The 72,089-nt window shown below is 31.5% G+C and overlaps 2 protein-coding genes across 5 annotated transcripts; both read left to right on the top strand.

The window, feature by feature from the left end:
* The first annotated feature begins 17,383 nt into the window (after nucleotides 1-17,383).
* On the top strand, nucleotides 17,384-29,913 carry LOC112274313 (protein PIR). 4 transcript variants are annotated; one of them, XM_090245624.1, is made up of 32 exons: nucleotides 17,384-17,476; nucleotides 17,774-17,938; nucleotides 19,675-19,747; nucleotides 19,981-20,045; nucleotides 20,182-20,259; nucleotides 20,436-20,555; nucleotides 20,752-20,822; nucleotides 21,522-21,614; nucleotides 21,869-21,938; nucleotides 22,109-22,173; nucleotides 22,339-22,534; nucleotides 22,737-22,887; nucleotides 23,166-23,260; nucleotides 23,385-23,597; nucleotides 23,710-23,921; nucleotides 24,073-24,217; nucleotides 24,456-24,624; nucleotides 24,732-24,808; nucleotides 25,099-25,269; nucleotides 25,491-25,567; nucleotides 25,896-25,998; nucleotides 26,187-26,306; nucleotides 26,431-26,574; nucleotides 26,774-26,923; nucleotides 27,035-27,178; nucleotides 27,527-27,614; nucleotides 27,838-27,965; nucleotides 28,116-28,326; nucleotides 28,471-28,643; nucleotides 28,920-28,964; nucleotides 29,102-29,329; nucleotides 29,527-29,913. In XM_090245624.1, exons 2-32 carry the CDS (start codon nucleotides 17,885-17,887, stop codon nucleotides 29,713-29,715), a joined length of 3,918 nt encoding a protein of 1,305 aa, XP_090101750.1. In that variant the 5' UTR covers nucleotides 17,384-17,476; nucleotides 17,774-17,884; the 3' UTR covers nucleotides 29,716-29,913. The 4 variants fall into 4 exon arrangements, with proteins under 4 accessions (XP_090101750.1, XP_073385954.1, XP_073385955.1 ...); XM_073529853.2 differs by lacking the exon at nucleotides 17,384-17,476 and having other exon boundaries at nucleotides 17,658-17,938; XM_073529854.2 differs by lacking the exon at nucleotides 17,384-17,476 and having other exon boundaries at nucleotides 17,658-17,938; nucleotides 29,105-29,329.
* A 5,878-nt stretch (nucleotides 29,914-35,791) lies between these two features.
* On the top strand, nucleotides 35,792-37,474 carry LOC112273979 (uncharacterized). Its single transcript, XM_024503098.3, has 4 exons — nucleotides 35,792-36,142; nucleotides 36,401-36,432; nucleotides 36,569-36,750; nucleotides 36,897-37,474. Exons 1-4 carry the CDS (start codon nucleotides 35,931-35,933, stop codon nucleotides 37,101-37,103), a joined length of 633 nt encoding a protein of 210 aa, XP_024358866.1. The 5' UTR covers nucleotides 35,792-35,930; the 3' UTR covers nucleotides 37,104-37,474.
* The last annotated feature ends 34,615 nt before the right edge of the window (nucleotides 37,475-72,089 follow it).

Genomic DNA, 72,089 nt, shown 5'->3' on the forward strand with positions numbered 1-72,089 from the left:
TCTCTATCTTTTTTCCCTGCTCCGAAGCATGAAGCTCGCTCTCCGACCCTTCTCCCCCCAAAACCTTATTCTCTCCCCTTCATTTCTTAACCTATCCTCCCCTTTAATCCTAATTCTCCCCTCTTTCAAACCCTAGCCTTTGAATTTCTTCAATCTTCCATCTTGGATCCAGAATTGGCTCCCACCGTCAGAGCTTTCTCCTCCATTTTTACCTTTAAGAGATCTTTTTACCGAAAAGACGTTCCCGGAACGGCACAAAGGACGGAACAGCCTGAAACGGAATCAATGCCCCGTAATCGGGACCACATTGAGTCGCCCGACTAATTCAAGTCTCATATTGGCTAAGAGGCCCGTAGTAAGACTTGGATGTTCCTGTAATTGAACCGCATTGGATTGCCCGACCAAGTCAGGTCTCATATTGGGTAAGAGGACCCGGATTGGATGTCTTGAAATTGGATCCAATTGGCTCTTCGAACTAGGCTCACCCGTTGTTGAATTGGTCCTTTCTCTTTCTACTGACTCCCGTTATTGGAATCGAATGGAGCATTTCAGTATGCCCCGGCTGACTATAACGAAGTGACTGAACCTGGCCTCTCAGTATTTGCACTGGAATTGGTCGTTGCTCCCAATATTCGAGGTAACTGAATATTAATAAAAGTCCTCTTTCTTTATATTTTCACAATATACTCGTGTTACAACACGACACCGATAAGTCAACCAATGATGGCTCTTGAATTGAATCTACTGGTTGTTGATTCTTCATCTTTTTAATGCCATCTTTATATAAAGACTATAAACAAAGATAAAAGATAGAATGAAATCTTTTCTAAATTATGTTTCTTTTATACCAAAGGTTTGTTATCCTTCATCTTCATTTTGATGGATGTTATTAATGAAAAAACATTGACATTCTCTACTACATTTGTAAGATTTTTTGCTAGCTTCTATATACGTTTGCTAATATTGTATCTGATCTAATGAATAAGATATTTTAACGTATATCAACATCATTCTGAATCTAAGACTTCTTCTACTTCAAATTCTTCATTATTATCTTTTTTTGTAGGAGGCAGTGGTATTTATCTTCTTCTCAAGCTATTCATTGTCTTATATGTCTTTAAAAGAAACATGTGAAATACAAGATGGATTTTTATAGACTTTGGTAGATACAATCAATAAGCAATTGGATTGACTTATTTATAAATAAAAAATAGTCCAATTCTATAATAAAGATGAATGTTTTTAATATTATGACAAAGTAACCATATCTTATCACCAACATAGAAATAAGGTTGTTACTTGTGATAAGCATTTGTGTTGTTGTTGTTTTTTGTTTTTTGTTTTTGTTTTTGTTTTTGTTTTTTTTTTTGTTCTTGAGCTTCTTTTAATTGTATCTTTATTATTATATGTTGCTTAGATAAATAATTTGCTAAATCTTTTATTATAGGATTATCAACTTTTAAAAAGTTAAAAATATCAAATTGTGGATGATAATCATAATTAGCAAAAAAAATATGTTTATTGCATAGAAGAATGTACTTTGTTATTATAAACAAAATTTACCAATGGCAAAAGAATTATCTAATCATCTTATTAATAGTTGATTGTACACCTAAAATATTACTTCAAAACTAGATTTACATACTTTGTTTGTCCATCAATTTGAAGACAAAAAGTCGAAGATAGTTTTATATTCATTTTTAAAATCTTGAAAAGCATTTTCCAAAATCTTGATACAAACTGAGTTCTCTTATTGAATATGATATTTTTATTGAATATAATACAATCCATGATAGCAATAGATATTCTCAAGAAAAAACTTGGCCATTTCTTCACCCATGATAGATTTTATACATGGTATAAAATGTGTTATCTTGGTGAAACGATCTATTATCATGAATATAGAATCATAAGAACTTAAGAGTGAAAGATCCATAATAAAATCCATAAAAACATAAGTCTATGATTGTTCTCAAATGAATAATGGTTGGAAAAGTTCATAGAGTTGATGACAAGGAATTTTTGACCTTGAACAAATGTCACATGACTGAAATGTCACTGCCTTCCACATTTATGGCCACTAAAACTCTTTGGATATATGTTTTAAAGTCTTATTGTATCCAAAATGTCTGGCTACTGAAAAGACTTGACATACTTAAAGTACATATAAACATGCTTCTCCTTTTGGAATATATAGACATCCTTCAAAATAGAGTAGGTTGTTTTTGAACTCAAATTTAGAAGTATTATGAGACTCAAAAGAAAGATTCTTGATATCATGAATAAGAAGATTAGAGGATATATTTGATTGAATTTGTTTAATAAGAATTGAATCAATAATCAATGTTGATTTTATTGCTCAAAGATGAAAATAATTTAGCTTCAAGAAAATCATTATTTGTTAATAAAAAGATGTGTCTCTTTCTTTTGGTCCAAGATAAGAATATCAAGAAAGGGTGTATAACAAATCTTATTATTTTTTGGATTGATAAGTAATCTTAAAATAAAATCTTAACAAAGACATGTTCCAATAAGCTTTGTGACAATTCAAAACATATGCTGACATAAAGTATTTAAGATTTTCGAGGTCAATACAAATAGTAACTAAATTGAAAGCGCCTTCTAGATAATGTTACTATTCTTGAAATAAATCCATAATTATAAGAAGTTCTTTATTATGAATTTGTAGTTGATCTCGGCTACTAAAAGTTTTCTTGAATTAAAAGCTATTAGATGATGTTTATTATTTATTTCCATTTGTAATAATACAAAATCCAAAGCAAAGTTTGATGCATCTATTTCCATAAAAAATGGATTAGAAAAGTTGAAGCAATAGGAGATTGAAGCAAAATTAAAGGCTATCTTTAAAGCTTCAAATGATGCTTTCGCTTCTTGATTCTATCGAAGTTTGTCTTTGTAAGCCAAATGTGTAAATGGAATTATAACTTAAGAGAAGTTTTTGATGAAGATTTGGTAATAGGTGATAAATCACAAAAAAAATTGGACATCTCTTATCAATTTTTAGATCTTTCAATCTATAATAGTTTGAATTTTCTTAGAATCTATTATAAGTCCATCATTTGAAATGATATATCTTAATAAGTTGACTCGAGTAATGTGTAGTATACAGTTTCTTATCTTAGTATAGAATCTTTTTGTCATAGATATATATACATATTTTAATAAATAATTATATGATTAGGTAGAAGTAGATAAAAGTATATAAAAATAGATTAATTTCATAATACCTTCTAATAAATCTTCTTAGAAGCTTCATAGATGCTGCATTGCCTTTACATATGTTTGTAATTGATTGATAGATTAGAAACTAGGTTAACAAGTTAATCACCTATTGATAGCTTACAAAACAAGTTAATTATATGACATATATGTAGAAAACTTGACTTGCAAATTAAGATATGTATCTTACAAAGTCAATATATTTTAGAGGTCCTATAGAACATCACAATAGAGTTCTTAATTAAGAATATATATGGAGGCAAGAATGAAGCCTTTTTCACTCTTGTCAATGACTTTCTAGTCCTTAATCTTATCTCAAATCTTTCTAAGTCTTCTTATCATTGCCAATATGTATTCTAGTCTAATACTATATCATCTTTGAGTGATTTTTAGTCTTTAGAGTGATACAAGAGTATATTGAGATTTTCTTCCTTGAAGATTTATATCTTTCAAAATTTGACAAGAGTGCTAACTTAAAATTTTTATCTTGTTTTAGAAGTAAATAGGTTATCCTACTTCTATTGTTGTGCTTTGAATATTACAAACTATCCACTTTAAAACAAACAATCTTGTTTTTTAACACTAATTTTTTCTTTAAAAAAAGTGGATTATTTTTTTTTGTAGAAATTTTTGTTTAATATTAGAGATTACAGATTATCCTCTTTTAATTTAACTTTTTAAATTTGTTTGAATTATCCATAGAAGAAAAGATTATAGATGCTACTTTTAGTGAAAGTGAGAATAAATTTACAACTATTGTAAATCTTCATGAGCTTCTCAATACTTTAAGAGTAGAAATCTCATGTATTTTCGACATGAATTGAGGAATTACTATTCCTATGCCTATGGAAAGAGTTCAAAGTTTGCATCAAAAAATTGTATAATTGAAAGAAAGAAATAGATTGACCTCACAATAAAATCTAAGAAGTTTTTTTTCTACAAATATAATTGAGATAAAGATTAATATGCCTAAGAAGTTTGATGGAATAAGATCAAAATTTCAAGGATTTTTACAACAAGTTAAGGTCTATCTAAGGTTGAATCTCTTCAAATATTCTAATAGATTTACTCAAGTTGGATTCATAAGTGGATCTTTATCAAGAAGTGCTCTTTTTTATTTTACACCTATAATGGAAAAGAATTTGTAACTTCTTTATGATTTGAATTTATTCTTAGAAGTGTTCACATCTACATTTAGACAAAGTGATTGACAAAGATTAGTCAAGTCTAAGCTCTAATCTATACGATAAGGATCATTGTCAGCGACCACATATTCTGTTGAATTCTAAAACCTTGTTTGCGACATGGACTAGAATGAAAAAGTTCTTATCAATCAATTTCAATATGAGTTGAAGGATAATACTAAAAAAGACAATGTATTGAAAAACAAGTTTCTTTAGCTATAATAAGAACAATGTGGCTAAAATCTTATATAACTCCTAGAAAAGGTCATATTTTTCTCCTCAAATCCATCACCTTGTTTTATAATAGAAGTTTATTTAAGACCAAAAAATCACAAAGTCTTAGCTTCGTTAGATTCAAGAGCCATAGCTTCTTTTATAGACAAAATTTTTATCAAAAAATAAGATATATTATTAGTCAAAAAAACTAAACCTATACATGTAGAAGTTGTAGATGGTTGTTTGTTATTTTCTAGAGATGTTACATGAAAGACTATGTCTTTAGATGTAGCAATTAAAGATTGTAATAGTATAATAATATTTAATATAATAAGATCTCAATCTAATCTATTTATTTTAGGATTATCTTAGTTAAAAAACTATAATCCTTAAATAGATTAGATTTCTTGTAATCTTAATTTTTGTGATAGTTTAACCTAAAATCCTGTTAGTCAAGTAAAAATACATAAGTCTAGTACATCCAAATTTTTACTAGTAAGTACAAGAGCTTTCATGCATGTTATAAAAGAATGGTTATCTTTTGCTTTATATGCCATGCCTATTTCTGATGGTGAAAAAATGTCAAGTAGTATTTCTAGTCAATATAAAGATTTCTAAGATATTTTTTTAAAAAAGAATGTAAAGATTTAAGAATGTAGATATTCTTTTAAAGCATCATTTTTATGATTGTTCCATCAATCTTCACAAAGAAGCTCAATCACCATTTAGATTAATTTATAGTCTACAACAAAATGAGTTGGTTGCACTCAAGAAATACATTCATGAGAACTTCGCTAAGAATTTCATATGCTATTTTAAATCTCCACCAAGGGCTCCTATCTTATTTGTAAAGAAAAAAGACGGATCTCTATAGATATGTGTGGACTATCAAGGACTCAATAAGATTACCATCAAGAATAGATATCTTCTACCTTTGATTTTAGAACTTCTTAATCAATTGAATTAAACAAAGATCTATAAGGAGCATATAATTTTTTATGCATAAAAGAAGGAGATGAATGAAAAATTATGTTTTGAACCAGGTATGCACATTTTGAATATAATGTAATGCCTTTTGAACTCATGATTGTATCAACTACTTTTCAAAATCTAATGATTGATATCTTTTATGAATTTCTTGATGATTTTTTTGTTTATTTTTTGGACAATATCTTAACTTACTTTAAGAACAAAAAAGAGCATGAAGTTTATATTTGTTGTGTATTACAAAAATTTAGAGATATAAGATTATATGCTAAGTTAAAAAAGTGTATATTCTATACTACTTAAGTTGATTTTTTAGGATATATCATTTCTAATGAAGGACTAATGATAAATCCGAAGAAGGTCTAGACTATCATGAATTGAAAGATTCTAAAAATAATAAGAGATGTGTAATGGGCTTTGCCAATGACTATTAGATCTTCATCAAGAATTTTTTTCAAAGTTGTAGCTCCACTTATACATTTGACTTATAAAGACAAACTTGAGTAGAGTGAAGAAGCCAAAACATCATTTGATGCTTTAAAAAGAGAGTTTATTTTTGCATCAATCTCATATCATGTTGACTTTTTAAAAATATTTTTCATGGAAATAGATACATTAGAATTTGTCTTGAGTGTTATATTATCACAAATGAGAGTAGATGACAAATTCCATCTGGTAGCTTTCTATTCAAGAATATTTTTAATATCGATGATTAATTATGAAATCCAAGACAAAGAGCTCTTTGCAATTGTAGATTCATTTTAAGAATGACATCATTATCTAGAAGGTGCCTTAAGTTTAATTACAATATATACAAATCACAAGAATCTTAAGTATTTCATGTCAGCTTGTATTTAGAATTGTTGTCAATCTTATTAGAGTATGTCTTTATCAAGATTTGATTTCAAGATCAATTATCAACTTGAAAAACAACAAAGTTTGTCTGACGTCTTTTCTACACATTCTTATTTAGTGCCAAAAGAAGAAGATGCATATTTTCATCAACAAAGAATAATTCTTTTAAAGTTAAAGTATTTTCACCTTTAAGCAATAAAATCAACATTGATTGTTAATTCAACCTTTCTCAAGTAAATTCAATCAAATATGTCCTCTGATCTTCATGTCTATGGTATCAAGAATAATAATTTGAAGTCTCATGATACTTCTAAATTTGAATTCAAAAACAATCTATTCTATTTCAAGGAACGATCATACATTTTAGAAGGTAGAGTAAGATTATATGTCCTTTGAACTTGTCATGATGTTTCAGCAGTTAGACATTTTAGATACAAGAAGACTTTGGAGTTAATATCAAGAGATTTTTAGTGGCCTGAAATGTGAAAGGCAGTCAAAGACTTTGTACAATCATGTGATATTTGTTTAAGATCTAAAATTCCTTTCCATTAATCCAATAGACTTCTTCAACCATTATCTATTTGAAAACAACCATGGTCTTCTATTTTTATGGATTTTATCATGGATCTTTTAGTCTTACATTTATATGATTCTATATTCATGGTAGTAGATTGTTTTACCAAGATGGCACATTTTGTACCATGTACAAAATACATCACTAGACAAGAAACATCTAAGCTTTTCTTGTTAATATTTATTGCTATCACAAATTACCTCAAGATATTATATCAAATAAAAGGACTTAATTTATATGAAGATTTTAAAGAATTCTTTTCGAAATAATAAATATGGATATAAAACTCTCTTTGATTTTTTAACTTCAAACTAATGGGTAAACAGAATGAATGAATCAAATTTTAGAGCAATACTTGAGATGTACTATCAATTATCATTAAGATGATTAGACAACTCTTTTATCATTGGTAAAATTTGTATACAATAATTTGGTGCATTCTTCCATTGAACAAATACCTTTCTTTGTTAATTATAATTATCATCAATAACTTGATACTATTGACTTTTCAAAAGTTAATAATCTTGCTATAGAAGATTTGGCAAATTATTTGTCAAAGCTACATGCAACAATGAAGGTGGAGTTAAAGGAAGTGCAAGAAAAACAAAAGATTAATGCAGATGCCTATTACAAGAAACAACCACAATTCAAAGTGGGTGATAAGATATGATTACTTTGTCATAATATCAAGTCTACTTTTCTTTGTGACAAGTTGAACTATTGTAGGTTTGGACCTTTTTTTATTAGTGAATAAGTCAACTTTGTTGCTTATCGATTATATCTACAAGAATCTATGAAGATCCACCTTGTATTTTACATGTTTCTTTTTAAACCGTATAAGACAATGAAAATCTCAAAAAAAAAAGATAAATGTGACTTGTTCTTATAAAAGTGGATAATAATCAAGTGTTTGAGGTAGAAGAAGTCTTAGATTCAAGGTACTCCCAAAATAAGTTCAAATATCTTATTTATTGATATAGATATGAAATTAGAGAATGTACATTGGAGCTAACAAAGAATCTTATAAATGCAACAAAGAGAATTAAGGCTTTTCACCAACAACATCCATCAAAATTAAAATGAAGAATAATAAATCTTTGTTATATGAGAGATAAGATTCAAAGAAGATAACATGCTATCTTCTACCTTTTTTTTATAGCTTTTATGTATTTGTGATACTAAGAAGATGGAGAACCAACAACTAGTAGATTTAACCTAAGAGCTTTCACTTATTGACTTATCAAATGAGACATTGCAATTATCACAATCTTTAAGATGACATAATGAAGATGAAGATTTTTAAGAATGACATATCCTTCCTCAAATAGATGGTAAGATACAACATGTTTCGTATCACGACCTTAGAAGAGACTCCCAATGTTTCATGATTTTATTACAGACAGGAACAATTCTTGACCGTATTCCAAATATTTTATTTGGAGGAAGTCACAAAGGCCTCAACAATGATTAATCAATAGGGTGGTCTTCTTACCTTGGAATATGACAATATTGATGGCTAAGAAGACCTATCAACCATCTTAAAAAATAATAAAGATCAAAGCATATGGCAAATACAATTTGCTGCATCTTAGATTTCATCAACACATGATGCGTGTTCCTCATAGAACTTGTTTCTAGAAAGAGGGATAATATCATGGATATACATACATTGTTGTATTATGTGAAGTCTTATTCAAAAATGCACTAGGCACTTGGTTATAGAAGATAGAATAGAAATTACAACAACATAATCTTAACTCTAGTAGAATCTTAAATAAATTTTAATTAAACCTTAAAAATGTTTAATAAGCTTTAATAAAATTCAATAAAAACCTTAAAGAAATTACAAAAGAAAAAAAAAGAAATCTTAAAAGAATTCAAAAGAAATCCACAATAAACCTTAAAATAATCTTTTAAAAATCCTAAAGAAATATTAAAATAATTATAAATATATATTAAATAAATCTCAACTAAGTCCTAATTTAATCTTAATTAAAATCTAATAGACTTCAATCAAATCCTAAACTAAACTCCAAATCCTAAGCAAATCCTAAATCCTAAATCTTAACCAAATCATAAACCTTAAAACCTAATTAAATTTTTAATCCTAAATCTTAGTCTAATCCTAATTCCTAACCAAATTTTAAATCTTAATCCAATCTTAATCCTAAATCAAACCCTAAATAAAGCCTAACCAATTTAATATAACCTTAGGACAATTTAGAACCTTAATATCTATCAAATAAACGAATGATCTTGTTTAAAATTTTATCTACTTTTCAACAACTAAGTTGGCAACAAGCACAAAAAAATTGAAGAGAATCAAACTTACCAAATAAAAAAATATCAAAATTTGCTCAAATGTCAGTCGGCCTCCTTTTTCAATCTTAATTCTGGTCTTCTAGCACCAATATCTCCTTCTTACATTGTTTAATTGTTCTAAAAATTCACATATGTATAGAAAATCAAGTCTATTATTCTTACATATAAATTTTACTCCAATCCAACTATTTTATCAAGCTCAAACCTATAGCATACACTTGTAACAACTATTCTCATATGTCTTTAAAATTTGAATTATAGATCTACTACCCAACTTACAAAATTCTCTAAAACGTAATACTCCTATTATTTTACAAATTCCAAAGTCACCCAAAAAAATTGTAACTTTGCAAAGTCCTTACAAAGTTATTATAAACTCAAATCAATCAAAATCAATGTTCAAAATAATACTGTTAAGTCTGCTATCAAACTTTACTCTTTGATCTATTAAAAGATCTTGTAGTTGCAGTAGATGCCTAGTTTTGTATCTTAGGGTCGGATTTAGACCCAAGTTAATAATTGGTCATCTCTGAGTATCAAATTTTGCCTTGTAGAATAATTTTTTTCAATAATCAACTCCTTACTTCTTCTTATATATGCTCATATTTTTATTTTTTTAATTTACCTTATTTTGCCTTAAATATGGCCTTATGAAATAAAAAAAGCCTATTTTTTAAAAATTAACATTTATACTTTTGATTTTTTTTTGAACTATTGTCTATTTTCTAAATTAATTTTTTATAATATTTGAAGTAATATCTTCTATAATATAATAATTTCTTCATCACTTTCATCTATTAGTCATATTACTTTATAACAACATATTCTAATAAATTCCTATATGATTAGATAGAAGCAAATAAAAATGGATAAAAGTAAGTTAATTTTATAATACCTTCTAGGAAAGCTTCATAGTTGTTGGATTGAATATACATGTATTTGTAGTTAATTGATAAGTTAGAAACTTTGTCAACAAGTTAACAATGTATTAGGAGCTTGCAGAATAAGCTAATTATATGGCGTACCTATAGAAAACTTATCTTCCAAGTTAAGATATGTATCTTATAAAATTAGTACGTTTTGGAGGTCCTATAGGACATCGCCATGTAGTTCCTAATTAAGAGTACAAATAGAGGCAAGATTGAAGTCTTCTTCACTCTTGTCAGTGCTTTTTTAGTCCTAAGTCTTATCTCAAGTCTTTCAAAGTCATCTTATCTTTTGCAATAGGCATTTTAGTCTAATATTATATCATCTTTGAATGATTTGGTCTTTTTGAATGACACAAGAGTAAATTGAGGTTTTCTTTCTTTAAGATTTATGTCCTTGATATTCACATCTCTTAGTTTTTGTAGCATATAACCAACATGAAGTTCATAGTCTTCTATCTTCTTAAAATAGATTAAGATGTTGTTTAGATAATAAACAATAAAGTCATATATAAACTCTTAAAAAATATCATTCATTAGATGTTGGAAAGCTATTGGTGCATTTATAAGTTCAAAAGGCATGACATTATATTTAAATTATCTATACCTTGTTTAAAATATAATCTTCTATTTATCTCTTTTTTTGATGTATACTAGATTATATATTCTTTGTAGATCTATTTTTATATAAATCTTAGCTTGATTCAATTGATGAAAAAATGCAGATATCAAACATAGCAAGTACCTATTTTTGATGGTGATTTTATTGAGTCATTGATAATTGACACACATTTGCAATAATCTATCTTTTTTCTTTACAAATAAAATTAGAGCTCTTATTGAAAATATGGAATGACATGTGAAATTCTTGGTAAGATTTTCTTTAATATACTCTTTGAATTTAGTCAACTCATTTTGTGATATATTGTAAATTGGTCCAAAAGGCGATTCAGTTCCTTCCTGAAGATCAATTGAGTAATCATAGGAACAATGTTTTGGTAGAATATTCACAATCTTCTTTTCAAATACATCTTGAAAAGCTTGATATTGGCTTGAAATATTACTTGAAGTCTTTCCACCATTAAAAACATGTACAACATAAATGACATAAGATAATCATTCTTTTGCAGCATGCAAAAGAGCTCTTGCATCTATAAATATAGGTTTAATTATATTAGATTTATGACTTTCTATTTAATTAATTATACTCTTAGTTATATTTTTAAAAAAATCAAGATTAGAAGAAATCTATTCTATTTTTGGATTATATTTTTTTAACCATGATAAACCTAAAATGATTGGATTAGAGAGAGATTTAATAATATTACATATTACAAAGCTATTATAATTGTAAGTTGTTATCTTTATAGGAAGGGTTTCATTAGTAACATTTTTTGAAGCTAATGAATGACCATTTATGACTTCTACATGAATAGATTTAGTTTTCTTCACTAAAGATATATTATGTCTTTTAGCAAATTCTTCATTTAAAAAACATGTTGAGGCTCCTAAATTTAATAAGATATAGGCTTTATGATGTTTAGGTCATATAATAATATTTATCATAAAATAAAGAGAGGATTCTAAGGAGAGAATAGGAACTTCACTAAGTGTTGTATAAGGTTCCAACCACATGGTCCCTATTATAGTTAAGCAAATTTATTTTTTGACATACTATGTTCTTTGACAACCATACTCTTCATTTTGTAGTTGTGTTGCTTCTTAGGAGAATGTTGAGCAGTGTGCTTAGATTCTCCATGATACAAGCATAATCCTTTTGAAAACAAGAAATCATTTCTTGCTTAGTAAGAGATTTAAAATATATTACATTAATTTTCATATCCTCTACTTCCAAATGTATGTGTTGAAAAGACATTAGCATTATCAATGAATTATAATAATGTTGAAGTGCACTAGTACAACTCTCAAATCAAAATTCAAAATCACAACAAAGTCAATTGCTTGACTTAGTGTTTGATGATCATATAAGTTAAGAATGAATTTTTTTACCTCATATTATAACCCATAGAAAGATTTGCTAACAAATGCAGCATTATCTCATTTAATATCAGTTGCAAGTTATTGAAACTGTAAACATATAACATTATCTATTGATTGCCTTGCTGCAAAACACAAACCTTATTAATTGCAATACAAATTATATCATGTTTTCTACATATAAATTAAAATTCTACTAAAAAAGTTTCTTGATTTATCAAATATTAGATTTTGTCGTTCAAAAAAAGATAAAAACTACAATAATATTGATTCTAAAACAAGTGTACTAATGAGTCTAACTTACAATCCTAGAGTTAGATAGCTTTGGAGTTGAAGTTCAATTACAAGTTGTAATTAATTGATTAATCCTTGAAATTTGGATCTTGTGCCATGAAACTTCTCAAGAAGTGCAATCCTTGGTTTTCTAATACTAGAAAGATGTTATATTATAGAAGAAGAGACATGATTTGATGCAGATGTTGAAGCAGCTCCAATCAATTCTATATCTTTGCTCATTGTGGTAGTAGATTGAATTGATGTATCATAAGTATTAACTCCCTTAATTGCTCTTGCATTTGTACCATTGTACTTTTCATTTCAAGAAGCTCTACAATACTAATACTTAAAGAAAAAAAGATTTTCAATATTATTCAAGATAAATAAAATAAAAGTTTTGAAAACAAAGAAAAAAATACTAAGGACAATATCAGCTTAAAAGAAGATAATCTGCAATTCCTAACAAACTTAAGTCACATCAATAAAAGAAATAATTTACTTTTAATGAAGAAAAGATAAAGCTTTGATATTGTAAGTATATTCTTATCAATTTTTCAACAATTAGAACTTGATTAAAGCAAATAAACAAGTGAGACTCTATCAAAGAAATATGAAAAAATACAAATAGAAAAGTATGTATATTAAATAAGAAACTGAAATGGCTATTGCTAAAAGACAAGGAAACTAGAGACTCTTGAAACTAGACTAGAAATAAGAAAGGAATTGACAAGAGTGAAGAAGGCTTCACTCTTGCCTCTATATATACTATCTACATAAGATCTATATGGTGACATTCTATAGGACCTCCAAAAATGTATTGACTTTGCATAACACATATTTTAGCTTGCAAGTCAAGTTTTTTATATGGGCGCCACAAAATTAGCTTATTTCACAAGCTATCAATACATATAGTATATAATTAGCTTATTGACTAAGTTTCTAATCTATAAATCAATTAAAAATACATCTTAAGTTAAAATAGTATCTAAAAAGCTTCTCAAAAGCTTTGCTACAAGATATTATGAAATTAATCTATTTTTACTTACTTTTATCTATTCATATTACATAGTTAATAATTACATTAGATATATATCTATGACATTATAATTGTAACCATCAATTGCAAGTGGATGCTAATTGCTTTGGTTTATTTTTAATTTGTGACTTCCAACCGCATATAGATGTTGATTATTTGGTTTATTTGTAATTTTTACTTTTGTATTGTTGGAAATAAAGATCTAATATGGATTTTTAGATTTTGCCTTTGGTCTCTTCTTTTAGTTGTGGATATTATTTCTAAAGATTTTTAGTATTGATCTATTTTATGTTGTGCTAATTAATATTAATAGGTATATCATAGGAATGAAGTCAAGCTAATTGCTTGTAAAATTCTTTTATTTATTGGTTTTTTAGACTTATAATAATTTGAAGGTGATGACTAGAGAATTACAAAGCTTGGTGGTGGTTGCAAGCACATTGAAATGAGATTGGATTCTCTCTAAGATTTAAGATCATTCTAATCTATAGCAATATAAATCCTATTATAATGTAAGATACTATAGACCAATACACAATTGAACAAAACTAAATAGAATAGAATATGAAAGATGGAACAAAATAATAGAGAATAAAACAAAATTGAATAGGAAAATACAAAACCAAACTTTACTAAGAAATAAGAACTGAATCCATACTCGATCAAATATCCAAATGGCCTTAGCTAGTGCTATTTATACTTTATCCAACTATCTTGGAATTTTCTAGAATATTTTTAATGGTGGAACTTACTAAGATAACTGCCTTAAGCCTTTTGTAGAATGTTCTATAGTAGATCCCACATATACCATCAACCTAGTCTCAATTCTAGAAACTTCTATAAATTTCTTAAAAATAGCTCCAACTACCTATCTCTATACATCAACATTACAAATATCTTATCTATACCCCATTATATACATATTGCTCTTAAATCTTAAAACAATTGTAAATATTTAATTAGTTTATTTTATTTTATGGTACATGCTAGGAGTTAATATTATCAATTTTTTTTACCAACTTACTTGAATAATAATCTCTTCTAAGGCTTTAAGCTAGTAGTGAATACTAATGAAGTTTTTTAGCTTCTTTTGGCATTGGATACTACTAGGAGGCTTTAAATTTTAAGTATAGATACATTTTATAAGATGGAAGACAATCCTTGTAACATGGTGAGAGATTGGTTTTGAAGATAAGTTAAAGATATTTCATTGCCTAATTAGAAACTCAAGTTCCAAGTGTGGATTAAAGAAAAGTACCAAAGGTCTTCCACTTTCAATGAGTGGTATACCATTGAGAAATTATTACAATATTTGGAGCATGAGGTATTTCAAACTTATGGAAGATGGAATAAATAATACTTACTTGAATTGTGGAAAGTGAAGAATTATTGGAAAATAATAACAGAATTTATTTTAGATCTTAAAGGAGGTGCTATTTCAAGCATAATATCTATAGTGAAGAAAGAAGATCTACATAAAGTAAAAGTTGAAATATCTTCAAAAGAAAGCAAAAAAATAAAAAAAATAATTAACAATGGTCTTTGATAACATTCTATTTACTTTATTTAGAATAATTGAAGCAATGAAGATAACTTTGTTTACAATGAGAGAGCCACCATCATTTTAGCTCTTCCAAATATTTATTAAATACTTAAAAAATAAGTATTGGAATTTTAGATATAACCAAATGCAACACATTCAAGACTTTTGATGTAAAAAAATATATATCTTATATACCATGTATAATTGTTTGGCTCAATTTGCAGTAAAATTAAGAAGTGTACTTGTTGAGAGTCTATTTGTGAAGATTTTTTTATCTAAGATTCATAAGCAATTCTTAGACTTAGCTATACTAAGAATTATTCTTAACTATAATGACAAGGCAATGTTAGTTTAAGTGTTTGCTAAAGTTGAGAAATTTTATATGATTCTTTATCAACATGATGTTATTGACATGGTGGCCTAGATGATGGATGTGTCTAAGTCCAAGAAGGTTGCAATTGCTACAAGTAATTTTATAAAACTCAACCTAAGAAAATTGTGCATTGTTGAGAGTTTTCATAATTTTTTAAATAATTTAATAAAATATCTTTATTCAAAAAATATGTACAAAAATATATGTATATATGTGAATTTAGTTTTAATATATGAGTATTTTATAATTATTTAATATATTTTAAAGTTTAAATTAAAAAAATATTCCATGTAATGGATTTATAAAATCAAAGAAATATTATAATACCATAATTTGATTACTTTTATTACCAAATAATAAAGAAATATTAAAATTATTATTTAATTTATAAATTTATATTTAAATTAATAATAAAATTTATTTATATATTTTATGTAGATATTCTATAAATAAATTTTAGACATAATCTTACTTAATCAAGATATTATTTAATTAATATTTTAAAATATACAAAAAAATTTGCATAATAGTATTATAATTCCTTGATTTGATTTAAAGATAATATATTAAAATAATTAACTAATATATAATATGTATTGGTATATATATATAATATTATGATTTTTTTAATAAATAAATAAAATAATTTTTAATATTAGATTTTAACAATGCAATTAATTTTCTTTTAATTTTTTTTTAAATATTTTATTTATATTTTATTATCTGTATGTTATATTTTATTATTATTTCTTCTTTATTCTTTTAATATAGTATATTTGTACGATTCTTGGTCACATTTTTTATATTTTAATGTAATATAATAATCAACACATGGTCTAAAACAATAATAAGCAATATCAATTAACAATGTTAGAATTAGCTACAAAAATATTAGATTTATAGTAGAAGCAATAGCTATTAATTGATGGCAATCAACATAAATGCCAATGTCAATAGTATTAAAAATATTTGTTTGAATCAAAATTTATTTTGCACATAGACCAATACTTTTAATTTTAATACAATGAGACATGTATTATTTCTGAAGTGAAAATAATACCCTTACTAAATTTAATACATTATTATACTATCTAATTTTAAGCTTAAGAAAATTTATTCACTTTCTAAAATTTTAATTTTTTGATCTTACTTATTAAGATTTTTATGTTAATATATATATATATATATATATTAAAATAATCATTTATTTGTATCTTGATGTATTTATTTGTTTTTGAATGAATCTAAATGCTAGATATAATTAAATGAATAATTTTAAAATTCATGATACCAGTTCATCTTTTTAAAATGGTTACTTACTTCATGATCTAAACCCATAGTCCCATAATATATTAAATCCCATAATAACAGTAATAGTAATAACAATGACATAAACTAAAAGAAAAATCTAAGTTATTACCTTTGAATTAAGATTTTGTTTATTGTGACTCTACACAAGTATGGATTCAATCTTGTACTTAATTTGTCACAAACTATGTGAATGGAATTGTATGATGGAATTGGGGTACCTCCAATCCAGACATGAATTACCAATCATACACACACATTCAGACATATTCTTACGACAAAACAAAAAATAAAAAAACAACATATGTACATAGTTATCTACAGATATCATGAACTATTTTAAAAAAACTCAAAACAAAAAGAGCAGCCACCCTTTTGACTCTCTCACTCTCACTCTGCCGGGCGCAACCAACGTAGCATACCCCCGCATCATACTAGTACAATACAACACAAATACATTACACAAACCTACATACTTCCGTTTAGATACGGATACGGATACTAATAGGGGGGCTCGAGAATAGAAACGGGGAGGGGAAATGGAAGGGGGTGCGGTGGCGACGCCAACAGAAGCAGCAGTGGTAGCAGTAGCAGCAGCCCTGCGGGTATGGAGACGACGACGACGCTTTCCGAGATCGGTGCCTACATTTGCTCGCTCCCTTTCTTAACTACCAATGCCAATGCTAATGCTGCTATTGCTGCTACTACTGCTGCTGCTGTTATTGCTCCCTTTGTTGCGTCGTGATGTTGGCGCTTTCTGTCTCTGTTCAAGATCTTGAGGTTTTGCGCGTCGGTTTGAGGTAGACAAAGGACGGAGGAAAGAAAAGGGAAGCAAGGAGAGGGGGGAGTGGAAGGGGGAACGAGGATCTGTGGATTGCAGGCGCTGTGGTGATGGCTTAGGGTTTGAGTTGTGGTTCTGGAATCGAGGCTGGCAGGGCGTGTCGACTGTCGAGGGTGTTGTCGTGTGAGTTGCGCGCTTGTTGGTGTGGTGAGAATATGTGAGGGGCTGCGCTCGTCGGGGAGATCTGTATCCTGCTTCTGTCGCAATGGCTGTTCCTGTGGAGGAGGCTGTGGCAGCCCTTGCTACCTTCTCCCTTGAGGTTCGTGATTGTTGCCATTGTGCTAGATCTGTGACTAGATTATTATTATTGTTATTAACATTATTATTATTATTTTACTTTTCTACGATTTTAGTCTTTAGTTTATTTAGTTTCTTTTTTTTTCCCATGGTGTGTCAGTGTTTTTGGTTAGTGCGTTGCGAAAGTATGATCTCGCTAAAGCTGCGTTGGCGGCTTGGAGGAAATGCGCGGTACTGGAATGCCGCGCTGGTTTTCAGAATTCGAATCTTGGAGATACTTGTTGCGGTTCAGAACTGGCATGCAGCAAGATAGATGATGTCTTCGATTTTTTATTCAGGTTTTCGTGAGGTTTTAGTTACTGCGTAGATTCTGCAGCTCGTCACGCGGAACGGTTTGGGAAAATAGCAATGCTAGTGCCTTAAGTGCAGGACAGGGATATGAATTTGATAAAGATTGGACTAGTCAATGCTATTGATTGAGCAATTTTTTTAGGATGCAGTTGCACGATATCGCTCGTGGTTTATGGAACGGCCCATCAAGTGAGATGAGAGATGTGTGTAGCCTTGCGAATGCAGCATGAATGAGTTGCACAAACCGGGTGTTTGGACGTCATCCAAGCAGTTGATGTAGTGGATGAATTAAGGGGTCCGCGATCCTTCAGAAGCCCAAATTTATTTATTCCTCTAGATGCGGCGAATGTGGCGAGAAAGAAAATTCAAGTGTCGGTAACGACCACTACAGTAGTGCTTGCCAGTGAATCCAGTAAACTGGCTGTCACCAGACTGAAGTACCTAATCGGGTCCTTTATCACCACTTTCAGGGCTGTTTAGATGCTAGTTACTGTCCGTGAACTCAATTTTGGAGCCTTGGTTATCGAATCCGCGTGTCCCTTCTCCGTTCACAGTCTCATTCGAAGGCTTCAACAGCCGGAAGAGAGAAATTTGAGCAGCAGTGACGGTAGGCATCGTCGTTGATTGGCCGGCTCTCCACCTTACAGAATAAACGTGTACTTGAATCCACCTTCTATTCCCTGTACGCCAGAAAAGTTAACTGAGATCGATTCGCCGGAGTTTACTTCTCCATGTTTTACTCTGAAAGTATTCCAGGGACGAGTCGGCTTGGGCATGGGTGCCTTGTAAAGTTACGAAAATCTTAGTAGAATTACCTGTTTCCAAAGTATCACTAGTTCTTGTCCACCGTAAATAGCATAGACCGGCGGAGATTCTTTCTCACTGTCTGTACACACTTGAGAAGTGGGATTACAGCTGCAAGTTTCTCGTTCCTGAGATTTTTGGTTTTGAACTGAGGATAATGTGTCCATTTTATCGGCAGAAATAGGTGAATGCAACGCTAGAAACCGTATGGCTGCTTTTGGCCATTGCAATTCCTTTCACTTTTACTTGACTTAGAATCGGAATCAATTTGGGGCCAGTTTCCTGAATCAATAATCTGTGTACATTCCTTGTCTCTTCGTGCTCCTGTGCCATGCACCAAATTTAGATTCAGCAAGTAGAATTATTTGAGGTGAATTTGGTTATGCTGCCCGACCCTTTAACCGGGAGCATTGTGAAACTGATAGTCGGAAAACTGTAGAAGTAGTAGCGGAAACTTCTGTCAGACGATTTTTTATATATATTTTTTAAAATATATATTTTATTTTAATATTACAGATTACCGTCTGCATGAATAACTGTTCTAATCAGTACGACGACGAACGGCTCTTCGAGCTAAAGTTGACTGTATTTTTGTACTGACAGGATGACCAGCCTGACATCCAAGGACTTGCTGTCACTCTAGTTGGTGGTCGCAGCAGTACAGAAAGTCCATTAGGTACGCTTCTTTGCTTTGTCGACTGGTTTGGTTGCATAGGTTGATAGAAGGAGCACGAATACGTAGGATCACCTGCTGTACGGTAAGCTAGAACTGGGGCTTTAAGAATCTCTAGTAAATATATCAGTTCTTGGTGGTGTCCAATATCTTACATCTGGTATCAAGTGTAGTCTTCGGTGCACTGTTATTTTTTGTTCCTAATTTTGTGATTTCTACCATGCAATAATGCTCAGACTATGAGGACGTGCCAGCATACCAGCTCTCACTTGCTGAGGATACAGTTGCAATTACCCAGTTGGTATGTTTTCTAGACGTTTGTTGTTTGAGAATTTTTTTCTGTTTAATTCTTGACTGCTCTAAAGATCCGCGTTGGTGACTGCATGTATATTTTCAACAGCCGCTGCTCACTGTAGATACCTTTGTCTGTGGGCCAGGATACTCTCGTTATGGAGGGACGTGATCTTGTGGCTGTCCTATACTCCTACCGGAGCTGTGTTAAAGCTTTGCCGCAAGTCAGTAATTGCAGCCACCTAGAACGTTATCTGTATTTAATAATTTGCTTTTTAGTCAACGGATTTTTTTCTTGAAGAAGCCAGCGTTTTAATTTAGCGTTTTTTACACTTTGGTACATTTAGTCCATGTATTATGGTATTCTTATTATGCCGGTTGTATGCAATCGAGACAACAGCTACCAGAGTCCATGAAGCAAAGTCAAGGAGACTTGTACCTGGAAACGTATCAGGTGCTGGATGTAGAAATTGGTCGTCTTCGTGGAATGCAGCGATGGCAAGCTGCTGCTTCCACTAAGGTAAGGTTGGCCTTTATTTTAATATGTCGGATAAGTTCATAGTTTATACAAGTTCTTTATTACGGCGAGCAGATAGATAATGGTTTTGGTTTATATAGTTGGGAAGCTTTTATCTATTGTAGTGAATTCATTAGGAACAAGCACTGTGTATACTCTTGTTGACTTGTGGTACTCTAAATTGGTGGGTTCCTAACAGCTCGCCAGCGATATGCATAAATTCTCGCGATCTGACAAGAAAGTCAAGGGTCCTACAGTCACGCACATGTGGTACAGCACAGGTTTCTTACCCTTATGCTTTCATGGATAAGTTCCTTTACATGAGTTCTTCAGCTCAAGTTCAAAGTCTGTCATGCTAAGGATCAAAAGCGAGCTGGCTAATATCAGCTGTAAAATTTCAAGTTTTGAATCTCTCAACACAACTTGTTTAAAATACCGTAATCGTCTTTCAATAATCTGTCGTGAGGAACTTTTTATATTCGTAAGACTCATAACCGTTTAAACTTCTGACAGTTTCAATCAAAGCATTCAATAAAAACTAGGGGTTTGTAGACTTCTGGACGTGTGCCACAAAAGGTTTATATACTCAAATAGTTATCACATTGAGAATTTCCACCTATTTTGGACAGTATAATTCTTGGCCATACTGTTTGATGTGAGTTCGATACACATGACTTGATACGCGTATATCGAAAAAAGCTTGTTTCAAAATATATCTTTAGGTGAACCATGGGTTTGGTGGTTTTACCTCATTTTTCATACTTATGTCCTAGAAATGCAATAATGAGTTTACAATAGTTATTGCTTACAGGTATTGTAAATGATTCTATTAGTCGATCTTACAGACGTATAAAATCATGAAGTGAGTCTTTTATTTGTTTATTTATTTATTTTTGATAATGAATTTTGCAGTCCCTATAATGATTGCTTTAAACACCAGTGCTAATAAGAGTGATTATGTGTGTGCAGGGGCATGTTGAGGCTGCTTGATGTGCTTTTGCAGCTGGATCACCTTAAGAATGCGAAGGCCAGCATTCCGAACGACTTTTCTTGGTACAAGAGGTCTGTGTTTACAGTTGGTGAAGTCCTATTATGCTAAGCTCGCTCATTCTTTCCTCGCTTTCAAGCTCGTTCTTTTAAATCTTTTTATTCTGATTCTTTTGCAAGCCACAACATTATTTTCGTACACAAAGTCTCCCGGACTACTCAAGGTGTTCATTTATTTCTTTTTCATTCTAATACTCCAAATGAATTGAAATTATGTATTTTGAAGCAATTCACGCTCATCTACAAAGTGAAACGGTTTATTTTTGCAGAACGTTCACCCAAATCAGCACGCAATGGCCTGACACCGATGGGATGCGTGAAGAACTTGATGATTTGCAGGTTTTTTAATCAAAATGCCCTTATTGTCAATTTAAACGAATGCTCCTTGATTAGGGCAGGAATCTGGTCCACACGCAAGTTTTATCCCATTTAGGTGCATGTATTGAAAATCTTCGTAGAATAAGTTAATGCTGGTCAAGCCTTAGTTTGTTTTGCTGTCATGTGGCCAGATTTTTCTCAGTACGAGATGGACAATACTCCTGAACTTACAAGCAGAGGTGTTTCGGGTAAATGGGTATCCTCCTGATTGACAGTTTAGTCTGCTGTCAAATAGTGTCAGAGCCTTCCGTAACATTGTTTCATAAGCTATCCTTGGTACTCCTACCAGCTTAAGTGTTTTTCTCTTCAAAATTTCTTGGACTGTTATTTGCTACCTTGACTGTTACTACTTTCTGTAAAGTGTGGAGGACGTTTTGCAAGTCCTCATTCTGTTTTGCCTCGAGTCTCTGGAATCGGATCGTGTTTTACTTTATTCCGAGCGGCATTGTCTCCTTCGTGTGCTGCCCGTCTTGGTGGTTCTTGCCACATCTGGAGAAAAAGAAGGAGAATCGTTCTTTAAGAGAATCAAGCTTCCTCGACTTATACGCATCTTTAGGGTTGGACATTATCCATATTGATTATTTGATATTTAAATGTTCGCAGAAGGCTTTTGAGTTGTGGCCTACTCTATGCAGTGAAACTATGCTCTTCATTTTTTGCCTCTAGTGTAATCACATGAAAATTAATGCTTTTTAGCTCGTTGAGGTCGGAATTTCATATCCTGTTAAGCTTTAAACCTTTTAATCTTTTGTGCTGCAGGGGGATCCAGTTATTCCTGCGTTTCCGGACCTGCATCTAGCCCCTGCAAGCATTCTCAAAGAACTAGCTCCATACTTCCAGAAAGTTTCAGCCCAGGTTCGACAAATTGGGGTTCCTTTGCCACATGAACTAAGCCCCCGAGAAGCTTCAGAATATCCTCTCGAAGAAACTTACTTTGTTGTCAGTGACTGGTTTTTGACTGTTAGAGCTCTTTTAATGTATGTGTTTTGACTACATGCAATTACTGGCACGGTTTTTTTGATGCATAGGTCGATGTCTTTTTAATTCGCTTTAAGGCTTTTTCAGATGAAAAGCCACGAATCAATAGTGGTCTTTGAAGAGTATGCGAGAAATTACATTCAGATGATCTTGCTGTTAATCGTTACTGACGTTTTAACCAATATATCATGAGGTCCTTAACTAGCAGCAAGTACCAGAGGGAGTACCTTATTGTAAATCATATGGTGACGATTAGATCTCAGCATGATGAGTATGCCTTGAGATTTGCCGCTGCCTTGAACCAGGTTCCTCCAACAAGCCGCGCCCGCTGAATTTTGAAGTAGAGCTTTTTTTTCCACCTCTGTCTGCATTCTTTTGATCATCAGCTGACAAGTTTGGTATGTACTTTCTGGTTGTTCCATTTTGCAGCTGCAACTGATGAAAATGGCGAAGGATGCAGATTCAACAGAAAGTACGCATGTAAAGGAAGATATGTATCTGGTTATAGTTGAAGGCTTTCAATTGTTGAGTGAGTGGACAGGGCGAATATGGGAACAGAGTGCTTGGAAATTTTCTCGACCCGCTAAAGACGCAACCCCATTTGATCCTGAGAGATCGAATGAAGTGACTGATTATGAGAAGGTTTAGAACATCTTCTACTTTTTATTCACCTGTACCTATTGGATTGATGTTGGATGAAAATTTACTAGAATATTGGTGGTTTCAAATTTTATGACTTGGCTGTCATTTACAGGTGGTGCGTTGCAATTACACACCTCTGGAAAGGAAGGCTTTGGTGGAGCTGATAAGTTATATAAAAGGTGTGGGTACTATGATGGAGAGAGTCGATACTCTCGTGGCCGACTCAATTTGGGAGGTTTTGCATGCTCAAGTTCAGGAGTTTGTTCAAAATAAACTCGCTATCATGCTCCGCACCACTTTCAAGAAAAAGAAGGAGATGTCTAGGTGATTGCGCTGAATGAAAAATTTCATAGAAATTATCCACCATCTTCATTCAGTTTCATTTATTTACTTATGTTTTTTTTAGCACCTATTTTTAGAGACCTTTACTTTATCCCAGTTGACCACAGTGTTGATGTATTTATTCGATTTGCAGAATACTGAATGATATGAGAATAATTGCTGCTGATTGGATGGGAAACACAAGTCACCTAGCTGGACAGGCTTCAAGATTGAGAGAAGAAGGTGTTGGAGTCCCGGTTACTTTTCGGACGCGACCAGCTGCTCCAACTGCTGGACAGGTTTTACTCTCTATTTCTTTAGGGTTGGATGCATTGAACGCAATGCTTCAGTAGAAACGCCCATAAATGTCCTTGTATGGGTTTTTCGTTGTTGGCAACCATGCAGCATTGAGGAGAAGGTTAGTCTTAACAAATTTGAAATAGTGCATTCACATTTCAGTCTTTTCTGTTAATGCGACACTTTCGGCTTTACAGTAAATGTAACTGAGCAGTGATGCTGACCCGTCAATATTTGCAGCTTCATTGTTTGCAGTATTTGATCCACGAGCTCGTATCTGGAGGCAGTCCAAAACAGTCAGGCGGCTTTTTCACGGGAAATGATGTTGATATTCCGGCAGGGGACATGAGACAGCTGGAGAATTTTTTCAACAGACTGGCTTTCTTCCCCCATATACTAGACTATCGAGGTGCATCATTTGTTCTTTGGAGAAGTTATATTTTTATTAGAAATTCCTACTTTAGTGGACTTCTCATGTTCTAGGCTTGACAAGTGTTTGTCTGTTTGTGCCTACAGCTACACTTGCGAACTTGACCGACCTGGGATTTCTTTGGTTTCGAGAGTTTTATCTGGAGACTTCACGTGTTATCCAGGTCTAGTCTCCGCTGCAGTGTGAAATCGCTCGGATGTTCACCTATTTTTTAGTGAATGCAATTTACATTTGAAGTACAATACCTAGTAGACTTTATGTATGATCCTTTCAAAGAGTTTTGTTTCACCGTTTATGGGAACTGCAGATTGTGGTATAGACTGCTCTATCTGGAATTTGCAAGTCAAGTGGAACCGCGATTTAGAGGATATATTTTTCGGATTCTGTTGCAGATCAACATCCTCAGTCGTTCATTTACAGCTCTGAGATTCTGACTTTATTACTTTCTTCCAGTTTCCAATCGAGTGCTCGTTGCCGTGGATGTTGGTGGAGTATGTAATCGAGTCAAAAGAGGGAGGCTTGCTGGAGAGTATTCTTATGCCCTTCGACGTCTATAATGATGCAGCAGATCATGCACTTCGTGCCTTGAAGCAGCGATTCCTCTATGATGAAATTGAAGCTGAGGTAATAATTTTTTTTTATGTGTTCATGGGAAGAGGTTCAACAGCTTTTCCAAAATATATGTATTTAATGTGGAGCTTATGTTAGACCAGATGATGGAGCTTATGCACAGTTTTATTCAACTTTTAGTCTCATTATCCTTTTTAATTACCTTTGGTGTGGTTATTTGCTACTTAGACGAAGATACATGTCAATTTGTTTATTCTGGTTTGTTGAAATTGCAGGTAGATCTATGTTTTGATCAATTAGTGTACAAGTTGAGTGAGAACATCTTTGGTTACTACAAATCCCGGGCAGCAAGGTAATTGTTGTCATCAAGCATAGCTGTAGATAAGCATGTTAGTGATCTTTTTGTACGATGCACGTATGGAGAGAACTATCTTTGTTTTGCATATGTAGCTAAAGTCGCTAGCTTTAAATTGTATTGCAAAAATTAATCTCAAGGTTGATTAGTATTCTTAGTTCTATGTGCCAATTTAGGTTTTTATTAGAAAAGAATCCAGTCATGAACTTTATCAACTATTGCTTTTGATTTTTCCATTGGTAGGTGCACACTTTTCGTCCCATAGCCAAACTCGGTTAGGGTAGCTGACTTATCGATGTTATTGGTGGTTTTTCTGCATGACCAGCGATATGCTGGATCTTTCATTTCTTGCAGTTGTAGATAATCGAGAAAAGTATAAGGTTCCTCCAAAGCGTTACGATCTTCTTTTTAGAATTCGGCGTGTGAAGGTCAGTATAATCTGCTCCTCAAATTTAGTTACCTTCTTAGCTTGAAGTAAAATGTGGGATCTAATTGGGTTTTTGAGTTTCGTCTTCGTATAATTATGATTTGTGGTAAGATACAGACTCCCATTTTAAAAGAATGCACTGTTGGGCTTATCAATAAAGGTCTGACTTGAAGGTCTTTATGGTGACAGCTTCTGGGGCGCAGCATCGATTTGGCATTCCTTATCGGCCAACGTATGAATAAAATTTTCCGGGAAAACCTTGATTTTTTGTTCGAGAGATTTGAAGCACATGATCTCTGCTCTATTGTGGTATGTGACTTGGACTTGACAAAGTTTTCACTTATCATGAACACCTGCTCCTCATTTAATCCCTCATTGAACTAAACGTGCATTTACTGCAGTGTCTTTACATGCATGCTGGTTTGGTTTTCAGGATCTTCAAAGGCTTGTGGACATTTTGAGACTTACGCACGAGCTTCTCTCAGAGCATGTTAAGATGGATCCATTCCCTTTGATGATGGGAGAGATGACTGAGACCATTTCTCTAGTATCTTTTTCAGGACGTGTGGCTACTCAGGTATGAATTCAAAAGCTTCTTTGTCTTGTTTTAAAGAATATTTCTGGAAACACAAGGTTTTCAGAAATCTTTTTCATCGGTCAAATTGTGTACATTCTCTTCCGAATTCTTGATGGAAGAAGTTTTCTGCAGTTACGGTGCAGGTTTGTGTGCCAGTAGTTTGTTCTCAACCCTACTGAATCAATGACTGTGAAATCAGGTGTACACCGAGCTCCAGAACGACTTCTTTCCAAATTTTATTTTATGCACTACAACTCAGCGTTTTGTCAGATCTTCTGTGAAATACCAACGACAAGTCCGGAGACCACCAAATCCACAGGCTGATCCCATTTTCCTTTGTGGGACTTCAGTACGTACAAATCTTACCACACTAAGTTTTGCAGATGGGTGCTTTAAGGCAGTTTATAGGTGAACGATCTCAGCAGTGTTGTGGAGCTGATAATATATACTGGTGTTTCAGGATTTGAATGTGGCTCACGGTCACATGGCAGAACTGTACAACAATTTTTTTGGATTACCGCACATGTTTGCACTTGTCAAATTATTGGGATCGAGATCACTTCCATGGCTTGTCCGGGCTTTGCTGGATAATCTATCACAAAAGGTCAGCAACTCGTCTCCTATCTTTTTATTGTTTCAATAATTTTGCTGTCCATGATGGTTTTGCGTTGCCAATATAATCCACAATGCGCTGCGTCCATTTGACAACATGGGCACGTACCAATGCTTCCGGACTTTCTCAAAGGAATGGGTTTTAGGAAGTAATAGATCGAACTTTCTTGAGCATACTATACAGGTTCTTTTTAGAGAAATTGTTTAAGAAACGTTGCATGGACCGAGCTGGTCATTAATGGTCTTAGGGTCAGCTTTTGCCTTTCAAGGGATATAATGTCACCTATTTGTGAATGCATCTCATGCAAAGTGATTCATATATGTTTTTGTCGATTTTCAGATTACAAATATGGAGCCTGGGATAGAGGAGTTGCGCAACAGCATGCCGAAAGCTATCGCTATCCCTTCTCATGATTGGGGCGTTGAAGGTATGCCCATTCATCAGGAATTCTTAGGGATGCGCAAAGTAGATTAAGATGATTTTGCGTTGCCAAAATTCCTGAGATAAACGACTGGCTTCTTAGAAAATTTACATGTTTGCATGCGTTTCTTATTCCAGATGATAAGAGGCAATGTATTCATGTTGTCTTCAGTTTATTTATAGTGTAATTGAAACTTAAAACTCACTATGGTCATGCTTGTCGGTGGTAGGATGTTTAAGGAATTTTTTGGAGCAGCTACAATGGACACGTACATACGATGGTTTCAGTGACATGCTACTGAATTTGAAAGAAATAGGAAGCCTAATTTTTTGGATGAGTCTTCTTGATACTGCTATGGTAAGAGCCTCTTCCACCCGAAAATTTCGAGTGTTTTGGCCTACTGTTTGCCTTGACTTGACTTGGCCATGGTGCATTTGGAATTGCATGTTACTCCAATGATGCTATTTTTTTTTTTTCACTACTGTTTATGTTGATATGTTTTTCCAGAGGCAAGTTGAAACAGTTCACTTCATGCAAGTAGTTCCATGGTTGGGTGTTGTTCCCAATAAAGAGGGCCAGTTGCAACAGTTGCTAGCTGATGATAATTTCAGTCCTTTGGTTAGCATCTTCAAGCAAGCTTCCGATGAAGTTGTTTCAAATTTAGGTTGTATGAACCCCAACGCTTTTGTATCCATGGCAAAGCAGGCACAAGTGGCAGGTGCGGTGTTTTTCTTCGACTGATCATGACAAAGATTTCTTTTTTCCTTACGTGAGGTTTTTGTAAATGTTCCAGAGGACGAATACGTGAGCATGAGGTAAATAATAGAAATCATGCGAATGTATCTTTTCACTGTTTGTGCAGACATTTTGTATATGAATAATTTGCAAACCGGTAGCATACTGGATTACACGCTTGCATACCTTGGAGCTGTGCTTGCCAGAGTCAGGGATAAATGGGATCAGCCATCCAAGTCCGGTTTAATTGAAATCACAACATCCAGAGAGTACTATCGAATATATAGCAGCTTTCAGTTTGTAAGCGTTTTATACCTACTTTGCAACTGCATCAAGCGAAGTACTTGGGTTGTGTATTTTAGGCTCTCTCTCCAGTGTTGTTTCTTTGATACTATACATGTATAATTCCTATTTCTATTTTTATTTGAACCATTCGTTATCAACCTTGTTATGAAGTCTCGACTGATTTCTAGTCAGCCATACCTGGTTACTGACTTTCGACCGCCATGTACCTTTCAATAACTATTAATTGTGAGCCTCATCAATACTAATCCAGTTATATTACATGTGTTAAAGCTCAACTTGCAAGGATTTTCTCCAGGCCTACAAGCAACATCTCCTGTAAGTTCAGAAGTTGCTATTTTACAATGTGTTGTTTTATTACACACAAGACCATAGATGAAGAGCTCGAGGAGTAAGTTACATCTCCAAAGCAGATCTCTCGCATGTTACTTATTAGGGTAGTGTTGTTCATTCAGCAGGTTCAGAATCAGCAGCCTCCAATCGAAGGTGAGAATTTTGAAGAACGATATGGTGACGGAGTTGCGTGGGGGGGCTGCACAATTGTCTATCTTCTGGGTCAAGAAACTCGATTTGAGCTTCTCGACTTCACTTACCACGTACTTGCTGTGGCCGAGTCGGATACATTGTCGACGTCCCTGGCTTATATTGAAATGATGGCCAAGGGGACGACCTCATATCCCGTTGTACGTTCTCTCATCCATTTTTTTCATGAAAAGTTGCATTTTGATAAGTGATATTTTCCTCCATGTTCAGTAAGAGGTGTGTTATTTATGAGAGATATTCCAAGGAATCATCACTTTCAGTTTTTCGGTCTGTCTAAAAAGTGATCGTGGATGTAATGTCATGTAATCCATAAGCTCAAGTTTCCATGATGTTTCAGGAAGTAACCTCATTTTTGGAGAATGCTCGAAGAGCGCGGAGATTAAATAGTCACGTTTTCTCATTGCTACGGGCACGGGCTCCCCAAGAGGACAAGCTTTCATCAATGATTAAGCCAAATGGCACATTGGTGCATCGGATCAAGTATCCCGTCACACCGTCAGTGTATGTCACTTTGCCTAAGGTGTAGGAAAGCCATGTCCTTGTGCAGTTGGCTTCAAGTGCTGATGTATTAATAGACGGTTTTCGTGGATGTAAGTATTTGTTGTGGTTCCGTCAGATCATAGATTGCTTGGCATACTGCATTCTGGGGCAGTGATCGTATGGCTAAATGTATTAAGAAATTATTGAAAATTGGAGATTTCTAGTAGTACCATGATTGCCCTAAGCAATATGTTCCAGGTTTTGTCCCACACTGCTGCATTCTAGTTCGTGAGATCACCTTTATTTATCAAGGTAATGCAGTTGGTATTGGTGTGTGTTTTTAATTTTAATTTTGAAACTTAGTAACACTTCAATCAGGACATGTTTGATGCAAAGTAGGAAGTGTTAATCAAGAGTCAAGCGACAGGATCTCTGGATCGGTAGTATTTCCAAGTTTCATCTGAAATATTCGCACGAACATACCCCATTCAATGTTTCAGTGCACAAATGCGTTTTCCTGGTCAGTTCACTTTGTGATTGTCCTTCGGTGTTACGGAATGGTATGGTTTCATAGTCTACAGTTGATATTTGGGTATGTAATTCAGGACCTGTTCCAGAATCCTGTTTCATGTAAAGGACACTTTTCTATGATGAGAGGAGGCACTTATCTTCATGAGCTCAGCAGTCATGTACTATGTGATCTCCTTAAATGTGGCCGCTCTGACACAGTACTACCTTTAACAACTAGCTTTGTAAGGTGTGTTTTAACCAGTTATAGTCTGTTTCTGGAAGCATTACAAATCTAATGAAAAACCAATATTTGTATATGCTATTCTCACTTTTGGCAGGTATGTTGGTATTGATCAAGACTTTATATCCCAATTAATCCTTCAAAAGACCCAAAGTCAATTATGTTATTATTAAGATTGGAAATAGGAAGGCCAAAGAATTTGAGATTGCATTAGGCAGATAAAATTTGGTGATAGGAATGCTGAAGGCCTATTAAAATTTATTAAAATTAGACATTTAATATTTCTGATCATTGAATTGTAAAATCCTCAAGATGTACGAAGAAAATCCCATCAATTTGATAAAAGTTTCCATAACTTCTATGTGAATTTTTATGAAAAACATAAAATGTCTCTAGTTGCAATAGAAATTTCTAATTCTCTATTTGGTACTATTCTTTGTATTATTCTTTGCAAGGTTATATTTTTGATGAATGACAAGTTGTTTTTTCTTTTTTTTACAATGAACTAGAAGAAACTATTGACAAAATGACTAAAGTTAAAGTCCTTGGTTCTATTGGAGTAGGAATTGAATTTTGCAATATTTTTTGGAATATTAAAAATGGAGATAATATTGCAATGATCAACCAAGCTTTAAAAAATAGTCATTTTCTACAATGTGTTATAAAAGGACATCTCACTCTTTTTTATAAGGGAGATGAAAAGATTAGATTTTGAAACTAGCATCCAATTACCTCATTAAATATATCATGCAAAATGTACACTAAAAGGAAATTATAATAAGAACTAATGGAGATAATATACTTGGACCAAATAACTTTTTTTTTTCTTTGAGATATATTCTTGATAATATCTTAGTCACCTAAGAATATATAAATTAGACCAAATTATCTTCACAACCTCTATCCTTTCTAAAAATTGATTTTTTTGAAACTTTTGACAAATTCCTATGAAATTTTACATTTTGAGCTATGGAAAAATTAAGTTCAATGCCCAATTTTATCATATGATACAAATTATTTTTTATGGAACAAGTGTAGTAAGAATCAAATTTATTTTACAAAATAATCTTCTATTAAAAAAAGATGTACAACAAAGATGTCCCTTAGTCCGTTCTTTATTTATTACTGGATAAATAATTAATGTTTCCATTCAAATAGTTGTTAAGAATAAAACCACTATATAATATTGATATATCTTAGATATGTGATTAAAAAATGATTTGGCAATATATGAATTATTTTTTTATTTCTATAAAAGAAGATGAAGGTAATATGAAAATCATAATAAAAAGTCTAAAATAACTTAAATCAATATTAAAATTAAAACAATAAATTGATCTAATGTAGCTGCTTATTAGTAATATAAGAAAACTATCAGTTCTCAATAGACTAATGACTTTGGTTGGAGATAGACATCTTCTAATAATCTAAACAATTTCTTTCAGTCTATTGTTACAAATATAAGATATAGACAAATTTCAAATTGATAGAATAAAATGCAAGTTAAATTACTTATATGCCATCTAATTTATCCATGGCAAGAAATTTCTTATAAAAGAATACTTTGTCTTTGACCCAATTCAAAGTAGCTTGGTTAATTTGTTATTTATTTATAGTACAATGATGACTTGGTATAATAGATGTTGAAGATGCCACAAAAGCTTTCTTAGCCAAATAGATTGTAGATGCCTTACAATGTAGACAAGCTAATATTCAACAATTTTTTAGATACAAATTGATCCATATCAAACCAACAACTAAAAACTGGTGGTTTTATGATTGTACTTAGGTATGGATTTCTAATCACAAATAGAGTATTGGTTTGAAGGATTTGAAATAAATGAAGAAGTTTTTGACCATTTGTAGTGTCTTATATATACCTCAATTTTTATACAACTCTCTAAGAAATTTAGAATAGATTGTTATGATAGGATCCACAATTTTCACTTGCCAATCTCTATCTAGAATCTAAATAAGTGGCTATTTTTACTCAAATGGTCTCTAAAGAGTTAAAAATAAATTCAAATATCTCTTAAAATAACTAATTAAAAAAATAATAATCCTAAAAATTTACATAATTAAGTAGCTTTATTTCTAAAATTTATTAAAACAACACCTAAACCAATATTAATAAAAAAATATAAAGATAATATTAAACTATTCTTTGACCTTTCTAATGAAATCAAATTTTATTCTAATATCTATTTTTGATGAGTTGAAGAGAATTTTATGATATGTTTGTTAAAACTTAGAAGAAATTTGATTTGTTATAATGATACTTAAATAAATCTAACGGTAACCAAATAGAGTTTTATTTATTTATTTATTTTTAATAATAATAATAATAATAATTTATTTTATTTTTTATTCTTAAAAATTACATGATTTATTATTTGGGCCTAAAGGATATACAAAAACTATATTTATGTGGCTTAATTGATATAAAGGGATGGTGGTTAATACATAGGAAGTACAAACTACTTCAAGTATTGACATTTATTGCTCATTATGCATACTTGAAAAATCTAAAACCATCATATAAAATTTTTAAAAATATCATCAAGCTTGTAGCATATGTGATAGAGTCACTTCTATTTTATAGAAATTAATATCAAGGCTTATAAAATAGGATTCATAAGAAGTCTTCTTTTTAAAAAATTAATTTTTATTAGTACTATTTCTTCACATTTGAAGAGCTTTTATATTATTTGATTGTAGTTAAGAAGTTTAAGCTTATGGACCATTTAAAATCAAAAGATCAAACTTATTTATGAAACTAAAGTATGGAGTGACTTCCATATCAAAAAACGGATTTGGTCTTAACTCTTTGAACATGGTCAAATATTTTGGAAATCCATAAGAAAAAGATTAAACCAACAACTAAATCACAAGGCAATATTTTCAAGAAATGTGTTAAATTATGAATATCAAGAGATTTGATTGGAATTAGATCTAATTTGGCAATCAAGGAGAACTTTGGAGTATCACACAATGCCTTGATAACTTATGAAAACTTAGAAAAATAAAACCCCTTGTACAATAACTTGGTTTGTTGTTCTTGTAATCCCTTGAACCAAGAATACTAGAACATAAGAAGCATTTTTGTAATTCCCACCTTTAATTGGATTAAAACACCTAATACATCTCGAATTTGTGTCAAAAAAGAAAGAAACAGGAATAAAACAGAAAAGCTCCCATCTGGGTTGCTTTACATTGGTGGAAAGCTTTGAAATTTTACAAGTTTGTCGTATTCAATAAAAGCAGAAAGTGAAAATGATACTAGACACCTGAACAAAAACCACGTTTATTGCTTCTCTGATGATTGGTTTCTTAAATTACAGAATAGAAACAAAACAGAAAGAAGAAAAAAAAATAGGGGAAAAAGCTAAGTATTCTGTTTTATGTGGTTCCGAAGAATCCAAAACACGATTCCCTCTTTAGAGCTTGCTCAAAAAACTTGAAATAGCAAAAAAGAAAAAGCAGCGAGATTGCTTATGAGAGCTGCTGATTGGAGAGAATTGGAGAGAATTGGAAAGTTTTGCTGCGCATACCATGTTCTGTTTTGAAGTTATAGTCGATGTCAAGTATTTTAGTTTAAGTAACCCACGTTTGAATAAGTTGGTACTGATTCTTTTATATCTAACCAGGCTGTGTGCTTGGATTATTCCGTTTCGTTGTCTAGATTACTTATTCCCAGTGCTGATGAGAATTTGCTGCAACTAGTTGTAGGATTTCGTATTTCTGGTTATACAATGACGAGTCTAGACTTTGATGTCTGTTACTGCAACACAGAAGAGAGTACCGGTGCCGGAAACTACTCTGCCAATGACCTGTGAAAAAAACATCTTTGAATCTAGATCGCCTGAAGACAACCACATGGACACGGAACTCATGCTGGACCGACGAGATTCTTCTGAAGAGGGGTGCAGCTGAAGAGATTGCCAGAGGCATGGCATTCAAAGCACAAATTGCAATACAGAAAGAGTTTTCTGGCAACAAAGGTGCCATGACTCCGACACTACTGCAGCTTTTCGACCAGATCGTATCGGATCGAGTGAATGCAATCTCCCTCGTAGTTTGTGATGGTGGTATGGTCCCACTTCCCTCACACTTAGCGATGGTTCCAAGGATCGTGTATTGCAATCGAGCTTTTCAGGCCATGAAGAAGGTACCTCTGTGTCCCATTCAGCTTGAAACTCTGGCCTCTGGTTCCAAGACTGTCTCGAATTTTGGCCCCTTGGTGGCGACTGTAGCCAGCAAGGATTTCGGACGGAGATGGAGCTTAGAGATGGAGTCAGACAATTGCCGGAGACTTGGAAAGAACATCTTAACAGGGTTGGTGTTCGACAACAGAAGGGTGTGAAGTTTTATGACGTCTCAGGAACTTCGACGTCGTTTCCTCACATCAGAGGATTGACATTTGCTCTCTCGTTTGTATCTGATCGTCGCCTCGTCGTCGATCATAGCAATTTAGAGTCTGCAATCTGCATTTCTTAAAACGACAAACAGGAGGTTCTCATGGCATGTTCTAAACCCCAAATCTGCAAGAGGTACATGACAAGTTGCAGCGAGCGCCTAGTGGAATTCACTGCAGAAGCGGATTTTTAACAATCTTCGCTGATAAGACGAACTGAATAATCCAGGGTTAAAACCATCTAATCGGTTCATGAGTGTGAACTAATAATTTATAAAACCTAATTCTAGTAGCTGGGGAATTTTACAAAACATCAGTTACAACATGTCAAGGAATTTGCATGGATTTGTTTCTTATCTCATGTAGCGCATGCATTACACCAGAATTTGGACATTTGTATTCGAATTCGTTGAGAAACATTTACAAGGAAAACAACTTTCCTGCGAGAATTCAAAGGTTCTGAACTAAGAAATTCAATACCAATATTGACATCAGCAATGCCACTTCTTCGTAGTGCGTACTTCTGTGATCGGGCTTTTGTCACGAGTTTGAACAATGCAGATGCAAGGATTTACTATTTCAATCGATTTTAATTCTTGGTATGCAATTTTGAAAGCAGTTTTTGAAGGTTGTTCGTGACTGCCAACAATTTGCTCGCAAAACTTGGTGTTGACAGCTATGGCTCCTAGAGTGAAGTGGTCCCTTGCAGTCACCCACTTCCTTCAGAGGCCACGAATAATCCAATGCTTCATCGAGAGTCTTCCACGACGCATCTGACGTTGGTGAATATCTGCGGAGCCAGACTGACTTGTCACCATTTGTCAATCTCCAATTTAGCCACTTGTACACACTTGTACACTTCGGTGTCTCCTGAAGGAGGCACCAACCCTGGCTGCCCCATCGCCAGGCTTGCTGTTTAAAATCGTTATTGTTCTATTCATAATCAGCATCACTTGTACAGAAGACAACAATCTTCGTTGTTTGTTCGACATCGTTAGGAAGGTCTCTTCGTGTGCAGTTCAGTGGCTTGCAAGTGCTGTTTTTTGTTTCTTTTTTCTTGTTGGAGAGTTGCTGAGGAATTTGAGAGCGAGTCATTATGGACGAATCAGCGATGTACATCACCAGCAGAGCGTTCAAGAACGGCGAACGCATTCCGCCGCAGTACACACAAGATGGGCAGGGAGCCAGGAGCAACATTTCTCCGCCGCTGGAGTGGTACAATATTCCGGACGAGACGGTGTGCTTGGTGCTCATCGTGGAGGACCCTGCACCGCAGATGGAGAGGAGTCCCCGCAGCTTTTGCCACTGGTATTTTTCTCAGTAAACCGTGTCACAGTTTGACGCCTAACCTAACCTTACAATTTTTGTGTGTGTTACTCATTTCATTACAGCGCAATAGAAGCAAGCCTTTTCTTGTTGTTGTTCTCTTGATCCGTGATTGTAATGCCACTTATCTGTAAGAATTTGGTAGGGCAGGAGTGTCCTATGTAGTATGTATGTATATATATATATATATGTAATTTTTCCTCTGATGCACGATTGCTGCTGGTGTAATTGCCGCTGCAGGGTAGTGCTCAACATTCCGCCCACTCTTAAAGGTAAAATCCCGGTTTCATGCTTGAAAATGCGTGTATGTTCCTTCATATTTGGTGTATTTCCTGCTCATTGACACTTTTGTTGACTAAACCTGTGCGTGGAGTGTTTAACATTTGCGTGATGGATTCGATGCGGCAGGGTTACCAGAACATTTCACCACCAAAGAGCATGACGATGACAGGGATGAGCTGACTCAGATCCGGGAAGGCATCAACGATTTCAAAGTTCCTAGTTACTTCGGTCCCAAGCCACCTGTGGGAGAGCACAACTACGAGTTCCGGCTCTATGCTCTTGATGCGTATCCTAAGGTCCCTAAGAAGGTACTCACTCACCGTTACTTCTTCATCTTCGCTTTCCAAAGCTCTTCGTCGATTTTTAGGGCTGAATCATGTCAAAACCTCGGTGAGATTACAATACATGTGGAAACGGTGAACTGAATTGCTTTGGACATCTCGTTGCAATGCAGCCGAATGTAGACAGGCTCAAGGAGGCTATGGAGGGCCACATTCTAAAGGAAGCTGTGTTAACGGGTCATTACAGCAAGGATCAGTATGGCACCGGAAACGAAAAGGGATATTATCCCAGTGGAGTGCCGCAGTTGTCTGGACCGGGGCGTGCTCAGCTGAAGTCCCAGCACAATAACACTAGAGTCGCAACAGTTGCACACCAGTAATCTGGTTTCAATGCTGTGTGATTCGAAGCAGCACGCCATAATCTTCGATGCCCTCAGCATGAAATCAATGGATTGTTTCTCGAAGTATTGAATCTGAGCGTGGGATATCGAACATCTCTGAGGATTAGTGTCTGCTGCATGACATCTCTTGTTTATAAAACTGTACAGGGAGACTAGAAAGGATTATGTAACAACTCTGATGAGGAATTCCACTGTGATTTCTTCAATCTGGCCATCTTCACGAAAGTTTTGTTTTGTGCGGCCTCAGTTCCAAGGTGCCCCATTTCGTGAATTGTTCACTGATCTCTGGTGGTTTTGGGACTTAAAAGACAAAATCTCCAGTTAACAGAATAGCTTTCTCTTTAATGACATTTCGGTAATGTGTCGTGTCGAACTCTGCCCATCTTGCAAATGTTTCACATTTGTTCCATCTTAGGTGATTGGATGGGCATGTCATGGATTGAAGCACCTTGAACAGGTTAATGTTGAGGTGAGTGTGCTGAAATATGAAACTTCATAAATACTTTGGAAAATTAAAAACAGTTAAACAAAATCTTTTTCCTAATATAAAAAGCCTTGCAATGTGAAAGCATTCGAGTTCATAAATTTTGTGGCTTAGTTCTGACAAATTTCATCAAAAGGTTATATTAGTTTTTTTTTTTTTTTTTTTTTTTTTTTTAATAAAAAAAACATCTAAAATGATGTAGTTGTATAACATACATATATTCATTCATATATATATATATATATATATATACATGACTTTTCCTTTGAAAATTGCAAGCATTAATTTATGGGAAAACTATGTGTGACGTGTGTGTAGGGGTATGCAGTATATACACACCAATTATTTCAGGATCATTAGTAAGCATGTAATGTATGCATGAACATCCCAAGTTCTTTTTAAACTGTTCAAACTGTTCAGATTGTAAAAAAAAAAAAAAAAAAAAAAAAAATTGACAATTATATGTGTGATGCTGTATTCATCATCTATAACCATCCACAAAGTGATTAAAAATTCAGTTAAGGGGTGCAACCCAATATTTAACAATATCAGACATAGTTTCAAATTACAAATTACTTCAATCTCATTCTTCTTATTTTCATCAACATAGTTTGTGACATCAGAACTGTTCATGTTCATAATTCAAATAATAATGCAAATCACAATGCAACATTATAAATGCTTTCCTATTGCTTTCCTATGCAATATTGATGTTTCATCAAATTAATAATTGCTATGAATCCATATATTTATATATATGCTTAGCTTCCATACCTTTCACAAAACTACCAAAGATCCATAGATCCATCTAAAAACTACTAAAGTTCTCATAAATCCAACATAACTTCATTTGTTTGGAGGAAATTAGAATCAAGCAACATTAGAAACATGCTTTGTAAAGTGAGTTCAAAAAACCACTATCATGTTGTAACACGACTATATGGTGAAAATATAATCAAAAATGAATTTCTAATTAATATCTAATCATCATGATTTAATAATAATTCAAGATATTTAAACATGGCTTTTATAAAAGCCTCTTAGTTTATTTTCTTGTCTTAATAGCAAGTAGATTAAAGATTGGTTAGTAATTTTACCTTCTAGATTGTAGAAACTCTTTTACTACCTTACAAAGGCCATAAATTGATAAAATCAAGTTAGAAGAGTTAAATAATTAGCATTGTTGATACTAAGATTGAGTTGAGGGTAGGGTTGGGCTAAAAAATCCCTAGGATAGGTTAAATTGATACCTGAGGGTTGATAGTTTGTAGAATAGAGTCAAAATCATACCTTTAGCCACTAAAACGACCACCTTGGGCAAAGTAGGGAGGGACTCAAAGATCGGCAATTAGAGTTGGTGAGCTAGCTTCAAGCTAATTTGAAAGAATATAAGACTTATTTTCAAAGGGTTTGAAATGACTTTGCAATTGTTGTTCAAACTCAAGTTTTATATCGGTGATTTGAGATTAATATAATATAATTAGGACTAGCACTCTTGGCTATTTTGTGCAATTGATATTACATATATAGTTCAAAATTTGAAAGTATTTGGTAAATTGGGCGTACTAAGTGTGTATAAAATTGTGTCAATCTAATGGTGCAATGGAGAGATATTTGGGTTTTGGTACAAGAAGATATTAGAAGTTGGCAATTTGGAGTTGGATAGGGCTTCTATGATATTTGAAGATCTACAAGTCAGATGAAGGTTAAATTTAACAAGGTGGTAGAAGACTTCAAGGTTAATCTATATATTGAATTTGAGTTGAAGTCAACAATTGGAGAAGGAAAAATTGCTATTAGAACATCTGCATCAACTTTCAAGTTGGCGGCTAAGTGACATCAATGTGGTTTTTGGGCTTTTTTTCACAATTTATAAGTTGGATTGGGCTGAATTTTCTTTACAATGTAGAAGACTTATAGTAGCATTTGTATGCAAAATTTTGTACTAAGTGGACAATCAAATTAATAGTTACAGCTTTCCAAAGCTCACCAACTAGAATTAGGACTTGCAAAGAGAAATCAAAATTACCTAATTATAAAAGTAATTAGGCAATTAGAATTTATGTATGGTTGAAGTTACTAAAAATAGTATTTTTGAATACTTTGTATTAGCTTTAAGTACCATTGAATTAAAATTCAAATTGCATTCTTCTTATATGGGTGAAACCTATTAGGATTTCTTGTATATTTGTAATATATAACTTCACCTTCCATATTGTTGTGCCTAGTGCATTCCCAAATAAGACAATACATATTACAACATGCCCATCAAACAAAAATTAGAATAAAAGTAGATATTTTTTTTATTTTGTTTTATTTTTTTATTTTTTATTTTCAAAAGTAGCAGCAATAAATAGAAAAAATAAAATAAGTACACTTAAAGCCTAGTCTCGCTTAGAGTTGTCAAGTCTATGAGCCTTAGTGATAGATTCCACTAAAGAGAAAACAAATCAACTAAATAAAAGATGGTTTTGTGACACCATGTATTGCTAAACTTGGCTACAAATTTAGTATGTTTTGATATGCTATATGATTCTATTTAACTCAAGATGTGGTTTTATGAAATCATGCCTATTAAGATAGTGTCTTGCGAACTTGGTAAATTATAAAATAAAAATGCAAAAATTGATATTTTTGTAAAATTGTCACTTGATATTTTTTTTTGTAGAGTATTGAAAAAACTCTATTTTCAAAAAGAAGTATCATATGCATCATTTTTACTCTCTAGGATCAAAAGATAAATTGCATACCAAATCCATTAATAATATAGAACTTGTATAAGTTAGATTGGAATTGAGAATTATTAATTGATAGTTGCCATCCAAGGTCAATATTCTCACTTGATATAAATTCTATCTTATAACTGAAAATTTTGAGTCTAAAAATAGAATGTATTAGTCAAAATATGAATAATGAAATAATATTCCATCATGGGAGTGACTTGGTTGAATAATCTATGGGATCTCGTTCTTTTTATCAAAAGTGATAATCCACTTGAATTCTTTGAATGCTAATGCTTGTATTATGCTCCATGTGTTAGGTATTGCGGCTACTATTTTGGCACATTATTGCATAATATGATGACAACCAAGTGTTTGGATAAGTTTTTATATTTTGATTTGAAAATTTTAGAGGTCCTTAACTTGAAAAGCATTCTTCTACATCTATGTGTAACCAAAAGAATATGTTGAATCATCTAACCTACTATTTGAGGTAATAAATATTTTTAAATTCTAAAAAATATACTAGCAAGCAATAGTTTTAATATTAGATGGATGTTGAAAAATAAGACCATGTCCAATACTATTTTAGGCATTCCATATTGTCTATTACACATCAAATTCTATGTTGTGAACTTGATTAATAAAAAGCATAAATTAAATATGAAATATCCATTGTCTACCCTCTCTAGATTATAGCAAGTAAAGTTTATATTGGAAGAAGACCTTCTAAAGATAGTGGCCAAAAAAGACACTGCAAACCAACAATTTGGCCATCAAAGCCTTCAATTGTGCTTCTAAGTCTAGGATTTTTAAATCACCAAATTTGTATGGTAGAATCAAGGATTTCCATATGACCTTTGCTTGTCACTTCTTCATTCTATTTTCACCTCTCTAGATATATTTTTTAAAGAATATCTTTACTTTAAAGATAAAGTAAAAATTTGGATTCCAACATGATGTAATAAACCAAATTGATGCAAGTAGTACTTGATTTAGAATTATAATTCTATTGACCAGCATCAATTTGATAGTTATCCATTACATAAGTTTTATTTTGAGGTTTGTTATGACAATCTTGAATTGGACTTTCAAAAGGACCTATAAATTGATCGTGAAATCAAAATAATAGGTTGTCTCTACAAGCCTTAGCCATTGAAGTTTTTTGTTGTCTTCTATGTAAATGGTTTGGATTCTTACAATATCTATATGGCATGGAATTTATCTTAGTTTACTTGAGAACTTGTGGCCAATATAAATAAGGATAGTATTATTTTTGTTTGGTCTAAATTATTTTTTATGCCAACAAGATATATATTAATATCATCTTCAAATTTTTTCTCAGTAATGTAGAATCTAAAGTCTAAAAACTAGATACTTTATACTCTTTCTTCACATTTAAAGAAATAATCTTACTATTCTATGATAAAAAAATACATAAAGGGAGAAAATAAATAGCCTTATTAAACTAAATGAAGTAGCTTAAAAGAGGGATTAATTATTCTATTAATATCTATTAAGCACCAACAGTCATTATATAGTATTTGGATCTACTTGATCTAGATATTGTTAAAATCTATGGCTTTTATGATATCTTTTAAGAACTACCATTGTAATCTATTATTAATATTTTAAAAATCTAATAAAAACTTAACCATGGATTGATAAGATTTTAAAGTCCAATCCACCATCTTCAAAGTCAAAAAAATATTATCAAATATACTTTTATTTTTAAAAAAGTCAATTTGATTGGGCTAAATAAGCATGTTGAGCAATGTTTCGAGGCATCTAGATATAGCTTTAGCAAGAATTTTGTAAATTGAGCCTAATAGTATAATTGGGCTTTAATTCTTTAGATTGATTTTGCATCTTCCATTAGAGATAAGACAAAACAAGCTGATGTTGAGAAAACAACTTAGAATACCTATAGAGAATGCTTTTTTTATCACCTCCATTAGATTTTTGTTGATATAATTTCAAAGTTTAAAGAAAATTTTAGTCGAGAAGCCATTTATACCTGCAACAAAATCTAAGAAGAGATGTTTGAAAGCCTTGTATATCTTTTCTTTTCTAAAGGATTTAAAAAACATAGAGTTCATTTCTAGAGAAACTTTGCAAGGAATTTTTCTCTAGTAAAAACTCTTTGCTTATTCTCAACCTTTTGGAGTATCCTATAATATGAATAGTTTAGTTTAAAAAAAGTTCATAAAGATAGCCATATCTTAATTGATATTGTATTTTTTTCCTATCTTTATTATGTAACTATTATATTAAAAAATCAGCTTTAACTTTTTGGACTCCAAATAAAGAAAAATAAATAAATAAATAAATAATATTTTTTTGTCTAATTTTACCTATCTAAAAGATACTCAAATGGTGTTCCATTCAACATCTTGTCTTTCATATACGATTAATTTTTAGGTTGCTTAAGCATAGATATTTTGGAGTATTGTATTGTCTAGATGAATTTGTAATATTTTCTTTACAAATACTAAAGAGGCTTGTAATTGGATATTTTGGACTTGTTTGAATTATATGCATTAGATTCTTTCTTCTTGGTAGAACTATTTGAGTCATTTTAATATACTTGCTATTAATTAAGACCATCCAATGGCTCTCAATCATGTCTTTTGAATGTAATTCCATTACTATTATAATTACTCAATTAAGTGGAGGTCATCCAAAAAGGAGATGTTGAAGTTGAAATGACGATTGGTTTTTATTATTTCAAATTACTCATCTAATATCAAAAATAATTAATAAATAATCTAATAAGGTATTAAAACCTTTTAGAATTTAGATGCTATTATTGCAATCTTAAGTTCTATCTCTAATATAATATTTATTTAATCATACTAATTTGTATACAAAATTTGCTTGTTTATTTGACTATGAGAAAGGAAGTGAATTTACATGGTCATAATCATCTGAGAATCAAGCATCTACAAGCCTAAGTTTTATAAGAAGGTTGTATTAAACATCTTATTTTATAATGCTTAGTGTTTTTTGGAAGATGCTTAATGCTTTTGTCTTTGTACTCCACCATATTCATGTTGCCTTTTAGTATCCATGAATTTACTAAAAGAAGCTCAAGACTAATGGTTGTTCAATATTTGGCTATATTGCATCTGCAATTAAAGACCTAAATATTTATCAAATTTATTTTGTCAAAATCAAGATTATAAATGATTCATTGGACATATCTTACTATTATAATATCTAAATTCATAATAGTAAGTTTGAATAAAGTTATAAAAAGTATATTAATTCTTTATTTATATCTATTAGTCATTGGATTAAGTATGATGCTATTCCAAAATACTTGGCCTCTGTAATGTTTAAAGGTGCCCATCTTTTTGTACAAGTCTTGAATCAACTTATATTCTTTTTACAATACTATGCCAGAGTGGGATTGTATTGATTTTAAGAGTAAGCAAAGCCTATGTTGTTTTATTTGCTCTATCTTAAGACTAAAGATGCATTAAATATTCCATGATATCATATGAAGTTTAAAACTAGTTTTAGTAAATAAAATCACTTCAGTGGTATTTTCAATTGATCTAATCTTAAGTAGAGAGAAGAGTCATATTAGTAGTAAGGATTTGTACTGTGATGAACTAAAATCCATTATTTTAATTCATTGTATGATTAGAGAAAGATTGTAAGATAAAGAGAACCATTGTAAAGTAATCTCTTACCACCAATTGTTTGTTTATGGCTAAATGAAAGACTTTGAATAGGACGGAAAGCATTGAGTCCCAATTGAGGAGCCAACTAGCAAGTTTATTAATTATTATAATCTTAAGAAAGTTAAGGATTGACCAATACTTATTTTGGATTGTTATTATTGACCATGTGAACGCATCTTCTACCATCTTTATAAAGATATATTTTGTAGCTAAGTGAGAAGCACCCTAAATAACCATAATAATTTAAAATAAGACTTGGAAAAAAAGTAGAGATGCAATAAATGATGGTTGGTAAAGAGGAGGCCTTTATAAGCTAGATGTTGTGTCATTAAATAAAAAATACAAAGTAAATAAAGAAGTATTGGTAATTGTGTACTCTTTTAGATCCATTATAATAAGCTTGAATTCTAATGGCTTGTACCTCCAAAAGCTCTATTTAATAAGACTTTCTTTCTTTGGTGTCTTATTTCTTTATTAGTGGTTATATTGATGAATCTTTTTTTGCTCCAATGAGAGATGCTAAACTTAATAGAATTTTAAAGAGCATTGCATCATAATCCTTATATTGGATTATTCAAATATCAATGTTTCAATGTATAGATGGCATAATAAGTGTATATTAATCTTTTAAGATCATTTTTTAATTAAGATGTATCCAAATTTTAAAATCTTCTATGTCAATTTGTTGAAACTATAATTTATCAAAATAAAAGAAGTCATTGTTTGCCAAAATTTCTAATTGTTCTATCATATGACATATTATACTACCATTCATAAGGCTTTATCATTGATAGATTCATTTTATTGAATCCCATCCATATACAAAGAGTATCTTGCATCTACATTTGTATATGTGGAGTAAATCCATTTGTAGCTGCTTCCAATAACTTTTATAGATTCTATCAATTATTTGGATGGTGTTGGTAGAAAAATAGATTCATATTTCTTCGATCTTGCTTGACAATACATTCATGTAATATTTTTACTAATTTTAGTTTAATGGCCATATTTGTTATTATTTGCTAATATCTTTTGATATAGAAAAAAAAATTAGTATTTTTTATACTTAAAATTTTAATAAATTAAATAAAATTGATATTTTTTATTTATAAATGGAATTGATTATTGTCAATTACCCATATATAATGATTTGGTGACTTTGTCTTTTTTCTCAATTATTCTCTATTCTATATTCTTGAAGGGAGAAGGCAAGGTGGAAGAATTGAAGCTTTGGTTATAGTGTTTAGTATACAGAGGAAAGATATTGAAGACATCTAAAGCCGCTTTTCACATACTATATATTTTTGTCTATGTGGATGTAGTCTTAAAGTAAATGATAGTTTTTGTTGTGCTTGAGGTTAAACAATAAGAAATTTTAGCTTCTTTAGATGTTTTTTTTCATATATATTGTAACATTTTGATTCTTAGTACTAGTATCAAAGGTTCAATGAGATTGATATTAATTGAGTTTTAAAATTTTAATTTCAAAGAATTTTTTGTTGAAACAAAATTAATAAAGGTTAATTGAGACAACACCTATGTATCTACATCAATAAAAGCAAATATTTTAGATAAGAGGTTAGGTTGGTGTCAGCAAAATCAATCCACCTTAATTACATTTGATAGTTTGGTGTAATAACTTCAGTCATATAAGATTAGACATCTTTTTTTTCTTAACCATTGATTACTTATGGTTTTATTTATGAAATTTTTATTTATTTACTTATTTATTTTATTTTATTTATTTATATAATTTTTTATTTTTATTTATTTATTTATTTTATTTTACTTTAATTAATTAACCATTTAAACTATTCAATAATCAATTTATAAAAGTTTTTATATATATCACATTCTTCAATTAAAAAAATAATAATAATAATCACATTAAAATATTGATCACAACACCTCAATTGCTTATTATCACACCAAAAATTATATACACAAATTCTTCTAAACTTGCTATCTAACAACCACTGGAAATCAGCTATTACCTCATAACAACATAGTGAATCATAGTTGATTTACCATGGTCGTCAACTCCTAAGCTATATCCTGCCTTCATTACTATCAAACTATCTCCACGTCCTCACAACACCATTACTCTGATTTCTTTTGATAAGAATGCCTTCACTTTGAAGCCTCCTCTAAAATAGCCATGTTGCTTAAATCCGTCAACACTAGCCCAATGCCGCATTGTTGTTGCCTCTATTTCAATCAACTTGAGCTCCTCTAGAATTTGCACCCCTTGTTTCTCTTCATCTGCAATCTTTTCTATTAATCTAGATCTACTCCTATGCTCCATGACTAACAACCTCTTTTTGTTGTAATCTTCATCTTTTTTTTTCTTAGATTCTCCCACTCACCCTATAAAATTAGTTCACAATTTAATCTTCTAAGCAATTCGACACAAATTGCTATCCTATCTTGTAATCTCAATTTCTTCTTGAGAACAAACTCTCTAAGCAACACACATATTCCTAATCAAATCTTTTATCCATTAGACTTCCTTGCCTATTGCATACTATTCCCTTACATTGCCTAGTCTCATTGTTTTCATTGTTTTTACTCCATTTAAATTTTGGTGCTTCCAACCTTGTCCACTTATTGCATTTGATATAATCTACTCAATCCGAAACCATCTAGATTAGATCCTATGCAGTTTGGATCAGTTCTACAAAATAGGCCATTGGTCTTTAGGTTCTTTTTTCTTTTCTTTTCTTTTCTTTTTTCTTTTTTTTAAGTCCCTAATACATCCTTACAAGACATTGTTAGAGGCCCTTCTAGAAATCTCTAATTTTTTTCTTGCTTAGAAATAGTATGTTTAATTTTTTATTATTTTTAGAATATTTTTTTAATTCTAAAGATATAAATAACATATTTTTTTAATATTTATTCTTTTTTTCACTACTTTATCAAGATTATCAAGGGTCCCTAACTCCATTGATTTATTCTAAATTTTTTTTTCTAACTACATTGTGAGTCAAAAAATTTAGCTCACAATTGGCTTTTAGGTCTAGTAGAGAATTGCTTGGCCTTAACCGCCTTAGATAATTTCATCTAAGGTGGTAAACAATCAAATGCAATGGTATCACCTATAAAAAAAAATACCTCTAATACCTAGTCTTATACTACTCTACAATCAAATATTATTTATCAAACTATATTAAAAAAATAAAAATAATAAACAAATATTGATTCAAATAAATCATATTAAAATTAAGATTACAAGGACTTTCATGATGATTATTTAAAATCTATATTTTTTATCTTCTTAAATGTATAAATGCCATCCTATGCACGTTCTAGTAATCTAAGCTTCTTTTATATAGCAATCAAATATCAAAGGCATAAGAAGAAGATGATAGAGATTTTTTTTTTTTTTTTTTATAATAGAACTTTGTTTTTTAACCTGCATTGCCTTACTCTCAAAGATTACTTCTACTTTATTCATCTTTATAGTAAGATATGAATATTGGTCATAGATAAAAGTTAGGTTTAAGATTTTAGCATGACAAAAATTCTAAAACTTATGCAAATATGATTTAAATTAGAATTGGAACAATCTCTTTGGAGTAGTAGATGCTAAACTCAATATACAATGTAATAAAATCATAGAAGAGTTATTCAGCATAGTTCTTGCAAATATGCTTTACTAAGAAGAAATCCAAATTATAATAAATTTAATCAAGTGAATAGCAAAAAAAGAGCTTTTTTTAGGATTTACAAGAAACTATATTGGATTTTTAATCAAAATCCAATATAAGCATTGTTGTGCCAAAAAATAGCACAATATGTAAAATTATTTTGAAATGTTATGAAAATTTGGAATGTAATTAAAAATAAAATAGAATAAAAATAGAAAATAGAAAATAAATATAAAAAAATATTTTTCTAATTTATTTAAATTTATAGTTTAAGTTTTGTAATTCAAGATAGAAGTTATAGGATTTATTAGAAAGAAGTTTAGAGGGGCTTTGGAATCAAAAGTATAATATTTTGACTTCTAGACCTTCTTATGGAGATAGATAAAATGAGTGATAGAGGACTTTATTTCTATTGGTTGAAAGTCATGTCCAATAGGCTTCAAATTGTTATCTATGACCACAATTAAGTTTGGAACCACTTTAGGGTGATTCATTCAAGACAAGGCAGTCCATTCAAAGAAAGGCAACTATTGATAGAAAATCAAGTCAACCAAAATTTACCTTCTAGCTCAAATGATTCAATCTTAAGCTTGCAATTGGCAAAATTCTACCAAGAAATAAGGTGAAATAAGATTTCTTTTAACTTTGCACTCCCAATTCAACCATTGCCCAAAAAATGCTAATATCCATACTATATTGAATTAAAGATTTTTTATACATATTCCAATAATGGGTACCATATTTTAACCTCAAAATTAATAAAGATATGTGTTAATCTTAGAAATTATATTTAATAGTAAATTAATAAAATAAAAATATTATTTTATTAAAAAAATATATTATAATAGAATAAAAAGTAAATAAACTATTATAAAAGAAAAAAAAAAAAAAAACTTAAAATAAAAAATTATGAAAATATAAAAAAGTGTGAAAAAAAAAAAAAAAAAAAAAAAAAAAGAATTAGTAGCCTATGTATTTAAAAGACAAGGTGGTTGAAACCACCTATGATAGTTATGGTGGTTAGAAATAAGTTAATTTTATTATATTTTAATAGTATTAAAAAAATATACTATAAATAATTATAAATAATTATAAATTTATATTATAATTATCAAAAAAAATCATAATAAAGAGATTACATTAGACATACTTGTATGTTATTTCATCATATACTTTTGATCTATTATTAAGTTGTAAAAGATGTACAATAAATTTCATAAATATATAGTTATTTTTCAATACAAGAAATTAAAAGATTTAAAGATTATTTTGAAGAAAACAAAGACAAGATGAAGTTCATGAAGATATAGATATATTTCAATAGAAGGAAGTAAGAGCTTTGAAGATTAGGTTGGAGAAGAAAAAGACAAAATAAAGTTCATAAAGATACAAATTTTTTTCAATACAAAAGCTTCAAAAACTATATTAAAGAAAAGAAGATAAGATTGATAAATATATTGAAGATAGATTTAAAGTTGAATTGTATGACTTTGACTTTGATGAATACAAGGATAGTTTTTATATAGAAATATAGAAGAGATATCCTATGATTTTTGAGATGTAAGAATCTAAGTGTTCATTATGTTGATTTCTATTTAGATAACTCTTAAATATTTATCTTAACAATGTAATGCAATAGTAATAGAAATTATTGATTTATTTGATAAAATCTTAGAATAAAAAAATAGCATATTCAGCAAACCATAATTCTATGTGGCACTTAATACAAGACAAGGATTGAAAATAGAAATTGAGATTGAAGATACATTGTCCAAAAAATTAACAACAATATTAATTGACTTTTCAAATCCCTCAATTTGATGCAAGTTATGCTTGGTAGTGGATCATAGAGTTAGAAAATGCACACAATTCACAGATCCTTCTTTAAAAAGTACAGATATCAGCAACCAACAACATAGCAACTCAAATAAAAGGAAATTAAATAAAAAAAATAAAAATAAAAACGATCCAATTTGCAAATAAGAGGCATGCCAATTTGATGCAGATGGATTTATTCTAATTGAGAGAAGATGCAAGGGAGCCCAAGGATTACTATAGATTTAGGATAATCCAACGCTTCTCCCCTTTTTTGGAAGAATAGGAAAAAATATTGTCTTATCTAAAAAAGAGTATATTTCTAATCTACAAAGATCTAGTACACCATACTCATAGAACACAAGAAAAAATTCTTATATAAACATGCACATCTACCAAACAAGTAATGTTAATCTACAAACTTTGATTTGAATTAATACTACTAATCCATTAGAATAACAAGAAGTAGAAGAAATAACTAAAGATAATATCCACACAATGCTAGGAAGTATAATACATGCCTATAACAATCATCCAATAAAAATAAATAATGATATGGTTCAAAATTATATATATATATATATATATATATATATATATACTACAAATTATATCACAATGGCATGCCTCTTCATTATCTATGTAATATCTCAACCTCAAGAGGCCAAGATAAAACTTATGATACAACAACAATGACAAATCTCTTGCATAATAGGATTAGACGAAGGAATAGGAGAATGTGAATATTTCTACTAACATGTAATTTTAATAGGCGAATTTGCAAAAAACAAGCTTTTGACCTTACAAATACATATTCCAAAGCAAACAAAATAATATGCTTTTGATCTCAATAATAATCCAATAGTAATAAAAAGTATAATAGTACAATAGTACAATAGTACATTATTACCTCTCTTCTCTCCTTCTATACTTTCATCCAAATTTTTATATTATTAATGGAGAGGTTGTTTCATTTAATAACAAATTTTGGCTATATATCTAAAAGAGTCATGTGGATATGTCTAGGTAACTTGCTAGGTGGTAACATATTAATACTAAATATCTACACTCCTAACAATGCCAAAGATTGCAAGGCCTTATGCCAAGAGCTCATATATAAAATTTCTACAAATTTTTAGTTGATGGTCTGTCAAAATTTTAATATGGTAGAAAAATAATAAAGTAAATCCACTAATTGTAGAAAATTCATTGTTAGAGATAATAAGTGAATGATGAATCAATTTAAAGACACACTTATATTATACAATCTTTTTAAATGTATGAAATTACTGAGATTCTTGTTAGACAACTACCAAAAGAATGGAGTTAAAATTTTAGATAGATTTTAGATAGATTTTAGATATATTTTATATGTTGAGCTTAAATATTAGATACCTATATAATGCAATCTAATGATACATAATCAGAGGGAACATTTCCATATTTGATTATCATCATATAACTATTGAAATAATCCTACAAAAATAAGAAATTTAAGAGACAATATAACACTCTAAATAGCTTGTATTACCCACAAAGATCACTGAGAGTAGCTATAATGCATATTTTATCTTGTCTAGAAATTATTCAATTTTGGTGGAGTAAAAAAGAGAACTATAACTTACAATCATTTTTTACTTGCGTCAAAGTTATCCATGCCAAAAGAGAGCACTATGGTGAGTGTGTTTAGCAAAATTAGGATTTGCTTAAGAAAAAATTAATTGATTTAATTGAATGTGATTATGCAAGAGTGTATAAGAAAAATTAACAATGGCTTTATATACAAAGATATTTAAGACAAAGCTAGCCTATATCTCAATGGCTGCCATAGCCTCAAAAGACAAAAAGAAAGTGGAATATGCATAAAAAGAGGATAGAGTAGAATTAGAGCTCATTGCAACAATTGCCAACATAGGCAAACATGCATAGTTCAATTCAATCCAAGCCTCTTTAGATGAAAATCTATCAAAGGACTTTCTAAAAGTAGCATTGATTTTTTTTTAAATACTAGGACAATTGAAGTTAGACTTGATGAAGAAAAAATCAAGTCCAAAATGGACTATCTACAATATTATATCATAATTACATATTTTATTAGGATTTGTCCCTTGGCTAAGGTTATACAAATAGGAATTAAGTAACTACAAAATGAGGTCAAAAAAGAAGTGAAATTAGGTTGTAATTTAGGATTTCATTTCTTTTAAGTAGTGAGAAAAGATAAAATATCCTTATAAAAGGTCTTTATAATAATCTTAGACATTTCATAATAAAACACCTATATTTTTTAGCCGTAGATAGCACAATTCAAGTCAAGACAATCCATCAGTATGAAAATGCTAACATGGATAATCCTAAAAGATGTCTTACATGAATTAATTAGCAAACAGAGAGACCTTGCATAAAGTTTAGAAATTTTTTTGAGAAGAAATAAAAATAATTATTATAAAATAGATCAAAAGTTTTGTATAGCCTTCAAAAATAGCAGCTTGTATACCTTGTCAATTAATGCCTTCAATTTGTTGATAGAAAGCACTACATACATTTAGATTTATTACAATAATTTACCAATTTGATACACATATTGTCTTTCTATCTCACACTTCATTAAGAAATGTGACACAAGTCAATACACTAAATACAATGAAATAATGGTGGTATAAAAAAAACAGCAATCCATCTACAAACCACCTAGTACAATAAAAAAATATATCTTTACAGTCCAAAAAAACCAATCAAGTCATACAAGAAGAAGTCATTCACCTTTCTTTGTTTTTTTAGACTTGAGATTGATTCTAATTACAAATCTCTACTTTAAGGTCAATGGTTAGTCCAAAAAGCTCAATGAAAGAAAGAAAATTGACACAAATTAGGAAACAAAATAAAAGAAGAGATAAAATAAAGGTGGATAACCTCCATTAATAAAGTGTAAAGTGTGCTATATGATAAAATAGAGAGAAGAATCAAGGATGGGAGTCTCTTTCCAACATGAATGAATTTATAGATATTAACAAGCTCAATGAAGTCTACAACAAGTGATTTGAAAGAAGACAATAATTAACAAAAGTCTAGAGAATAACATCAATCATCTAATATAAGATATGTAATGTAATCTTAGAAATCTAAACAACAAAAGAATGGAAATAATTAGCAACATGATCCAAAAAAAATGGCAAGAAATCAACTTCTTTATTTCCCATCTAACAGTGGAATATGTAAAAAAAAACAAATAAAGATGTCTCAATTCATCCTAAGATAATTTTCTTAATAGAATAAGTCACTTGTATTGAATTGTCTCAAATGAAATGAATCTTGAATGTCTCCAAATTAAAAGAAGTAAAAGAAAGCTAATTGAGAGATAAAAAACCATGAAAGCCAACTCAAACTTCAATTTTGATCTTTAGATTTAATGCTACTGAAGTGAAGATCAACATCAATAAAGGCCTTGTCTTGTGCTTAGCTTCTATAAGAGTCTATTGAAAAAGCTTGTTAGAGGTGTATGGGAACTCTCAATTGATCTAACAAGAAATTAGTAAGACTTAATGAAAATGAATGCTCTAGTCTCTTAGCATCTTTATTTAAGCCTCACAAAGAATTATCCACAAGATCATTGCTTATATACTCTTCATTTTTAATAAGTAGTTATAGAGACATTAATTGTCCATAAAGATGATGAATCTATCATCTCAAAATAAAATATTGAATAAAATGATGGAAAAGTATAATTAAAAAGTAAATCAATTGTATCATTACCATTTGCTCCACCTAACATAATAAAAAAGGAAAGCAATCCTTCCTCAACAAAAAATATAAGTGATCTCCAAAATCAGTGCTTACTTATCTTTCAATCCAAAATATGAAGATTTTGATACTAACTCATAATATCTAGGGCTTCAATGACTCTAATAAGATAATTATTATATATATTTACTATTATTACTATAAGTCAAAATTAGAAGTATTTTGCATCAAAGAATATAAATTGAAGGGCCTAAAATTTGAAGCAATAAAAGATCAAATATAGCTAGAAGCTTTATTCTTCAAGTTAGAAGCAAAAATAGCATATAAACATTCCAAAGAAGAAGAAGGAGAAAGCAACAAAGGAATTATAATATGAAGCTTTCTTTGGATTGTACGTTTTGTAGAATCCATAAGTTACTCATGCTTGAGAAGTGTATAGTGGATTTGCCTAAAAAACATTGTAAGGTATGATAGATTAAGGTACTATACCTATATGATAAGTGCACAGAACTTGTAAGAAGCAAAAGTAAAATTATAAGTTAGATTAATATAGCACAGTCACTTTTCATTATTATTCTTTGGCAAGCTCAGGCATTGTGTGAAATATTACTAAAAATTTTATATTCAATAAAACAACCAAACAACACAAAGAAGAAGATTCATTCTATTCCTTCTTTATTACCATAATTTTAGACTCTAAGAAGATCCATGGTTTAAGTCTACAGTAGTCCAATTTATCATAAAGACAAATAGTCTTGATATTATGACAAAGTAACCATATCTTATTACTTACATTGAATATTAGTTATTCCTTTTGATAGGCATATGTGTTGATCTTTTGTCGTTCTTAAGCTTCCTTTAATTGTACCTTCATTGTTGCATGTAGCTCTTACAAATAATTTGCCAATCCTTTTGCCATAGGATTATCAACTTTTGAAAAGTCAAAAATATCAAGTTGTGGATGGTAACCATAATTACCAAAAAAGAATATTTATTATATAGAAAAATTCATTGTATTATTTTAAGCAAACTTTGCCAATATTAAGAGGATTCTCCAATCATCTTATTAGTAATTGATGGTATACCTTAAGTATTGCTCTAAAATTTGGTTAACGTTCTCTATATATCCATTAATTTGAGGATAAAAGGTTGAAGAAAGCTTTATGTCCACCTTTAAAATCTTAAAAAGAATTCTCTAAAATCTTGATAAAAATTAAGTCTTCCTATCCAATATAATATCTTTCAGCAATCCATGATATCAATAGATATTGTCAAAAAAAAGCTTGGTAATTTCTTCATCTGTGATAGATTTTGTACATGATACAAAATGTGCCATAAATGTATCATATACAAAATCTATGGTAGATTTATGGCACATGATAAATCTACTATCACAAATATAGAATCACATGATCCTAAGACTAGAAGATCTATAATAAAATCCATAGAAATAGAAGACCATGGTTGTTCTAGAATAGGTAATGGTTGAAGAAGTCTATAAAGTCAATGCCAAGGAATTTTTGACCCTGAAGAAATGTCACATAATTGAACAAAGTCTTTTATAGCCTTCTACATTTGCGGCTACCAAAAATCTCTAAATATTAGCTCTAAAGTCTTATTATATCCCAAATATCCTACTGTTGGAAAGTTGTAATATGCTTGAAGAACACGTAAACATGTTTATCCTTCTGATACATATAGGCATCCTTCAAAATAAAGTAGGTTGTTCTTGAACTCAAACTTAGAAGTATCATAAGACTAAAAAGAAATATTCTTAATATCATGAACAAGTAGATGAAAGGACATGCTTGATTGAATTTATTTGAAAAAAGTTGAATCAATAATCAATATTGATTTCACTACTCAAAGATGAAATTATTCCAACTTCAAAAAAATTATCCTTTTTTAATCAAAAGCTACATCTTTTTTTTTAGGTACAAGATAAGAACGTCTAAAAAAGACATCAAATAAACTTTATTATTTTTCTAGCTAATAAATAATATTAAATTCTTATATAGAGTGATTAGACTAGAAGTGCCTTCTAGATAATGATGCCATTCTTGAAAAGAATCTTCAATTGCAAGAAGCTCTTTGTTATGGATTTCAAATTAATCTTGGCTCTTAAAAAAATTTTAGAATGAAAAGCTACTAGATGAATTTTATCATCTATTCTCAATTATGATAATACATCACCAAAAGCAAAGTCCGATGCATTTGTTTCTACAAAGAATGCCTTAGAGAAGTCAATGCAATGCAAGATTGATGCAGAAATGAAGGCTATTTTTAAAGCTTCATATGCTACTTCCACTTCTTGATTCTATTGAAGTTTGTCTTTACAAGTCAAATGTATAAGTGGAGCTACAATTCAAGAGAAGTCCTTGATAAACATCCAATAGTAGTTGACAAATCTCAAATAACATTAGACATATCAGATTGTTTTTGAGATCTTCTAGTCTATAATAGTTTGAATTTTTTTTTGATCCAGTATAAGTCCATTGTTTGAAATGATGTAACTTAAAAACTCAACTTGAGTAGTATGGAATATACACTTTTCTATTTTGGTATAGAGGCTCACATCTCTTAATTTTTGTAATACAAAACGAATATGAAGTTCATATTCTTTTGTATTCTTAGAATAGATCAAGATGTTGTCTACATAACAGATAATAAAATTGTCCAAAAATTCTCAAAAAAAATCATTCATAAGATGTTAAAAAATTGTTGGTACATTTGAAAGTCCAAAAGGCATGAAATTATATTCAAAATGTCTGTATCTGGTTCAAAATATAGTCTTTTATTCATCTCATTTTTTTATGCATACTAGATAATATACTCCTTGTAAATCTATTTTTGTATAGATCTTAGCTTGATTCAACTGATCAAGAAGTCCAAATAATAAAGGTAGTAGATACCTATTTTTGATTGTGATCTTCTTGAGTCTTTGATAATCAATACATATCCACAATAATCTATTTTTTTTCTTCACAAATAGAATTGAGGCTGCTGTTAGAGATTTGGAATGACATATGAAGTTCTTGGCTAGATTCTCTTCAATATATTCCTTGAATTTGGTCAACTCATTTAGTAATAAATTATAGATTGGTCCAAATGGCAGTTGTGATCCTTCTTGAAGGTCAATTGAGCAATCATAGAGACAATGTTTTGAAAAAATATTCACATTTTTTTTTCAAATACATCTTAAAATTCTTAATATTGATTTGGAATGCAACTTGAAGTCTTTTTACTATTAGAAATAAGTATAGCATAAATGACACAAGGTGATCTTTCTTTTGCAGCATACAAGAAAATTCTTACATCTATAAATATATGTTTAGTTATACTAGATTTTGATTTTTTACTTGATTGATTATATTCTTAGTTTTATTTTTAGAAAAATCAAGAGTTTGAGAAATCTAATCTACTCCAGGGTTGTATTTTTTTAACCACAATAAGTTTAAAATGATTAAATTAGAAGAAGATCTAATAATAGAAAATACCACAAAGCTATTATGATGATTGGCTATTACTTCGATAAGAAGGGTTTCATGAATAACATCTCTAGAAGACAACGGACAACCATCTATGACTTCTACGTGAACAAGTTTAGTTTTCTTTACTAAAGATATACTAAGTCTTTTAGCAAATTCTTCATCTAAAAAACTCAATGAGATTCATAAATATAATAAAGCAAAGACTTTGTAATATATAGGTCTTAAAATAATATTTAATGTAACACAAGGAGAAGGTTTTGAAGAAAGAATATGACCTTCATTAGATATTGTACAAGGTTCTAGGTGCATAATTTCTATTATAGTTGGACAAACTCATTTTTTGATATATTATCTTTTTTGACATTGGTACTCTTCATTTTATAATTACATTGTTTCTTTGAACAATGTTGAGCAGTGTGCTTTGATTTTCCACAATATAAGCACAATCCTTCTTAATAGCGTCAGTCTTTTCTTACTCAATAAGAGGTTTAAAACATATTGCATTAATTTGCATATCTTCTACTTCTAAATGTGTGTGTTGATGTGGCATTGGTATTGCCATTGAATTATATTAACGTTGAAGCTTACTTGTCTGACTTTCAGATCAAAATTTGAAAAGTCAATTATCATACTTCATAACAAAGTTAATTGCTTGACTCAATGTTTGAGAATCAAGTAAGTTGAGCATGAATCTTTTTATTTCATATTATAATTCATAGAAAAATTAGCTAATAAAAGTAACATCATTCCACTTGATATCAGTTATAAGTTCTTGAAATTATAAAGCATATAATATTACGGATCAATTACCTTATCATAAAATATGGATCTTCTTAATTACAACATAAGTTACATCATGTTCTCCATGAATGAATCAAAATTCCATTAAAAAAGCCAAAAGACAAGGAAACTAGAGACTCTTAAATCTAGAGTAGAAGCAAGAAAGGATTTGAAAAAAATGAAGAGGGCTTCACTCTTGCCTCTATATATATACTATCTTAATAAGAACTATGTGACAATGTTCTATAAGACCTCTTATATGTGTTGACTTTGCATGATATATGCTATAGCTTACAAGGCAAGTTTTCTATATGTTAGCTACATAGTTAGCTTGTTTTTTAAGCTACCAATATGTATGGCACATGGCCAACTTATTGACTACGTTTTTAATCTAAAAAATCAATTATAGACACCTATGAAATCAAAGTAGTATTTATAAAGCTTTTAGAAAGCTTCTATAAAAGATATTATGGAATTTATCTACTTTTACCTACTTTTATCTAATCATATAGATAATTATTGATTTACATGTGTATGTCCATGACACAATCTTACTTTTATTAAAAAATTATGACACATATTTATCATTCATTTTATGCTATGCTATTTAAGATTCAAACTAATATTCTTACTATAAAAGAAGCAAGGTATTAAGCAATAGCTAGAGTACTAATCAAAATCTCTTTGAAAAAAGCTAAGTTTCTCAGTAAATCTTTATTTCTATTAGAATTATTAAAGATAAGACAAGAAATGAAAAAAAAAAAAAATCTGTTAAGTTTGATAGAATATTTTTAGATTTTTATTATCTATTCTAAGATTTAATTGGTCCAAATTTTTTTATTATATTGGAAGGAAGTAGAATAAAGGGTCACTTTTTATAAAGAATGATATAAGGCTTTATTGCATTGATTCACAAAAAAAGAATGAGATATGATTTATTAAATTAGAGATCAATCACCTTCCTTAATGTGAACTATAAGATCTTTACAAAAGTCTTGCAAATTTATTTGTAATTATTTCTATTAAAGGCTATTAATATACATCAATCTACTTTTTTTTCCAATAACTTTATCTTTGACAATCTACTTTTGACGTATGAGACTATAGCATAGGCTGACAAGTCTAAACAATCCTCGTTATTTTTTAAACTTAACTTTTCTAAGGTATACAACATGGTAGATTGAGACTTTTTATTTCTCTCTTTAGAAGCAATAGATCACCTAAGAAGTTTAATAATATGGTGGAGTTATTATTAAAGAATGCAAAGGCTAACATGAAGATTAATAAGTCACATTGCAAAGATCAAGGCATTCCTAAGTAACTACCTAATAAGAGGGTCTATGCATAGAACATATGCTAAGATAGCATGGCCATAATGCTGCTAATTATTAAACAAAGGAGGAAATAGCCTCATCAACCCCTCAAATGCAGTTGTGGCTTTGTTAGCCAAATGGATAATTAAAGCATTGGAACCTTGTGATTCCAACCTACACTTCCTACTACAACATCACGTTAGTCAAATTCAACCGCATACACTTACTACTACAACATCACGTTAGTCAAATTCAACCGCATACAAGAGGTAAATGGCAATCTAACCTTGAATTCTTTACCAATTTAAACCACCAAAATAGAAAAGATTTGAAAGTATGAAATAGGATAGGATTAGCATGGAAGAAGTTTCTCCCTAAGGTGATTTACTTTCTCCCATCTTGCCATGATGAGTAGATTAATTAAACTGCTGCTGGAACTGCGGCTCATTGTGTCCTGTGAAAACCAGTGAATAGAGAGCTTGTTGGATCCAGACAGACGCATGTTTACTCGGAATAAATCACTGCTGAGGCTCTCCGCATTTCATGCATGATCTACACATCGAAGTTTTACTGCCGGGTTCAGGCTGCTTATATCATTCGGGGCGCTTCACAGAAGTGAAAATTTTACTCCTTGTGTTGATCGAGAGACGGGATTTTTCTGGGGACGTTTGCAGTAACAGACAAGGATAGACTTTAACGAGTATGCTTGAACGGACCAAAGTTAGAACTCTGTTTGACTTTGTGCCACCAAAGCAGGAAACATGGTGCTTGCTTGTAAATGGAGATGACGATCATCCGCTCTGAAATTAGTCCAACAAAATTCACTGAAAATGACGTCAGATTTTGCTAGATGTTCGTGCAGATGACAGAATTCCAACTGGTTTAATCTAAATTTCCTCCCCGTTGCCAGCACTTGCTCCAAGTTTTGCCCCCACTGGATTCATGGCACTCTGTTTAGATTATGATCAAATGATCACCGTCTTGTGGGTTCCTCGCGGCAGAAAGATTCTAAGTTCCTTTAAGTTGAAACTGGATTGTGCTCTACGAAGTGCCGTGGAGGGAGTCTTGCCAGCACGGCGCCACTTGCAGATCCTTCTGTAACTGGCCCAATCTGCTGAGCTTAAGCCATGAATTTGACTTTTCGAACTCAAAGTCAACTAGATCAATTAACAGCACCATGTCAACACCCGTTCTGAAGGCATGTTTTAGCAATTTGACTCACGGAACACCGTCCATTGATTTCACTCAACCTTCACACTAGCCGCGGTTAATTTTCAGCTATTGAGCTACGTACCCACGTTGCAGGAACTTGGTTTCACAGTATAGTCGTCACATTTCCATTGAGGAGCATGTCCCCGCGTCATAGGCATCTAAAGAGCTTTCATCAAGCGCAGTCTTCACCGTGGCAGGGGTGTAACTTTTCACATTCATCCCCACAGTAGCACCATCTTCGTGACGAAGATTGATGACGCTTCTTTCTAAAATCAGAGAACCAAATGACAGATATAAACCGGGTGGCGGCAAATGCAGAACAGCAAGCCGCTTCAGGGAGCGTCAGTCAAGTTTGAGACCATGAGTCGAGTTGATTGACTGTCTCTAGAGGCATTGTGTTCGGAGGACCCGTTTCGTGCTACCTTGCTTGACATCGAGGCCATTGTTTCTGTTGGACGACTGCAGCTGCTCCTGAGCTTTACGAACATGACTCGTAAGGAAGGCACCATGAGGAGGTTCTCAAGCCTCACGGTCATTTTGTTGGCGATGACTCTTTTAGTGTGCTCGGGAATTAGTGCCCTGAGAGAGGGATTCTACTCCGCCAGCTGCCCTAGGGTGGAGGATGTCAATTACAAGAAAATGCAAGAGATCCGCGCCAACGATGCCGATCTCTATCCCGTGATCCTTCGTCTTCACTTCCACGACTGCTTCATTCGGGTGAGTAATTCCTGCGTATATGACGGTGTACTCCACCATCTTATGGATCTGTAGAGGATTAGCATGAAGTTGCCGAATGCTATTCACAGGCACAATTGCGTACATTCCGAATGTAAAAATTTCCAATGCTTTCGTGAACTAACAAGCTACACATGTTCAGTCACTTTAAAGGCAGTATAGTCTTGGTTAACACTCCCAAAAGTAGTTGTGAGGGCCGAAAAGTTCGACCCTCTCACTTGCTTAACCAATTAGAAAAGGAAAAAGAGGTTAACATCTTGTGAGACAAGACACCCTCCATTCCCATGGGAGTGCTGCGGATAGGTGGCAATGAAGAGGTTGGGAATGCCACCTTTCTCACGGCCAGGTTCACATGTGTTGGGCACTGTGTGGAGTGAGGGAAGTTGGAACCTGGAGATGAGTTCTAGGTGCCTTGAAAGGAGGCCTCATAGCCTCTCTCCTTTAGGATCTAAAAGTGTGATTTAGAACGGCTTGGAACCGTTTTGGGATTGTTTTAAGGCAAAAGTAACTCTATTTTATGGAATGTTTTCAAAAATGAAAGGAGCTCAAAGTATCAGAGCTTTTAGGATTGGAATTGGAAATGAACTGAAAAAAAAATTGATAAGAAATTTTGGCTAAGACAAGTGAAATTAGTCAAGATGGTGAGGAAAACGACATAATAAACTTCTCAATAGGTCAAAGAAGAAATCCTTGAGACAACTGCACAAAATATACAAGTGAGTCAAGAAATGATAAAAATAAAAAGAGATTGGTTAAAAATAAATCTTTACTTGAAAAAGAGCTCTACTTGCTTAAGAAATAGCTCATGAAGAAGAGGCCCAAAAAGAAGAAGAATAACAAAATATTCTAATATAGTAGAATATTTCAAAATAAACTTGTTTATATTCAATTAAACCATGAGAAGTGTTTCTTACTTTTTTTTAAATAATGAATTGAGTGTAGCAATAAAAAAAATGTATTAGAAGAAAGAAACCATTTCAACCAACATCAATCATACTTTTACATTGGCTTCTCAATTGGAATTGGAAGAACAAGGAGTTGCCTATAGTAAGCAAAGGACCATGATCAAGACTTGGGAAAGAAAAAATATCTCCTAAAGAGAAGTCAAGTTCTTCCACAATAACAAAAAATTTACATTTCTAAAGAGAAGGTTTCAAAAGAATAATTCTCAATGTTCTAGATTCAAGACTAAAAAGACTCAAGGAAGTAATATTAAGAAGGTAAAAATAAGTTCAATTAATATGACTTATTTTAAGTATCAACAAAAGATACTATAGTAATAATTATAAGAATGAAGAAGTATCTAAAAAGATAAGTAAAAATTTAATATTTCTTTATTAGTTGAAACTCATGAAGTGAAACAACTTCAAATCATGAGTCTTAATAAGAGGATCTTAGTAAAAAAATGTGATTTTGAAGGAAAATTCACTTTAACAAGTTTGTATAAGAAATTCATCTATTTAAGTTCTAAAATTGATGGTAATAAAGTTTCCATGTTGATTGATATAGGGTCAACTAACTTGTTTATGAGCCCAAATTATGCCAAGATGTTAAAGTTGATTCAAGAACAAACCAAAGGAGCAAAGGTTTCTTTTGCACATGGCAAAAAAATAACCAACTTAGTTGTAAAGAATGTAGAGTTTAAATGTGGAAATATAAGGTTTTATAAAGACTTCACAATGTGCAAGCTTAATGTAGTGGATGTAGTATTAAGAAATAATTTTTTAGACTTTTATAGAATAAAACTTGAATAGAAGTCCAAAATAAAAGTAGTCATGATTGGAGAGAATAAGAAAGTAGTAGACTTATCATTTCCAAACCTCTCTATGTTATATCAATCTAAGATCTTTATTTTTTCTCAAGTAAGTTAGAAGAAGAGAAATTCTTTTTATTCTTGAGAAGTAGTGATTTTGACTTTGATTGTATAAATAAGATTTTTTATAATAAAAAAAATTATTAAAGATAACTTTGCACTTTGTAAAATTTGTCAAAAATCTTATGATTAAGTTTGGAGATGTATTAAAAAATGAACTTCTAAAAGAACTTTTGTCTAATAGATTGGTGGATCATAAGATAGAATTGATTCATAGTACACAACCTCTAAGTAAGACACCTTATAAATTGAATCAAATAGAATTAAGTGAATTCAAAAAGAAATCAATAAATTCCTTGAAAAGAGATACATTATGCAAAGCAAATTCCTATTTAGTGTCTTAGTTCTTTTTATAAGTAAGAAGGATGGAAAAATAACAATGTGCATTAAATATAAGACTTTAAATAAGATCACCATCAAAAAAAACTACCTACTTTCAAGAATTGATGATTTGTTAGATAAGTTGAATGATAATGAGTAATTTAGTATGATTGATCTTAAAAGTGGTTACTATCAAATAAGAATTGTTCAAAAAGACATAAAGAAAATTGTTTGTAGAATTAGATATGGTTTCTATGAATTTGTAGTTATACCTTGTAGATTGTATAATACTCTTACTACCTTCATTACCTTGATATACTCAATTTTTCATATAGAAAGTAATAAGTTTGTAGTGGTTTATATTAATGACATTTTTATCTTTTCTAAGAATGAAAAAAAAAATCTATATTTGAAAATAGTCTTGAATAAACCAAGGTACAACTAACTCTATGCCATTATAGAGAAAAGTATTTTCTTCTTGAAAGAGCTAGAATTTTTAAAAGATGTTATTAATCAAGAAAGACTAATGCAAGATCCAAAGAAGTTAGAAGCAATCAAAAATTAAGACGTACCAAAAACTCAAATGGGAGTAAAGTTCTTCTCTAGGATTAATAAATTATTATTAAAAGTTCATAAGGAACTTTTTAAAGTTTACAAGTTTCCTTACAAGTTTCTTGAAAAATATGACAAGACTATAAAAAAGGATTGAAAATACAAAGAAGCTTTTTTAGAAATAAAGACTACTTTAATATCAAGTAGTATCTTGTTCTATCTCAAATTTAATATGGAATTTGAAGTCCATATTGATAAAAGTGAATTTACAATTAAAGGAGTCGTAATGCAAAAAAAAAAGATCCATGGCTTTTGAAAGTAAGAAATTGAGTGGAAGCCAATTGGAGTATCCAACACATGAGAATGAATTATTTGTATTAGTATATTTTTTGAAAGCTTAGAGACACTACTTAGAAAGTAAAAAAATCAAAGTGTATACTAATAACATCTTTCTTAAGTATTTTAGTTCAAAAGCCTAAGCATCTATTAAGGAGTTCATGTGATAAGATGTGATAATATCAATGGATATTGAACTTCTTCACAAATTAGGCAAAGATAATTTGGTATCAAATGTTGTAAGTAAAAGAGAAGAGTTCATAAGAGAAAAGCTCCATGATACAATGATATTAAAAATAATAGTGTATTGTGGTAACTCTTTACTCATAAAAAATATTTAAAAAAAGTCATGAACAAGATAAAGATGCATTGGCAATAAAAAAAAAATATTTGCTCAAATAAAAATTATAAGAAAAAGAAAAAAAAAAACTTATGAGAGTCTTTTCTATAAGAAATGGACTTATTTGATTTAAGCAAAGTAGGTTGTATATACTATAAGATAAATGGAGAATATTGTATTAAGTGGTTTTCCATAGCAAAGTTCACTTATAATGCTATTCAAAGTGTGTCTTTAGGAAACACACATTTTTAAGTAGCTCATAATTTCAATGTAATTAGATCAATTGACTTAATAGGAATTAGACAAAGTGATGAAACTACTTTTGGCTTCTATTCAATAAAAAAAGTAAGGTGTGTAGCTAAAAGAAAGGCCATAATAAAAATTGCAAAATCTAGGCTTAGTTCAAAAATAATATAAGAAATAAGTTGATAAACATATGAGAAATGTGAATTATAAAAAAAGAGATAAAATGTAGCTGAATACAAACAACTTCACTTACCCAGCATATCTCACTTTTAAATTGACTTAAAAGTCGTCAAGTTCTTATGAAGTTGAAAAATATATTATACAAGAATATTTATGTCTTAGATACACTAAAAAATTTGAAGTAGCATCCAATTTTTTATATAAGTATCCTTAAGAAGTTTGTAGAGGATGTGAAAGACTTTTGTACAAAAAAAGTAAAGATTCTACCTTAAAAAGAAGTAAGGATTAGACCATGGATCAAGTAGAAGTGATATTAGACAAGAAACATATGGATGTAAGAAGAATTTAATACTTATGTACTTTTAAAAGCTACCCTCTACATGAATTCTAATAAATAAATAAAAAGAAACTTGAGACATATGCAAATATTAGTCATAGCTTTCAACAAGAAAGTGAATGACTATAGAAAATCAAAGACCACAAAGAAGCAAATCAAAAATCACTAAGATGATTGTTTGATATAAATTGAAGGAGGCAAGTGAAGATGACCAAGAAGATGAGGGCATTTGTACTCCAAAGTAGAGGAGGGTCATAATCTTATATAATAATAAATAATACATAAATATCTATGAGCCAAAGTATCAAGAATCTCTAATCATATTAAAAGGACAAGACATATTGGTAGGAGATATTACTTGAAAAAAGTCTAAAGAATTTTTTTTGAGAGACCAAAGTGGACAAAGTTTTCAAGAGATGAAAGATTTGAAGGGATTCCAATTTGAAGGAACTTTGTAGAAGAAAAACTTAAGAAGCTTATACATAGCAGATACAAGATTTTAAGCAACTAGATCTAAATAGTCAATTTTTTCTAAATGGATTTTTCATTGAATGATTGTAAGTCACTTCTATATGGTAGGAAAGGAAAATAAGGCAAGGTGGGTCTTAATTAAGGAGTTCAATAACCATGGCAAAGTCTAAATAAGGATGTAAGTCTTTATTATTCATACAAAAAAATATAAACTTTTAAATCAAAGAATTGAGAGAACTTAAAAAGTTGAAGATAAAAAAGAAGTTACACAAGAAACATAAGAAAAGAGTAGTGTCACATTTCAACAAATCAATAAGAAAACCTCAATTCCTAAAAGAAAGAAAGAATAAAATTGAGACTAAGTAGAAAAGAGACTTCAAGCTACCTATGGACGAAAAGATGTAGTATAAGACATCCGCTAGAAATAAATTTCCATAAAAACTATCCTCTTAAACAAAATATTAAATTATGTATCAATAAAGAAATTGATTTTTTAAAGTAAAGGAAGGTGTGAGAATTGAAAAGTTTGGCTCTCTTACTTGCTTGCTTAAACATTTTGTATAGAGAAAAGATGTTAGTATTTTGTGAGCCAAAATACCTCCAATGCCTATAGAAGTGCTACAACAAGGTGGAAATGGAGAGGTTGAGAGGGCCACCTTCTTCACCGAAGGTTCATATTATGTGGAGGTGGATTGAATGTCATTGAAACATAGAGATGAGTTTGATGTGCTTTGAAACTTCACCTAAGGTTCATACTGTGTAGAGGAACTATGTGGAGTGAGGGACATTGGGCCCTAAAGATGAGTTCGAGGTGCCTTGAAACTTTACCCAAGGTTCATATTGTGAGGGAGATTGGAACATAGAGATGAATTTTAGATGCCTTGAAATGAGGTCCCACGGTTCCTCTTCCTTAGGATCTAAAAGTACAATTTAGGCTTTGAATAAGAATCAAAAGTCATCTCCTAAGTCACTAATATCATCAAAAGATGATCTCCAAGTATCTGCGACAAGAAGTCACACCACGACATAGAGCCGTGCCATGACTCTGGACTGCAATGCGACGAGATCCCAATTTAAATCCAATTTGATTTAGAACTAAGGGAGAACTTGGTGAGACTATTTTGAAATTGTCTTAAGAAAAAAATAACTCTATTTTATGGAGTATTTTTAGAAGTGAAAGGAGTTCAAAGTCAAGCAACCTTTGAAGTCCACTAATGAAGTGAGCTCGACTAACAAGTTAATGGATGTTGAATTTATGCATGCAGGATTGCAATGCATCCATGCTTCTAGTTGGATGAGGAACAAAAAGAATAGCTCCTCCCAATGCTAGCCTAGAGGGCTTCAGTGGTATAGATATCATTAAGGTAGAATTGGAGAGGTTGTGCCGCTGCACTGTTTTGTGCATTGACATCCTAGCATCTGTAGTCCCTGATAGTAAGACTGAGCGGAGGGCCATTCTACACAGTGCTTGCTGGATGTCACAACGGAGTTGTTTTATCAACGGACAAAGCCATTGTTGGGTTATCCACGGCCAACATGAATGTGGATCAGCTGACGGCCAACTTTGCCAAGGTCGGGCTGAACCAAGACAAAATAATCACTCTAATCTGGCAGTCACTCGATCGAAGAGATGGTTTGCATCCATCTCCATGACAGAATCTATAACTACCTTAGTTCATTGTTAAAGTAAATGAAGGATAAGTTAGAAGATAAAAGATATTATCTTAGATAAGTTGCTAATGATCAAAGGACAGCAAAATGATGAAAGAAAGTTACTAAGGTGGTGGCTAGGATTATAGGTGGCAACTAGGGTTATAGGTGGCGGCTAGGATTTAAAGTGGTAGCTAAGTTAAGAGAAATCTAGGATTTAGTTGGATGAAAGTAAGATGAATGCTAGCCAAAATAGATGTAACCTCGACCTATAAGTAAAGGGTGTCGGAAGTGAGAGGCATCTCATTCCACACTTCTCTTGTATTTAACCTTGCTATTTTTTACTTATTTGTGTCTTACTTATTGTATTTCTTCAATAGTTTATAGGCCCACACACACTTTATTGTATTATTCAAGTAAATTGAAGTCATTTGCTGGTTGTTGTTCTTGTGTGGAATAGATCTTATGGTGTTTGCTAATGTTAGAGATTGTATGATATAATCTTGTGTTTTGACTTGTGGAGGTTCTGATTTGGGCCTTATAGATCTCTAACATCAGTTTGAAGGTTCTTAATTCCTAGGATTGAGTGATTAAGACCTTATACAAAGACCTTGACAGTGTCTTTGGTGTTGTGGTGAAAAAGTGAGTTTTATGAGTGGAAGAACTTTATGGTGAGGTTGATTGGAGTTCACATACTTGTTAGAAGCTTCAAAAGTTGATTTGGAAGTGTTTGGAGTGAAAAAAAATTTATTTGTTCACAAGAGGGCATTCTGAGATTTTACTAGTATAAAATTATTTTGTTGATTTTAAGCACATGGAGACTCTTTTTTTTTGATATTTTTTTGTAGACCTCTTCTAAGACATGGCTTCAAGTAAGGGTGAAGGTTTGAGAGTGATTGAAAAGTTTAGAGGTGACTATTTCTACCATTGGAAGGTCAAAATAGAGCTTTTGTTGGCAACTTTGGACCTTTGGAATATTATAGATGAAAGTGAAGAGCCTCCAAGCACGCATGCTGATGCTAAAGAAAGAAAGAACTTCACAAGACATGAAAAGAAGGCTTTTGGCATGATTTCCACCAATTTGGATGAAGCCAATTTTTCTCACATCATCTCTTGTAAACGACCAGCAAAAGCATAGAAGACTCTTTGTAATATATATGAGAGGAAGAACTTGTCCAATATCATCTTTACAAGGAGGAAATTCTTCACTTGTAAGATGGAAGAAGGTGAAGACCTCATGGCTCATGTTAATAAGGTAAAGGCCCTTCCTAATCAACTTGCAATTGTTAACAAGCCTTTAGAAGAGAGTGATATTGTCATGACCTTACTTATAAGCCTTTCCGAGTCCTACAACTACCTCATTGTGGCATTGGAGTCCATCAAGCTAAAAGAACTCATAATGGATTATGTGATGGCAAGACTTCTCCATGAAGTGACCAAGAAGAAAGAAAAAGAGCCCCAAAGTGAGGATTCGGCTCTCTTTTCAAGACAAGGCAAGGGGAGTCATTCTAACTAACATGGCAATGTGAGAACTTGCTTCATTTGTGGAAAACCAAGTCACTTTGCTCAAAATTGCTACAAGGCTAAGAAAGGAAATAGAGAAAGTACAAACAATGCTCGTGATGAATATGGAAGTGATGATTATGCATTAATTACAAGTGAAGACACTTCTATGGCTTCTATGTCCAAGTGGATCATTGATTCTGGTACCACCAAGCACATGACTCTATATAAGTATTCATTTGACACTTATGAAGAGATTTCAACAGAAAATATCCTCATAGAAGACAATGGCATAGTACAAGCTATTGAAATGGGCTCCATTTTTATAGAGATTGTTATGAAAGGCCAAACCAAGATGATCAGATTGAAGGACGTCTTACATATGCTAAAGATGAAGAAAAATCTCCTCTCCGTGAATAAACTTATTTCACATGGTTGTAAAGTATAATTTGATAAGAATGGATGTTTTGTGAAGACATTGGAAGGAGATCATATTGCAAAGGACTTTAGAGATGGCAACCTCTACTTCATCAAGTGTAAGAAGGTGAATGGAGTTGAAGTGGTGGCATTTGCTGAATTTCCTCAAGATCAAGACAAGTTTGGCATTTAGCATCGGCGCCTTGGTCATTTGAATGTGAAGAGCATGAAGGAGCTCCAATCCGTAGTAAGTGGCTTAGATCTTAATCATATAAGCCACAATGCTATGATACTTGCTTGTGAAGATTGTATTGAAGCCAAACAACAAAGAGTCTCATTTCCAAGTGGAGCTGCAATACGAGCAATCAAGTTATTGAAAATTGTCCATTCTGATGTTTGTGGACCTATGAGGATGCCATCAATAGGAGGTGCAAGATATTTTGTTACATTCATTGATGATTTTTCAAGGAAGGTTTGGATTTTCATCCTTAAAGTTAAGAGTGAGTATTTCACAAGGTTTAGGGAATTTAAGGCACTTGTGGAGAAGCAATGTGAATGCAAAATGAAGGTATTACATACGGACAATGGAAGTGAATATATGTCAAAGCAATTCAATGATTTCTTGAAGATGCATGGTATTGCAAGACAAACCTCCACTCCTTACACTCAATAACAAAATGGAGTTGTTGAAAGAGCAAATAGGACCATTGTGGAGATGGCAAGGAGTATGCTTCATGCACAATATTTTGAACATGAGTTTTGGATGGAAGTAGTGGTAAATGCAGTGTACACAAGAAATAGGTGTCTTACAAGTGCACTTACATCAATGACGCAAGAAGAAGCTTGAAGTGGGAGAGAACCTTGTGTTTCTTATATAAAGATCTTTGAATGCATAGCATATGTAAAGATACCAGATTGCATGAGATCAAAATTTGATGCAAAAGGTAAAAAATGTATGTTTGTTGGATATTGTGAAGATACAAAGGCTTATAGGCTCATGTGTTTGGAGACTAAAAACATCATCAAAAGTCGTAATATTGAGTTTTTGGAGCACAAGAGTGCTTGTGAGTACTTGGAGATGTGTCTAAGTGGGAATAATGGTGTGTTTATGGACTTATCTTCAAATTCAATAAAGAAGAAAGAAGACAAAGATAATGATGGTTGTAAAGGTGGAAATGAAGATGAAGAGGCAAAGAAGGAGGACAAGAAGGCCTCTACAATTGCTAAGACCAACAATGAATAGCATGAAGATGTTGATGATGATGGTGATGAGAATTATGAACCTTTGAGTGAGAAAAGACTATCTTCAAAAGAAAAGAAGGTTGGAGGTGACCATAGAGTGCAACAAGTTGAGTCTTCTTCAAATAAAAGGAGATATCCTTTGAGAGATAGAAAACAATGTGGTGAATGGTGGAAGGACCACATTTTTCCTCAAGTACGTATAGAATATGCCAATGTTGTATTTCTTACTGATCTATTGAGTTTATGTGATGCAATGAAGTCTACGGATGCTATGAAGTGGTAGAATGCTATGAAAGAAGAGTACAAATCACTCATGGACAATGGAACATGGGAATTGACTCAACTTCCACCAAATCGAGGTTCAATTGGTTGTAAGTAGGTATTTAGAACAAAGAGGGATGCAATGGGCAATGTTGTGAGGTATAAGATAAGATTGGTTGCCAAAAGCTATTCACAAGTTGCTGGTGTTGATTTCAATGAGACATTTGCTTCCGTGGCCAAATTCACCACCATTAGAACCATTGTGGCAATTGGGGCAGCAATGGACTTGGAGATGCACCAAATGGATGTAAAAATGGCTTTTTTGAATGGAGAATTGGAAGAAGACATCTACATGGATCAACCTCAAGGATTTTTTGAAGAAGGCAAACAATACCTTGTGCATAAGTTGAAGAAATCCTTGTATGGGCTCAAGCAATCATCAAGGATATGATACCAACATATCGACATCTTCTTTGTGAATGATGGATTTGTGAGGAAAGAGGCTGATCATTCCATGTATATGATGCAATCAAAATCCTTCTTGCTCATTGTTATTCTTTATGTTGATGATTTGATCATCTTGACCAATACTTTGAAAAAGATGCATTGGTTGAAGGCAAAGCTAGCAAAAGAATTTGAAATGAATGATTTGGAAGAGCTCTACTATTACTTAGGAATAGAGTTTGTGAAAGATGGAGCTAAGAAAATAATTACATTAAGCCAAAAGAAGTACATTGAAGAAGTATTAAAACGATTCAACATGGAAGAGTGCAAGTCCATTGGAACACCTTTGGAGGCAAATTTGAAGTTAATGAAGCTCATGGATGAGGAATTTGCTAAAGTTGAAGAAGAAATCAAAGATGTTCCATACAAGGCAACAGTAGGCTCACTTATGTATGCAATGGTTGGTACGAAGGTGGATCTTGCATATATGGTGAGTGTTTTAAGTCAACACATATCTAAAGTTTGACCAATTCATTAGTCAACCACTAAGAGGATCTTGAGGTACTTAAAAGGCACTTTGAACTTCAAATTGTGCCTTGGAGTTGATAGTATTACATTGCAAGGATATTGTGATGAAAATTGGGTTGGAAATACAAATGATAGAAGTTCAACAACAAGATATATATTCTTTGTTGAAGTGGGAGCAATTTCATGGAATTGCAAGAGACAACCAACAATTGCAAGGTCTACAATAGAGGCGGAATACATGGTAGCAAGTCATGGTGCAATGGAGGCAATATGGCTAAGACAAGTTTTAGAAGACATTGAACTTGTGTAATTGGAAGCAACTCCAATGAAGTGTGATAATCAAGGATGCCTTACTTTTGCCAAGAATCCAAAGCATCATTCAAGGACAAAGTACATTGACATTCAACATGACTTCATATGGGAGAAGATTGAGATGGAAGTAATTGATATGAAGTATTGTGCAACGGAAGACATGCTTGCTGATTTGCTCACAAAAGCATTGGTGAAAGATAGATATTACAAATTGACAAAGGGATTAGGTTTATTAGCCTTTGACCAATAGCAAAGTATGAGTATTAAAATAAATAGAGGATAAATTAGAAGGTAAAAGTTATTATATTAGATAAGTTACTAATGGTCA

This window comes from Physcomitrium patens, chromosome 21 (assembly GCF_059467195.1).
Source record: "Physcomitrium patens ecotype Gransden chromosome 21, ASM5946719v1, whole genome shotgun sequence".
Classification (NCBI taxonomy): domain Eukaryota; kingdom Viridiplantae; phylum Streptophyta; class Bryopsida; order Funariales; family Funariaceae; genus Physcomitrium; species Physcomitrium patens.

Bases quoted from the DNA above. Each gene is read 5' to 3' on its own strand.
- LOC112274313 (XM_090245624.1), top strand. From the start codon at position 17,885: ATGGCTGTTCCTGTGGAGGAGGCTGTGGCAGCCCTTGCTACCTTCTCC. The intron at 25,568-25,895 runs GTAATTGTTGTC...CTGCATGACCAG, and splicing joins TACAAATCCCGGGCAGCAAG to CGATATGCTGGATCTTTCAT. The intron at 25,999-26,186 runs GTCAGTATAATC...TTATGGTGACAG, and splicing joins TTAGAATTCGGCGTGTGAAG to CTTCTGGGGCGCAGCATCGA.
- LOC112273979 (XM_024503098.3), top strand. From the start codon at position 35,931: ATGGACGAATCAGCGATGTACATCACCAGCAGAGCGTTCAAGAACGGC. The intron at 36,433-36,568 runs GTAAAATCCCGG...TCGATGCGGCAG, and splicing joins CATTCCGCCCACTCTTAAAG to GGTTACCAGAACATTTCACC. The intron at 36,751-36,896 runs GTACTCACTCAC...GTTGCAATGCAG, and splicing joins ATCCTAAGGTCCCTAAGAAG to CCGAATGTAGACAGGCTCAA.